Source organism: Cornus florida, unplaced genomic scaffold (assembly GCF_030987335.1).
Source record: "Cornus florida cultivar Cherokee Brave unplaced genomic scaffold, ASM3098733v1 CherokeeBrave_3.0.0_Hap2_Chr01, whole genome shotgun sequence".
NCBI classification, from domain to species: Eukaryota; Viridiplantae; Streptophyta; class Magnoliopsida; order Cornales; family Cornaceae; genus Cornus; species Cornus florida.
The window spans coordinates 57,588,559-57,660,647 of record NW_026775571.1 but is presented as its reverse complement, the minus strand read 5'-3'; the positions used below and the strand labels follow the sequence as shown (position 1 = coordinate 57,660,647).

At 36.3% G+C, this 72,089-nt stretch overlaps 4 protein-coding genes and 1 non-coding gene across 6 annotated transcripts in view; 3 read left to right on the top strand and 2 right to left on the bottom strand.

Moving 5' to 3' along the window:
• The first annotated feature begins 31,641 nt into the window (after positions 1-31,641).
• On the top strand, positions 31,642-32,425 carry LOC132272840 (uncharacterized). The gene is made up of 2 exons (XM_059773922.1): positions 31,642-31,752; positions 31,862-32,425. The coding sequence occupies exons 1-2, from the start codon at positions 31,642-31,644 to the stop codon at positions 32,423-32,425; spliced, it is 675 nt and encodes a 224-aa protein (XP_059629905.1).
• A 2,336-nt stretch (positions 32,426-34,761) lies between these two features.
• Positions 34,762-52,393, top strand: LOC132297949 (uncharacterized WD repeat-containing protein C17D11.16-like). Of its 2 annotated transcripts, none has more exons than XM_059794948.1 (16): positions 34,762-34,950; positions 35,440-35,636; positions 35,922-36,001; positions 36,122-36,217; positions 36,347-36,467; positions 37,597-37,655; positions 37,756-37,821; positions 38,465-38,535; positions 38,672-38,768; positions 41,847-41,921; positions 42,051-42,149; positions 51,281-51,424; positions 51,515-51,544; positions 51,646-51,708; positions 51,854-51,931; positions 52,038-52,393. In XM_059794948.1, the coding sequence occupies exons 1-16, from the start codon at positions 34,832-34,834 to the stop codon at positions 52,107-52,109; spliced, it is 1,467 nt and encodes a 488-aa protein (XP_059650931.1). In that variant the 5' UTR covers positions 34,762-34,831; the 3' UTR covers positions 52,110-52,393. The 2 variants fall into 2 exon arrangements, with proteins under 2 accessions (XP_059650931.1, XP_059650930.1); XM_059794947.1 differs by having other exon boundaries at positions 35,437-35,636.
• A 1,969-nt stretch (positions 52,394-54,362) lies between these two features.
• Positions 54,363-55,275, bottom strand: LOC132272831 (uncharacterized). The gene is made up of 2 exons (XM_059773913.1): positions 54,681-55,275; positions 54,363-54,484 (listed from the first exon to the last, which is right to left on the bottom strand). The coding sequence occupies exons 1-2, from the start codon at positions 55,273-55,275 to the stop codon at positions 54,363-54,365; spliced, it is 717 nt and encodes a 238-aa protein (XP_059629896.1).
• A 4,362-nt stretch (positions 55,276-59,637) lies between these two features.
• Positions 59,638-59,747, bottom strand: LOC132283825 (small nucleolar RNA R71). The gene has a single exon (XR_009472149.1). It is a non-coding gene; the product is annotated as a small nucleolar RNA R71 (small nucleolar RNA).
• Positions 59,748-71,340: 11,593 nt separating this feature from the next.
• The window catches only part of LOC132297933 (F-box protein CPR1-like), a 5,754-nt gene continuing 5,005 nt past the window's right edge, over positions 71,341-72,089 (top strand). The window contains exon 1 of the mRNA XM_059794946.1: positions 71,341-72,089. This exon is cut by the window's right edge and continues 569 nt beyond it. Coding sequence (XP_059650929.1) covers positions 71,449-72,089 — 641 coding nt within the window. The 5' untranslated portion in view covers positions 71,341-71,448.

Genomic DNA, 72,089 nt, shown 5'->3' with positions numbered 1-72,089 from the left:
TGCATGTCGATTAGGCTTTCATAGAAGTATTGGACAACTTGCTATTTTGGAATACCAAGGTGTGGACACTTTCTTAGCAAGTCATTCAATCTCTCCCAAGCCTTATGCAACAACTCTTCTTCCCTTTGAGAAAATTCTCTAATTAAAGCACACATTACATTAGTCAAACTTACGGGGTAAATTTTTTTTAAAAACTTATTTTGCATTTGTGCCCAAGATGTTATTGAATTTACCCCTAAAGTATTGAACCAATGCTTTGCTTTATTTTTAAGTGTGAAAGGGAAGAGGAGTAATTTAAGAACTTCCTCCGGGACATCCATGTACCTTACAGTGGAACATAGTTCAAGAAATTCATTAAGATGCCTATATGGTTCCTCTTCATCCAAGCCATAAAAGAGTGGACATATTTGAATGGTCTCGGGCTTGATTTCATATTGATTAGCCTCAAAATTAGGTAACACAATGCAAGTAGGTGCATGGTATGCATGAAGATTATAATGATCACGAAGGGCCATTGGAGGAATTTGAGCTTGAACTCCGGGTTATGTTGATTAAGAGGTAGGTTATGCATGAAACGTGGGTCTAAGTAGCCAAGATTACCCTCTAGATTTTCCATATGATTGCCTAGAAGAAATGGTATGACAAGATCTACACAAGACTACAAATGACACATAAATCACAACAAAATAAGCAAGTACTCCTCCTTCACAACAAATCAACAATCAACAAACTTCCTCTAATACAATGTTCCAATACTCCCATGCTTTGATAACAATGCAAAGAAAAGTAAATTGCCTCCACGCGGGCTCACAATTTATCTAAGAAATTAAAAACTAGCCTCCACGCGGGCCGACGATTTAACTAAAGGATTGAGTAAGAAAGTCTCACAAAGGTCCTTTAGCACTTCAACTTCAAATTTAAAGCTTAAGTTAGCAATTTTTTAAAAAAATTTAGCATTTTTCCAACACTATTACTACTAAAATAGCAAGAGTGAGTAGGGATCGTCCCAAGGGATTGGAGTTGTACTTGATTGTGGAATCACAATTAGGGTTAGTAGGTCGAGTGATCAAACAAATGGTTGGTTGGTTCATTAAACTAGAGAGCAACTAAATTAAACTAAGTAATTGAATGTAACAAAGAGTAAGTAAGAGAGAGAAAAATCTTGGGGTTTAGAGGTCACCACCAAGCAATGCTTTTCTATACTTCCAACTAGTGACTAATGAGGGTAATGTGTGTTGCAATAATGGTGTGTGTGTGGGTGTTTGGTTGATTCAATTAGCAAGGGTGACCAATTAAGCATACATTGTCTAACTAACATGTGAAAAGCACAATATATCTAGCAATTAAGTATATATTGTCTAAATAGCATGTGAAAAACACAACATATTTAACAAGTCATTAATCCTTTCATTAAGCTCACAAGCCAAATACACCACAAGGTTAGAGACATATGCTACTTGCATTCAAAAGTATGGAACATCAAACAACTAGCATGGATTGTCCTCTCATCTAACAACTATGCTATCACTACACTACAATTAAGCTAATGACATGAAATTAAACTAATTAAGCTAAGGGATAGGCATAATCCATCAAGAAATGAGCATAGACTATCTAGAAAATCACAAGAGCATTCTTTTAAGCACAATATTTTGACAATCTCTAAATCTATAGCATTAATACACATAGACATGCATCAATAACTTAAGAAATAGAGACAAACACATGAACATCTATTCTAACATACATAGACATATGGATAGAATAAAATGATCAATTGGAAGCATTTAACCACATAAATCATTGAATAAACAAGATCTATATATATTAAAATGTCAAACATTAATTACAACATTAATCCCTCAATAATACACAAGACTAAGATATAGAAAGCCTGCTTGGGGCTAACCCTAGCCCCAAGAGGATGTCTAGCCACTCATGGTGATGTTGCTCCAACCCTCAAGAGCTAACTCCATAGAAGATATTTGCTCCTTGGTTAATGAAGAGTCTCCAATGGTATCTCTAGCCTCCTCCTCCTCTAAGCTTTTTCTCCAATAGATTAAACCCTAGAATAGTCTATATGCTCAAAAAGTGCATCATATTCCTTTTATAGGTAGGTCAAGTGGCACAAAAAATGAGCTGGGGTCGTGCAAAGAATATTCTCTAATGATTGGATAGAGGACGGATTGCACAAGTTGAAAATTTAACTTTTTCGCACTGGAGGAAGTTCGATCGATCGAACCTTGGACTTGGATCGATCGAACTGGTTGAGATCCATCGAACTTAGGCTGGATCGATCCAACTGGTTCAACTTTTTGGGAAAAGACAAATCCGAGATATTTTGAGAGATATTTTTGGCAAAAGGACAAAAGTGGTTAGTGAGTGGTACAGCTGTGGATAGGATCAATCATTTGAATAAGGACAAAAGTGTTCGATCGATCGAAGGGTGGTATTGGATCGATCAAACTTTTGGACTTTATGTTTTTGGGCTAAGGCTTGGATCTATCTTGAAGTGCTGAGATCGATCATTGTTCGATCGATCAAACCTTAAAGTTGGATCGATCGATCGAACTTTGCTACTTCCCACCTTTGGCTTCATTTGCTTTCTTCTTTCTCCACTTTGCTCCTTTCTTTGCTTAATCCCATAATTGCTTTAATTAAGCTCATATTTGGCTGAGTCAACTTATTTTCGGGATAAGTGCCTGAAAATAAAAATAATGCGAAATCAATCTAAAACGGTAAAATAAGATAGCTAAAGGTACTAGAATGCCTAAGCTTAAGGGGTTTAAATACGCACTTTTCAACGCTTATCAGAGATTGTGAATGAGGGTGTGGAAACACAAGTTTGAATCCAGTTGATGAACAAAGTGGGAAACCCAAACAATTTCATGGAATCAAATAGGAAGTCCCATGATACTGAGTCAAATACTCTCTGGAGGTCGATTTTGAGAACACAGTGTGGAAAGGAAGTAGGCCTATGGTAGCCATTAAGGAGCTCTTGGGCAAAAAGAATGCTATCATTAATTTGTCTTCCATGGATGAATGCAAATTGAGCATGATCAATGATGTGAGGCAATGTTGGCTTTAGCTTATTTGCAAGTAGCTTTAAAATGCACTTGTAGATGGTAGAACAGTATGATATTGGTCTATAATCATTGATGGTAGATGGATTAGGGACTTTGGGAACAAGGGAGATGTAGGTTGAGTTAACCTCAATTAGCAACTTTCCAGTTGTAAAAAAATGATAAATTGCCTTTGTAACATCCTGCCCAATGATTGGCCATACTTTCTTCTTTAAGAAAGCATTATAACCATCAGGACCCGGAGCTTTATCACAGTTGAGAAAAAATATACATTGCTGAATTTCTTCGACAGTAGGTACGGAGCATAAAGCATCAGAGAAAGATGAAGGTAGTGAAGGTTGGATGAATAAATGTAGTTGATCCATACCTGGGGAGATATGTAGATTCATACCAAGGCAAGCCTGAAAGTGGGAGACAATTTGTTGCCTAAGTATAGACTCTAGAGGGGGGTGAATAGAGTCTTTGGCAAACAATGGCCAATTTTCAGATTTGCAAATTTTACTAAACCCTTAAACAATTATGTAATTATCTAGATGTAAACATGATCAATTAATAGCATAAATGTAAAGGAGATAAGAGAAGAGAAATTGCAAACATTCACACAGCGATTTTAGCGAGGTTCAGAAACTCCTACTCCTCGGCTCAAGACCCCTCTTGAGACTTCCCAATCCACTATGGCTTCTTCTTACGGGTGGAGAGCAAACCTTTACATGAAGCAACTCCTTACTTCACCTTGCTAAGGAACAACCTTCCCTTAGTCTTCATTTGGGTCACACTAACCCTTACAAATTTGAAGCCAACTAGTTTTTTCTTCCTTTGCTAAGAGAACACCTCCTCTTAGGCTTTACAACAGATTTGAATTTCAGATATTCAGTACAAGATAATCTCTCATAGATTTATAGTACAAAGTTTAAGCTCACTCTAGAGTATATATATGAATACAATGAAGCTCAATACTCTTCTAATGATATGGGATGTATAAATATAAGAACAAAAGCTCTTTGGATGCTATATGATGTTTGTCTATGGTAGCAACATTAAATCCCAAAGTCCCTAACTTTATTTATAGAGTTTTGATACAGCTAATTCAAAAATATAGCTATTGTACACGGGGTTCAAGGTAAAAAAGCCGTTCAAATTTGAATCTGCGCAGGTTCGGTCGACCGAAATGAAACACCATTTTGTTTCGGTCGTCCGAAATGACTTGAGGTTACCTTTCACCTTTATATTTCGGTAGGCCGAAATGGGTTATGCTTTTGTTTCGGTCGACCGAAATAGCCTGGGGCCTTTTAGCAAAGCTACTGGAATGATCGGTCGTCCGATTCAATTTGCCTATGCATTTCGGTCTGCCGCAATGAAACTGCTGCTTTAGAAAATTTTGTTCTAAGTTAACCATAGAGACAGTTTGTGTACATGTTAAGTTTACAATGTAAATAAGGAAGTACCCCCTATTTGGATTCAATAAAAAATACTAGAAAATTGAAATCCAACTAAATCAAAATGTAAAAATTCAGTTTTAGTACAAATTTGGATTTCTAACAGTTTTGGTAAAAATGAATCCTTATGTAGACCAATGTAGACTTGGTCAAAAATTTTGATAAAATCAGTTTAGGCTAATTGAAGTATAAAGAGTTATTACCGGAAAAAATTATTTTGAAATAATCATTATTTCAAAATTTCATTTTTCATACTTAGCCAAAAACACAGTTTTTCATGACGCGCATTCTGGGGTCCTAATGTCCGTTACCAGCTCATGGTAATGAAGGCTTCCCATGCCTTAATTGTTGACCAATATGAATTTTATGATTGATGTGCATGGTCTTAGCATTTCTAGCACAAGTGATGAGTTCTTTCAAAGCTTATGCAAGTTTGAACTAACTCACTCTTTAGCAATGACTTCATGCGCAATTATATATGAATGAAGTGTATAGTCTATTGCTAATATATATAGGAACATATGACTGATGATATGATATGCGTGGTCCTTTAGAGATGAGTTTCAAATGGATTCATAAATATTTTGACATTGAATCCTAAACACTCACCATCCTATCTACCCCTTTCTTCATGCTTTGTCCATGATCGTGTAGGCTTTTAGGTAGACTTGCTTTCTTCCTTTCTTTGAGTTACTTTCTTGCTCATTGTAGTCTAAGCTATCTTTGGATGGACTTTACATTTGGTTCCTTGCAACTTTATGTTCCTTTTGTCTTATTTGCTTTCCATAGATGTGATCTTGAGTAATGGAATACTTGGAATTGACTTTATGATCTTCATTGAGGTCATTCTTTGAATGTGACTAATCTATATAACACTCAATGTAAACATTAGTCCTTAAACACCATTAATGGTTTGTTATCATCAAAACTTCTAGATTGTCCTTGGATGAAATCATTAAGGTTAACAAATTTCATTCTTGATGGCTAATTCAGTGTCAAGTAGTACACCATTGGTAGTGGAAATGGATGAAATCTTATTTTTGTTGAATCTTGAGGCAATGGACTTATAGAAAAAGGAGGTATTGGAGTCGCCATCTTTTAGCCACAGCACTCTTGATTTCTGCCTACAAATCTTCTCTTCTGTGAATTTAAGATTTGTGTATGTTGATAGTAGCTGCTTTTCTTGGGCTCTCGGTGAGGAATCATCTAGTGCATTATCAAGAGCAAGCTGACAACTTGAAAGGGAATCTTTAGCATTCTTGACTTCAATCTGGATTGCCTTAAGCATTTTGAGAACTTCGATCTTAGTGGTTGCTTGAGGCTCTTCAATTTAGAGACCACTTGGAACATAATATGACCATCAATATGTTTGCTCCAGTGGGAATGAACTAATAGGAGAAAGCCCTCATGATCACTCCAGGAATTAAAGAATCTGAATGGGACTCTTCTCTGTGGCATAGGATTGCCAAGGTTAAGAATCATGGGACTATGATCAGAAATACCTGGAGGGAGGAAAGTGCAGTGGGACATGGGATATGAGTGATTCCAAGAGTCATTAATGAGGACTCTGTCTAACTTTTTGGATATATTAAAGACACCAGGACTCTTATTAGACCAAGAGTGGAGGACACTAGAGAAGTGAAAATCTTCAAGACTAGAGGAGTGGAGACAACATCTGAAATCCAGCATTGCTTTAGTTGTTTTCCTTGAACCACCATGGTCCTCAAATGATGATTTGATAATATTACTGATCTGGAAAGTTGGACTGCTACAAGTCTTCTGAAATGTAATTCGGACAATAATTTAGCCTTTATAAACCTCAACAATCTTTTACTTGGAGACTAGAGCACCTGTAAATCTATTTCATCATTGTTGCGCCCTATTTTTTTTTTCTTCATAATCCACTCACGAGCTTATCCCGCATATTAAAGACCAGTTGTCGTGGAAAAAGAAATCACGAACTTAAAAATGTAACGAGGGTGGCTATGACCTTGGAATTTTAGAAAGGGTGTGGTAGGGCCAAATGGATTCAATTTTGGAGTCGCCACCTAAAATTGACTTCTGTGTGTTGGGTCACCTATTGTAACGACCCTCACCCTACCCAGACACAATATTGACCGCTTTTGGCTCCCCCGGACCAGAGACTTCCCAGAGTCACCCATACTGGTACTACTCCAGGTTAAACACACTTAACTTTGGAGTTCTGATAGGTTCACGGCCATCACGGCTTTAAAACACTTTGTATCGTAAAAGGGTGTAGAACCTACATATAACACTTTACCTTACCCAGGTAATGTGGGATTATAACACCCTGTAGCCTGCTAGTGCTCACTGTAATACCCCTAATTTTAAAAGGATAGTCCTGGTATTTAATTAATTGTTTAAATTACATTTGTAATTGTTTAGTTGTTTATTGGCGTGTTTATTTATTTTTAATTGTTTAGTTGTTTATTGGCATGTTTATTTGCATTAATTAATGAATTGTTTTATTTAAGTGAATTGTTTTATTTAATGGATATTTGAATTAATTAATTATTTAATTGTATTTTGTTTTTCTATAATTACATTAAGTGTATTATTAGTATTTTCTTTCATTGACGTAATTATTTTAATAAGTTAAATGCGTTAATTGTAATTTAGGGTTTTGTTTTATTTTCTTCACGTTGTGGCGCACTAGAATTTAATTAGGGTTTTCTGCCTCCAATTATAAGTGGACTAGGGTTTTATATTAGCCTATATAAAGAACAGTTTGTCTACCAAGGGGGTTTGTAAACCCAGTTCCCGTATACAGAGAGACAGAGAGAAACAGAGAGAAATAGAGAGAGGAAGGCTATGGTTTGGCTTAGACTAAGACTTAACCAAGGAGGGGAAATTGAGCTTACTCGTGGGTTGAACCAGGAGCAACAGTGGTCGGTGAAAACAGTAAGGTTACCAGAGTTGCTAGAGAAGACGGTTTAGGATTTCTAAACTAAAATTAGAAGCAAGTCTCTATTCTAACTCCTTCCCTTAAACCTGTGTTCTGTGCATGCCTAGGTAGACTCCAGGGGTTAAATTAATGCTAAAACAAATCTTTTATGCATGTTAAAACTATATTTAATCTCATTGAATTAAACTGGTCTACAAATTTTTAAAGTTCTATTAACTGGTTCCTACGGTCTTTGCGTTTAAGCTTTGTTTAATTGAGATCGTTAATGCATAATGATGTCTTATAAATAATCTGGGATATTAATTGAACACTGGAACAAGTATTTAAAATATTACAGAGGCCCTGAGAATCACCGGAGGCGAGGAAGACGACGCTGAAACGTAGAACGGCTTCAGGGAGTGAGGGAGCAAGCTCCCAAAAGGAGGGAGCCAGCTCCTTCATCAATGGAGCTGGCTCTAAGGAGTGTGGAGCCGGCTCCTAGCTCCACAGATCCTGCTCCCAAAGTTAGGGAGTTGGCTCCCATGTTAATAGAGCAGGCTCTCAATTTGTGAGAGCCTGCTTTCGCCCCGAATTACGTTTTAACTGTTTTTAAGGCGTTGTTTGGACCATACAGGGTATTTCTACTTTGTTTAAACTGCTTTAAATGATGTATATGATTTTCATAAACCTGTAAAAATATAGAAAAATAATAATTCATAAATGGATTAAGGAATATGTAACGACCCTGGACTTTTCAACCCAGCGTGTCCTTTGATGAACCGAGGATTGACCCGGTAATGGATCAAGAAGCAGAAGCGAGAAGCAAGACAATGGTCTTCCAAGGCATAACACACCTTTAAGACCCTAAGATGACCTTCCATGAGGTTGTGGAACTTAATGAGGACTGACGCGGAAGCAAAAGATCGAAAAGATAACAATTAAGCCCCATGGGCAAAATAGTCATTTCTAAAAATATGGATTCAGGCCCCACTGAGCACACCACTGAAAAGATAATGAAAAACTAATCAATATGGACTCAAGAATCGCATGATTTGGAGTCCGAACGAAAGAGAAACGGCAAGACAAAGAAAGACGAACACTTAAGGTAAAAAGGGTAAAATGGTAATTCCAACTGAAATGGGTACCCCCGTGTACACCATTGGATAGAAAACAAAAAATTAACCAAGATGGACTCAAGAATCACTTGATTCGGAGTCCAAATGGCAAAGATATCAAGTCCTGAAGTCGAAAGAAGGGAAAACCCAATCCCGGTTCGAACCAAAAACTAACATTACTTCACTAAAACTTGAATATCTAAGCTAAAAGTGGAAAATGAAGCTAAAATTGGTACCATTGGAAAGCTTATTTCGATGCGGTCAATTTAGACTCAAGAATGGACCAATTCGGAGTTGAAACGAAAGAGATACGACGACACGAAGTTGGAGGTGCAATGCTGAACCAAGACACACACATACTCACACATGAACAGTGCTACGAGCGCTCGTGAGAAGCTAGGAGCGCTCATGCAGCACACGCCCCAGTGCAAAAACCCACTGCCCCATTTATGAGCGCTCGTATTCCCATGGAGCGCTCGTTCTGCTATAGGCTGCACCTGAAATGCCAACTTGAAATGCAATTTTGAGGACTTTCTGGGCCTTTTTGGAAAAAAAAAACACAAAGAAGAAACCCCCCTCAAAATCATGTTTTCTACCCGACCATGTAGACGGAAACAAAAAAAGACCACTATGAAATGTCTAGAATGCCCCTAGATTAGATTTGGCTCAAAACGGCAAAAATGCAACTTTGCACCAAGCATGCATTTGACTCCAAATGCACTTCTAAGCTGAAACGAATATGCACGCACGCGTAATAAGTGATTTTGAGTGCGCGGGAATGGTCCGCGACTCCCGAAAATGGCCGATGCAAAATCCGACCCCCCGACGGCTAGAAAGGCGAAAATGAACTTGAAATGAAAATTTTGAAAACCAAAATTAACAAATGATTGGAAATTACTGTTTGGCCTTTGGCCACACTTCATGCATATGAAATAAGTTCTAGTGGATGTGCCATAACACACGTTACGCCACCTGATTTAAAACTGAACCCTTAAAGGCTCGAATTCTACTATGTAGCCCTAAAAATGTAATATATGAAACAAGAATACAAAAGTGGAAACAAAATGGTGTTTGACCCTTAGCCACACCTCATACATGATAAATGAATGACAAATACTAAATTTCATACACAATGCACACTCCGGTGCAAAAATGACATGTTAATACCCTAATTTTCATACTTTTCTCATTAAGGGCAAAATTCTACATTTTTCAATATACATGGATTTCAAATGAAGTTTGGCCCTTGGCTACATATCATATACACGAAATGAACATCAAAAAGTGTGCTGAGGCACACGTTACAAGTCTTAAGGCAAAAATAATATTTTTGACCTAACTATGAATTACAACTTTAAAAGTAAAAATCAAACATGCTAACATTTGCATGTGAACTAGAATGCATTTAAAGAGACTTCAAATCTCCAACCCACCAAAGGCTAGTGCAAATCTCCAAAGCTTGAATCATGTACCTGATTAAAACCCCCAATAACTTCGGGGTGAGTAAACAAGTTTACTCGCAGAGAATGAGCATGCATTGACTCGATTTCTTTAGAGATTTTTAGACTGACATGAAATAGTTCAAAAGGATCATGCTACCTAACGTCTACGGCAAGATGAGACTCAGAGATCATCCAAAGCTACCATAGAGCAACGTCAACAAGAATCATGATATACATACATTTATGAAACGAATTAAGGTTGGGATAATCCAAGGAACACGACAAGAAGATACTAGAATACAAAGATCAAATTGTCAAAGCAATTTATATGATTGGAACATTCCAATTTAATAAGACAAGAAGTGTACATGGATATGAGTTAACAAGAATTACATTATCCATGCAATTAACATGATTGGAGCATTCTAATTAACACGATAGGAGTAATACACGAAATCAAGAACAAGGCATAATATCTACGAAATGAAACAAAGATGGAACATTCCATGAAACATGAAGAGAGTTATACATGAAATCAAGAAAAAGGCATAATATCTATGCAAGTAAAAACAAGATTGGAGCATTTCACATTTACGACAAATTTAAATCTTCAAGGAATAGCAATTTGAAATTTAAAAAGTGAAATTAACCAATATGGAAAACTCGGATATCGGCCGGATTAAAACCGTACTCTTGAGATCACTTTAGGACACCTAACCTGTAATACCCCTAATTTTTAAAAGGATGTTTCTGGTATTTTATTTTTGATTTAATTGTTTTTTTTTTTTTATTAATTGTTTTCCTTGTTTGTTGTGTTAATTTTTTTTTTAATTGCGGTTATTTTGTTTAATTGTTATTTATTTTGTAAATTGTTAATTATTTAAATTGTTTTACTTATTTAAATTGTTTTAATTATTTAATTGGTTGTTAATGGTTGTTTTTATTTCTTTATTTAAGTCATTGTTATTATAAATTTACGTAATTCGTGTAGCCGGCACTGTTAAACCTAGGTTGTTCAATGGGCCGAGTTGTATAAGGATTAGGGTTTAGAATTTAAAAGTCTATATATGTGCATATTCTACGTAGGTTTAGGGTTACAAAACAAAACCCTATTCACTGATACTTATACCGTGAGATAGAGAGATACAGAGAGTGGAAACTAGGACATTATCAGAGAGGTTCAAGGATAAACTGGACGGAGTGTTTCTGGGTTGAACCAAGAGCACCTGAGGTGTAGAACAGGAGTCTCAGACGTGGACAGAAGTTTCAAAGACGGTAGTTTAGAGTTTCAAATCAGAAACTTAAAGGCAAGTCACTATTCTTCTCCTTCCCTTTAATTCATGTTCTGTGCATGCCTATTTAGAATCCAGGGATTAATTAAGCATTAAAACAGATTAAGTTGAAGTTAATATCAATCTTGGAAGCATGGTTGAATCGACTGTTAAATCGTTATATGAATCTGTTCTGTGTGTATGAAGTTACTTTGTTAAGAGTCTGTTTGCGTGGGTTTTAAACTTATTAGCCTTGTGTGTTTTGGAATGAATGCATGATTTTAATTAATTCTAGGACATCAATTGAACTCTAGAATAAGTTATAAAAGTTGTACAAAGCCTCTGAACCCCACCGGAGGCGAAGAAGATGATCAAACTACGCACAAACAGGTCATAGGGGGTCACAGGGGAGTAGAGCCGGCTCACGACAAGGGTGGAGCTGCCTCTACAAGGGGTAGAGCCATCTCTACTTGTGGTGGAGGTGGCTCCACCAAGGGGGGAGGCGGCTCCTCTTTTATTTTTTTTTATTTTTCACGTTTCTGACTTCCGGTTGGCCTGTAGGAGGGTTTCTGGGTTGCTCTAGGGGCTGTGGATGGGTTATTAAACTGTTCTAGAGTTTTAAAAGGATTGGGAAGCATGTTTGTATTAATTTTAAAGCATGAAATAACCTACAGTTAATTATTACACTGCATGTGGAAGGTTGATTTTTACATTGACATTGTTTGCTGTTCCTATAAAGTACTTTGGTTTCTAGCATAATTTTAAACTGTTGTTTATGGTTCAACTGTTATATAAGCATATATAATATATTCTGGGAATTAATGTAGGAATGCTTAAATGGAAATTAATTGAAGTATAATTATGCAGTAATTTTCATCAGTTATTGTACCGTTTCGGAGGAATTATATGCGTAGTTCTTCTTTGTAAACTTAGAGGACTAGAATAGGATTTCTATATCTTCTATTGAATGTATAATTGAATCATACATATATTAGATTGGTTGTATGTTGGTTCTGGAGTATAGTTAATAAGTGGTTATTATGCTATTTTGTTAACTGTGTTGGATGGAGGATTGTGTGCACCGGTATGGGACGGTGGCATACTAGGTATGAACTAAATCGAACATCGTGTTCTACCTAATCTGGATTTAGTGGTGGATTAACCAAAACAAGAGGTTAAGTCCATCTCATAGTTGTGTCATATCATTAAAACGATTGAATAACCTGTGGTGGTTTTAGGATGGATTGGTTATACATATATTAAACCACAATACAGATGGTTGATATTTTGTATTAGGAGTACAAGGATTTTATATACATATTTTATGATGCCATGGTATGAGTTTGAATCTCAGGACCATGGTTAGGGCGCGTATATCACCCATGATGGATAACTGGACATACGTGTTGTTCCCTGGTAGGTCTAGGTACACATGACCACATTATTATGCGATTTGCATAGTATCTCTACCCAGGCTGAGACAGACCTACTGGACTAGTGAGCGTTCTATAGTGTGTATTATATATATACATATGGACTACTCTAGATATTATTGAGTCTTCCTAGGATGTATCTGCGTATCGGATTACTGTTTGGATTGTAGTAGAATAGGACTTGTATGTGGGCCTGACCCACTCTCTTATTTTTTTCAGGTGTTCGTCAATTCCAGGGTTAGCGCTTGGACGTGCAGAGCAGATACAGACATTCATTCCTCCTACTACATAGGAATCTTTTCTATGTTGACCTTAAGTTTCTATTTCAGATATTTTAGTTTCAATTGGGATTTTTAATAATAAGGGGTCTACTAAATGGATTCTCGAATTGTAACTTTTGGAGTTTTGGAGTTTGGATTTAATAGATTTCATTAATTATATTTTTAGGATTTCAATAAGTATTCTTCCAGCTTATTGTTATTATTTATTTCATCTTGTATTCTGTGTTCGGTTATATATTAATTGTTTGATATTTCCCTCGGGTTTGGGCCCGGGCCTGATCAACCCGTGTCTCGGATCCGAGGGGTATCACATAACCCATGGGTACCTTTCCCCTAGTGCGCACTATAGTTGTAGAGGGACATTCCCCCGTACTAGAACCAAATCCTAGCCATGTCAATTCTTAATTGATATTCCAAGTCCTAAAATCAACAAGTTGTGCAAATCAAGATAGTATCAAGATACAAGTAAATGCATTAGCCACGTTTCATGCACAATCAACATTTTGGAACACACAAGTCATGCCCTAAGTTCTCAACTACAATGGCATGTGAAATGTCAAGAATTCAAAGTATGTATCTATATAGATCAAAACCAAGATGTGTAGCACAAGTATAAGATATATGATTCAATTACTTATTAAACAACATATGAGTAATTTAAAACATTCCAAGACAACATACTAGTTCATTAACTACCTTAATGAGATTAAGATACAAGGGATACAAGTCTATGTAATACAAGTCAAATTCATGAGTTTAACAAGGATTCAAGATCGAGGTACGATTAACTCGATGGAAGCATGAATGAAAATTTAATCAACTTAAGGGATTAAATTGTCAAAGTTACAAGGCAAGTCCAATTGTTCTACAAACAAGTTATATCAAGGATCATGTTAAGGACAAGTTCAATATCAAGTTAGAAACTTAATCATGCTTTTAGAACCATTGAATGGATTTTAATTAATTCCTTTAATTAAAATCTCTATATTTTGAAACTCATCCAATTAATCTCAAATTAATGTATGTTATTAAACATGTCAATACTTGATTTAAGAACACGATACAAGTACATTTCAGGCAAGGTACGGCCATGAGTATTAAACTCTAATACTAGAAAAATAATGAATGAAAGGTTTCAAAACCTAATCAAATATTCTAAATTTAATATATGTGAAACTATATGACATATATATCAAGAATATCAAGTCGGAATTCAAACGGAGTGAATAGTACGCATGGAATAAATTAATTAATCAATTAATTAAATATTCTTTAGATTTTAAAACACCTCCGATTACTCTCAAATTCACCTATGTTAAAGAGCATGCTAGGGCCTAATATAATATGCTAACACACATTGATTTCAAGCTAGTTAAGGCCACATGATTTAATATTTTATTCAAGATAAATATTAAATAAAATCTTCGTTACTTGTCCAAATGATCTAGATTTGATATATGTCAATCAACATATCAAGGGGTAATATTCTATCATGCCACATGTTTAAACAAAGCTATGAGTAACTAGGAAAATCAAATCTCATACTAGAAAATAAATAATCAAAAGTTCTAGATTTAATGTCCTAGCATGTAAACAACTTGTATATGCATCACAAGCATGCCATATAACAAGAAAATAAATTATAACACCCCCTACCTCAATTTGAGATGAAAATCTCAAAGGCCCACCGAAACAAAAGTGCTCCGAATCCGACGATACCGAAGGGTTTTGTCGGGGACAACACGATGAACAAGAATCCTCAAGAAGCCCCATGAAAATCAGAACTTGATTCCAAACCCGAACTCAAAATTTGGTCAGAAATGGGTTCTAATAAGGGTGAAAGATGCGCGTCGTCAAGACAAACATTAAACGTTAAGGCACTAAGATGTTTCACTCGAGGGAAGTGGCCGGAAAAGAAGAAGAAGCATGGCAGCCCCTTGGCAGCCATGGCTGCCGGCCAAGAGAGAGGAGAAAGAGAAGAAAATTTGACTTTTTCTCTTTAAGTCCCCTATTTATAGAAAATCTCAAAAAGTGCCCCGAAAGGGCCTCGCCGGGTTTGGAAAAGTGAATTTTGAGCAAACACGCTCAAACGGCAAAACTCCGTGAATAAAAAAGATTCAAAATGAGAAAATATGAACAACTGAAGAAACGGCATCAAAAACCAAGTCCTGAGCAGAGAGATATGCCCCGAACAAGTTAGGCGGCAACCGGGGTTAGAAACTCTAAAACTGGAAAAAAAAAAACGACCAGAACGGAATTCTAAGGGTACACAACTCGACGAAATGTGAAAATGAATCCCGTACAAGGATCCAGGCTCCAGATGAGGTATTTTTGTAATAACTTTCGTTAATTACACAATGACCCCTGCAAAAAGGGTTAACTGCACTAATGCCCCAGAATGAAAATATCTTCCAAAATTATTTTCTTAGATACCCCTGAAATAAAATATCGTCAAAAGATATTTATGAAAAACACCCCAAGAAAAGAAAATAATTCTAAAGAACTATGCATCCATGCCCCTATGGACACCGGGAGCAACCAAAGTACTTTCTTGCAAAAGTAAAGATACGTATTTCGAGGAAACCACTGAAGATGAAGATACGTGAAGTCAAAAACTAACTCCGAGCACAAAAGGTGAGGTTTTGCCAACAAAGTGACAAACGAGGAAAAGACAGAATAGGGAAAAGGACGAAATAAGGAAAAGACTAAAAGTGAATAGTGTCGAAAAACGAAAAATGTGGAAATGACTCAGTCCTCAAAGAAAGTTGTCAATCCAAACGAAAGAGTCTCAAAAACCATTTCTGAGCACTCGAGACGACACTAAGCGACGAGAAACAGAACTCAGAAAAGAAAATTATACGGAAAAAAAAATTTATTCGTAAAATTTCAGAAAAAGGAAAGGGATGAAAATGACCGGGTCATTACAACCTACCCTCCTTGAAGGAATTTTGTCCCCGAAATTCAGAACATACCGGAAAAAGAACAGAGCAATGACCAAACAAAAGGTCAAAACAAAGGACATCTCATAAAGCACTGAAGGACAACCCTAAAGATTTCGAGATGAACTGAAGGAACGCGATACCATGAACTGAGACAACACCTCATACGAATCAGCACGTTAACTCAACGTCAACCACCGAGAGAATCCCAAGACAACGAAACGTTGAAACACGATAAAAGAAGAGAGTGACAAGGCAGAACAAACAGTAACCGAAACCCGCCCACACATACTCGTCAGTAAGGTAGCATGACAGTATAAGGTACTAATTCATAACATGCCCCAACCAGGTTAACTCAAAAAATTTATCGATATGGATGACATCAATGTCGAAAATGATCATTACCAAAAGCACCACGGGAACTAGGTATCTGCGAGAGTTGGGGTAGCTAATCCCAAAACTCTGACAACAATGTCATAGGCACCGCTACGCTTAAGGCCTTAGATATAGAATCCACGAAGGAAAAGGAAATGAAACGATGCCGCCCTGGCCCGCGTCTCACTCTACTGGACAAGGACTGCGATTCTACGCTCATATGAGCCTTACTTGCATCAACCATCAGACTAAGGTCTCAAAACGCCCAACCAAGAAAACAAACAAGAAGGTTCCCGACATGGGTCCTTACAAGATGAATTTCTCTTATCCAAAGAAGAAACTCGTAAAACAAGAATGCATCCATGGGATGTGACAGATCCTAAGAGACAATGCCAAAACTAGACACGAAAGGAAGCATCTAGCATACAACATAGCAATGGACTATCTACTTAAGGTGCCACATAAGCAAACAGACATGTTATCAAATCAAAACATGTTATCAAGAAGCACATAAGTACATGGTACGACGATACACGTGAATGAAAAACGTAAGGTATGCTGACATACGTCGCATACGGTCATGCTAACATAAGCACGCAGACATGACATCATACTAGAACATGATAGTAACCTAGACCATGTTATCAGGAAGCATATATACACACATAAAGTATGCTTAACAAATAATAGATGTCTCAAAGCACCTGAGTATGTAAACATGTTATCATATAAGACATGTTATCAAATAAGACATGTTAGCAAGACACAATGACACATTAAAGCAAAACAACGTGAGCATGATATGGACCCAAAATCCGTCGTCCAAGGTATTTAAACCCGGACGCTCTAATACCATTTGTAACGACCCTGGATTTTTTAACCCAGCGTGTCCTTTGATGAACCGAGGATTCTGGTAATGGATCCAGATGCAGAAGTGAGAAGCAAAACAATGGTCTTCCAAGGCATAACATACCTTTAAGACCCTAAGATGACCTTTCATGAGGTCATGGAACTCAATGAGGACTAACACGGAAGCAAAAGATCGGAAAGATAACAATTAAGCCCCAAGGGCAAAATAGTCATTTCTGAAAATATGGATTCAGGTGCCACCGACCACACCGCTGGAAATACAATGAAAAACTAATCAAGATGGACTCAAGAATCGCATGATTCGGAGTCCGGACGAAAGAGAAATGGCAAGACGAAGAAAGACGAACACTTAAGGCTAAAAGGGTAAAATAGTAATTCCAACTGAAATGGGTACCCCTGTGTACACCATTGGATAGACAATAAAAAATTAACCAAGATGGACTCAAGAATCACTTGATTCGGAGTCCGGATGGCAAAGATATCAAGTCCTGAAGTCAAAGGAAGGGAAAACCCTATCTCGGTTCGAACCAAAAACTAACACTACTTCACTAAAACTTGAATATCTCAAGATAAAACTAGAATCTGAAGCTGAAATTAGTACCATTGGAAAGCTTATTTCGATGTGGTCAATTTAGACTCAAGAACGGACCAATTCGGAGTTGAAACGAAGGAGATACGATGACACGAAGTTGGAGGTGCAGTGCTGAACCAAGACGCACACATACTCACACATGAACAGTGCTATGAGCGCTTGTGAGAAGCTACGAGTGCTCATGCAGCACACGCCCTAGGGTAAAAACCCACTGCCCCATTTACGAGCTCTCGTACCCCCTTGGAGCGTTTATTCTGCTATAGGCTGCACTTGAAATGCCAACTTGAAATGTAATTTTGAGAACCTTCTGGGTCTTTTTGGAAAAAACACAAAGAAGAAACCCCCCTCAAAATCATGTTTTCTACCCGACCATTAGATGGAAACAAAAAAAATACTATGAAATGCCTAAAATGCCCCTAGATCAGATTTGGCTCAAAATGGCGAAAATGCAACTTTGCACCAAGCATGCATTTGACCCCAAATGCACTTCTAAGCTGAAACGAATATGCACACATGTGTAATAAGTGATTTTGAGTGCGCGAGAATGGTCCACGACTCCCGAAAATGGCCGATGCAAAATCCGACCCACCGACAGACAAAAAGGCGAAAATGAACTTGAAATGAAAATTTTGAAAACCAAAATTAACAAATGATTGAAAATTACCATTTGGCCCTGAGCCATACTTCATGCATATGAAATAAGTCCTAGTGGATGTGTCGTAACACACGTTACGCCACCCGATTTGAAAATAAACCCTTCAAAGCTCGAATTCTACTATTTAGCCCCAAAAATGTAATATGTGAAACAAGAATACAAAAGTGGAAACAAAATGGTGTTTGACCCTTGGCCACACCTCATACATGATAAATGAATGCCAAATACTAAATTTCATACACAATGCACGCTCCGGTGCAAAAATGACATGTTAATACCCTAATTTTTATACTTTTCTCATTAAAGGCAAAATTCTACATTTTTCAATATACATGGATTTCAAATGAAGTTTAGCCCTTGGCCACATATCATATACAAGAAATGAACATCAAAAAGTGTGCTAAGGCACACGTTACAAGTCTTAAGGCAAAAATAATTTTTTTGACCTAACTATGAATTACAACTTTAAAAGTAAAAATCAAACATGCTAACATTTGCATGTGAACTAGAATGCATTTAAAGAAACTTCAAATCTCCAAACCACTAAAGGCTAGTGCAAATCTCCGAAGCTTGAATCCTGTACCTGATCAAAACCCCCAGTAACTTCGGGGTAAGTAAACAAGTTTACTCGCAGAGAATGAGCATGCATTGACTCGATTTCTTTAGAGATTTTTAGACTGACATGAAATAGTTCAAAAGGATCATGCTATCTAACGTCTACGTCAAGATGAGACTCAGGGATCATCCAAAGCTACCATAGAGCAACGTCAACAAGAATCATGATATACATACATTTATGAAACGAATCAAGGTTGGAATAATCCAAGGAACACGACAAGAAGATACTAGAATACAAAGATCAAATTGTCAAAGCAATTTACATGACTGGAACATTCCAATTTAACAAGACAAGAAGTGTACATGGATATGAGTTAACAAGAATTACATTATCCATGCAATTAACATGATTGGAGCATTCTAATTAACACGATAGGATTAATACACGAAATCAAGAACAAGGCATAATATCTACGAAATGAAACAAAGATGGAACATTCCATGAAACACGAAGAGAGTTATACATGAAATCAAGAACAAGGCATAATATCTATGCAAGTAAACAAGATTGGAGCATTTCACATACACGACAAGTTTAAATCTTCAAGGAATAGCAACTTGAAATTTAAAGAGTGAAATCAACCAATGTGGAAAACTCGAATATCGCTCGGATTAAAACTGTACTCTTGAGATCACTTTAGGGCTGCTAACCCATGGGTACCTTTCCCCTAGTGCGCACTATAGTTGTAGAGGGACATTCCCCCGTACTAGAACCAAATTCTAGCCATATCAACTCTTAATTGATATCCCAAGTCCCAAAATCAACAAGTTATGCAAATCAAGATAGTATCAAGATACAAGTAAATGCATTAGCCACGTTTCATGCAAAACCAAGATTTTGGAACACACAAGTCATGCCCTAAGTTCTCAACTACAATGGCATGTGAAATGTCAAGAATTCAAAGTATGTATCTATATAGATTAAAACCAAGATGTATAGCACAAGTATAAGATACATGATTCAATTACTTATTAAACAACATATGAGTAATTTAAATCATTCCAAGACAATCATACTAATTCATTAACTACCTTAATGAGATTAAGATACAAAGGAAACAAGTCCATGTAATACAAGTCAAATTCATGAGTTTGACAAGGATTCAAGATCAAGGTACGATTAACTCGATGGAAACATGAATGAAAATTTAATCAACTTAAGGGATTAAATTGTCAAAGTTACAAGGCAAGTCCAATTGTTCTACGAACAAGTTATATAAAGGATCATGTCAAGGACAAGTTCAATATCAAGTTAGAAACTTAATTAGGCTTTTAGAACCATTGAATGGATTTTAATTAATTCCTTTAATTAAAATCTCTAGATTTTGAAACTCATCCAATTAATCTCAAATTAATGTATGTTATTAAACATGTCAATACTTGATTTAAGAACACGATACAAGTACATTTCAGGCAAGGTATGGCCATGACTATTAAACTCTAATACTAGAAAAATAATAAATGAAAGGTTTCAAAACCTAATCAAATATTCTAGATTTAATATATGTGAAACTATATGACATATACATCAAGAATATCAAGTCGGAATTCAAACGGAGTGAATAGTATGCATGGAATAAATTAATTAATCAATTAATTAAATATTCTCTATATTTTAAAACACCTCCGATTACTCTCAAATTCACGTATGTTGAAAAGCATGCTAGGGCCTAATATAATACGCTAACACACATTGATTTCAAGTTAGTTAAGGCCACATGATTTAATATTTTATTCAAGATAAATATTAAATAAAATCTTCGTTACTTGTCCAAATGATCTAGATTTAATATATGTCAATCAACATATCAATGGGTAATATTCTATCATGCCACATGTTTAAACAAAGTTATGAGCAACCGGAAAAATCAAATCTCATACTAGAAAATAAATAATTATAAGTTCTAGATTTAATATCCTAGCATGTAAACAAGTTGTATATGCATCAGAAGCATGCAGTATAACAAGAAAATAAATTATAACACCCCCTACCTCAATTTGAGATGAAAATCTCAAAGGCCCACCGAAACAAAAGTGCTCCGAATCCGACGATACCGAAGGGTTTTGTCGGGGACAACACGATGAACAAGAATCCTTAAGAAGCCCCATGAAAATCAGAACTTGATTCCAAACCCGAACTCAAAATTTGGTCAGAAATGGGTTCTAATAAGGGTAAAGATGCGCGTCGTCAAGACAAGTATTAAACGTTAAGACACTACGATGTTTCACTCAAGGGAAGTGGCCGGAAAAGAAGAAGAAGCATGGCAGGCCCTTGGCAGCCATGGCTGTCGGCCAAGAGAGAGGAGAGAGAGAAGAAAATCTGACTTTTTCTCTTTAAGTCCCCTATTTATAGAAAATCTTAAAAAGTGCCCCGAAAGGGTTCCATCGGGTCTAGAATAGTGAATTTTGAGCAAACGCCCTCAAACGGCAAAACTCCGTGAACCAAAAAGATTCAAAATGAGAAAATATGAACAACTGCAGAAACAGCATCAAAAACCGAGTCCCGAGCAGAGAGATATGCCCCAAACAAGTTCGGCGACAACCGGGGTCAGAAACTCTAAAACTGGAGAAAAATGACCAGAACGGAATTCTAAGGGTACACGACTCGACAAAATGTGAAAATAAATCCCGTACGAGGATCTAGGCTCCAAACGAGGTATTTTTGCAATAACTTTCGTTAATTACACAATGACCCCTGCAAAAAGGTTTAACTGCACTAATGCCCCAGAATGAAAATATCTTCCAAAAATATTTTCTTAGATACCCCTGAAATAAAATATCTTCAAAAGATATTTACGAAAAACACTCCGAGAAAAGAAAATAATTCCAAAGAACTATGCATCCATGCCCCTATGGACACCAGGAGTAACCAGAGTACTTTCTTACAAAAGTAAAGATACGTATTTCGAGGAAACCACTGAAGATGAAGACACGTGAAGTCAAAAACCAACTCTGAGTACGAAAGGTGAGGTTTTGCCAACAAAGTGACAAACGAGGAAAAGATAGAGTAGGGAAAAGGACGAAATAGGGAAAAAAACGAAAAGTGAATAGTGTTGAAAAACGAAAAATGTGAAAATGACTCGGTCCTCAAAGGAAGTTGTCAATTCAAACAAAAGAGTCTCAGAAACTATTTCCGAGCACTCGAGACGACATTAAGCGATGAGAAACAGAACTCAGAAAAGAAAATCAAAACGGAAAAAAATTTATCCGTAAAATTTCAGAAAAAGGAAAATGATGAAAATGATCGGGTCATTACAGAATGGACAGTGTGAACTTAGGGAAAAATCTTACATGTTGTATTTTGGTTGTTAATCAACTTACCTACTGGAACTTGGAGATTGTTGTAAATATGATTTAATACTATTTAAACATATTTAAATAGAGTTATAAGTGTAGTGAATTAACTATGCTTGGTTTGAATTAAATTAATATTTAACTTGCTCTTAACTTTATCAATTTATGGACAATTTGGAGGATATAAATGCTATGATTTATTTTAGCAGTTTAAATAACTAGGACATGATTTTTAGGTTCTGTAATGAATGCCTAATATCATTATATATGTATTAGTTTATATTGATGCATACTTTGGAGACATGTTGATGAATACCTAGTGTTATTTAATCAATTATGCTAATTGGAGGAGTGTTTGCACCGGTATGGGACGGTGGCATACTAGGGATGGATTAGTTCAAATACTAAGTCCTACCTAATCTGGACTGAGGCATGGATTAACCATAAAAGTTAAGTCCTACTCATATTTGTGTCATGTCAATAAAATAATTGAATGACCTACTTTGGTTTCTAGATGGATTGTTATACATATATCAGGTTACTATTCCAGATGGATAATATTTTGTATTAGGAGTATACGGACTTTATATATTAATGTTATGGTGCTATGGTATGAGCTTGAGTCTCAGGACCATGGTTAGGGTGCGTATATCACCTAGGATGGATAACTGGACAGTAGTTGTTATTCCCTGGTAAGTCTAGGTACACATGACCACGTTATGTGCGATTTGCATGGTATCTCTACTCAGGCTGAGATAGACCTATTGGACTAGTGAGCGTCTTATAGTGTGTACTTATACATATATGGACTACTCTAGTTATTGTTGAGCTATCTAAGATGTATTTGTGTATCGGGTTTCTGTATGGATTGTAGTAGGATAAGACTTGTGACAGCCCAAGTTTTGTAAACCCAATGCGTCAGTGATGACCAAATGATGACCCGATAACGGATCCAAAATGTGGAAGTGAAAGGTGAAACAACGGTCTCTAGAGATACAATGCGTCTCTAAGACACCAATGTGACCCTCAATGAGGTCACAGAACCTAAAGGAAAACAAATGCGAAAATGTCGTTTCAAAAATGGACAAAAAGGAACCTAGGGGCAAAGTGGTCATTTTGCAAAAAGAATGGATCCAAGTGTTATTGAGCACACCACTGGGAAGACAACAAAAAACTAATCGAGATGGACTCAAGAATCGCATGATTCGGAGTCCGGACGAAGGAGAAACGATAAAACAAAGAAAAACGAGCAATAAAGCTAAAAGGATAAACTGGTAATTATCCAGAAATATTTGAATGTAACCGAGCACACCGTTGGATAGACAATGAAAAATTAATCAATTTAAAAAAAAAAAAATTTACTTGATTTGGAGTCCGGATGAGGGAGAAAGGTCAAAAACAAAATCGAGTTAGCATTAATCCACATATCTTCCATAGGCAACAATGAAGTTCAAAGTTAGCATACATTTCACATAAGTGTCTTTGGCCCTTGGTCGCATTACAACCACATTCTAAGAGTGTCACAAGGTGCACTTAAGTGCACATTACATAACTTAGACAATAAGTACAAGTTTTATCAAAGTAAGCAAAAGTAGGACAAGATATGCTAACATATGCACATTCTATGTCATCAAAAATACTTCAAGAACTCTAGTAAGTCTAAGAATGCTGTGCATCCCATACTAAGGCTCCTTTACCTGCAAAACACCCATTAACTTAGGGGTGAGTAAACAAGTTTACTCGTAGGGAATGCATGGGTTTATCTTTGTACCAAGTTACAATCCAATACCATTTAACTCATGCTATCAAGTGACAATAGAACTTTCAACATAACACAATGAGATGTAATTTCACAAAGTTAACAACTTGGAATTTAAATGCGAAATCAAACCAAAGTGGATACTTGGACGTCAAGCCGGATCAAACCGACAATGTGGTTACTTTAGGGTTACTAGCCCATAGGTAACCTCCCTATGTGCGCACTAGACTATATAGAGGGACAATCCCCCGTACTAAAACCAAGTCCTAGCCGTAGCCAAACAACGACATCCCCAAGTTTCCAGAATCAACAAATTGTGCAACAACGTATGCATATCAACATGTATACAAGATATCAACTATTTACCAAGTACAATCCAATTTTGGAAACTTATACAATACATGCTCAAAGTCTACAACTACTATGGCATGAAAGATGTCAAATACAAAGTGTGCAATTCCTTACACATAGCAACAATATATTTAATAAGGAAAAACATATTCTCATGAATATAAAAGTAACAACTATGTTATCCAATGCTCAAAAGTAATCAAGTGAACATATACCAAATCCAAATCCATGATTTAAATATAAAAACAATTTCCAAAATGCAATTAAATCCATGGAGTAATAAAATAAAATTTAATTAAACATATATAGTTAAATTCTCTAAATTTCAAGTTAATCCCAAATAACCTCAATTTAATATATATTGAAGGACATGTCATGGTCATCACATATATAACATCAAATGACAATTTAAGTGATTAAAACACTTAAAACAAAATTAATCAAGCTAATAAATTAATTTCCTCTAGATTTTTAAACAATTCCAATGCCCTCAATTTAATCTATGTTAGAAAACATGCCAAGGCCTATCCAAATATCACATTACATCATGATTTCATGCTTGCTATCACCATGTGAATTAAACTTTCACAAAAGATAAATATTAAATAAATTTTGCAATTCTTATCCAAATGCTCCAAATTTAATATATGTTGTAGTACATGTCATGGTTATTATATATATCACTTCAAAACTTGATTTAAGTCATAGGAGCATATAAATAAAAATTAATTAAATTAATTCATTAATCCCTCTAGATTTTAAAACAACTCTAAATGACCTCAAATTAACATAAGTTATGAATGAAGCTATGGTCATGTTATTTATCAAGTCTAAAGCGAATTTCATACAAGTTAGCATTAGTCGTTTATTTCTTATTTCAATACAAGACATGCATATAACTTAGATATCACTATGGGAACAAAAAAAATCACTTGGAAGATAAATGATAACACCCTCTACCTCACAAGAGGATTGTTCCTCTTGAATCCAAGGGAAGCAAGCTTAAAAATGGAAAACCAAACAAGGGTTTTGTAGAAGAAGATGAGAGGAACAAAAAGTATTGCAAGGTCAATAATCTAAGGTGAGTGGAAGGGCTTAAAAATTTAAAGTCAAAGCTTAAGGTTTTAAGCTTTCTTCAATAGAGTCTAGGGTTCTTATGTGTAGGATAATGTGAAAATGAAAAAGATGAAATGTGAGTGGAGGATTTAGAGGTCCTCCACTCACTAGGTGAACCTACACCATGGTCAACACACACACAAAATGCAAGACTAATTGTGAGCCCGACACTTGTCATCATCCTAAGGTTCCCTTCTAGAATTAATCATAAGCCTACACTTGTCAACCATCCAAGCTAACTAATGGTCCAATCCTAGGTCAACAAGTGGATGAATCTCCATCCTCCATGTGTCATGAGATTAAGCCTCCAAGTAGTTCCACCACAAAATCAACAAGTGGCACCATAGGAATGTGACACTTGTCACATTTTTCGAAAATTACAAAAAGGTCCTTTTTGAAAATATCTTCCAAATTAATTTACAAAATGGTCCTTAAGACGAAAAATAATTACTTTACTTAATTACTCAAAAATTCCTCAAGTTATGGATAATTACACAAAGTCTTGTTTTCATAACTTTTACAAAGAAAGTAAGTATTTAATATGCATTTCTACAAAAGTAAAAATGTAGATGTCATGGAATTTAAATATCATGGACGTATACAAAACCGAAATCAAATCCGAGCACAAAAAATGAGGTTATGCAAGTAAAAGTGAAAAACGAGAAGAGAACGAAATAAGGAAAAGACGAAATAATGAATAGTGTCAAAAAATTTAAAAAAAAAATGTGGAAATGACTCGGTCCTCAAAGGAAGTTGTCAATCTAAAGGAAAGAGTTTTAGAAACCATTTCTGAGCACTCGAGACGACACTAAGAGGCGGAAAATCGAACCCGAAAAGGAAAAGACAATGAAAAAAATTTATCCGCAAAATTTGAAGAAATGGAAAGAAATGAAAATGACCGGATCATTACATGACTTACATGTGGGCCTAACCCACTTTCTTATTTTTCAGGTGTTCGTCAGTTCCAAGGTTAAAGCTTGATCGTGCAGAGCAGATACAGACACTCATTCCTCCGACTACGTAGGACTGTTTTCTATATCTATATTTAACGTTGGATTTTTCTTCAGTTATTTACTTTCCAGTTTGGGATTTTATTAGGAGTCCACTTGATGGATTCCCGAGTTGTTAAATTAATGGAGCTATTTTGGATTAGTGGATTTTAACTTTAATATTTTGAGTATTTTTAATTTAGAATTTTTAAGCCTTTATCATTTTATTCTTATTTCATTTTTTATTCTGTGTTCATTTAAATATTAATTGTTTGATATTCTCTCGGGTTTGGGCTTGGACCTGATCAACCCATGTCTCGGATTCGAGGGGTATCACATTCACCCACATCACACCCATCCACAGAGGTCGTCATAATCACCACCCCCCCCCCCCCCCCGATGGGGCTCAACATCTTTGTTGGCCACACTTTCGACTTGGTTTTGGCTCTGTTACCATTTGTAACAACTTTCACCCTATCCAAACATAATATTGTCCATTTTTAACTACCCTGGACCAGAGACTTCCCAGGGGATCACCCATCCTAGTACTACTCTAGGTTAAGCATACTTAATTTTGGAGTTCTGATGGGTTCATGGCCATCACGACTTTAAAACGCGTTGTGTCTTAAAAAGGTGCAGAACCTACATATAACAATTCACCTTACCCAGGCGATGTGGGATCATAACTGTTGACCCAAGGGTTATAACCAAGGGTAAATGAGATATTTTGATGACAACAAACCATTGAATGTATTGGATTTAATGTCTACTTGAGTTGTGCTAAATAGGTTATATACGCAAGACACTCAAGAGACTTTACCTTTATGGGACTACTTTAATACCCCCAAACGGCTATAATCTGCTAAGGGGCTATAAATACACAATGTTTGGACACTGTAGGTAGCCAAGAGAGCTATAGAGAGACCTCCATTTGGGCAAACAACATGTTTATCATTTTTTGGTAGAATTCTCCTATAGGAATCATGAATGAAATTCATATTGCATATCATTCATCATGATTCATCTTGCAATCTTATAGATGAGTTTTCGTTTGATTATTTCATTTGTAACTCTAAGTATAAGAGCTTTAATTTGTATTTGTCTATTTAAAAGGCATCCATTGTAATCCTAAACTTTCATATCCATTCTTGAGAGAATAAGACCAAGAGGTGCTTTTGGCAACGGAAAGCTTGTTTAAGCTATTGTAAGGGTCCTCTTTCTCAACACGTAAAAGAAAAGAAGGTGTCTCTCTAATAAGAGGACTTGGCAGAGCTATCCACCCGTAAGAGTGAGTAATGGTTTCTTCTTAGCCGTCCAAAAAAGGAGAAGCGAGATGGCTTCATTATAAGGTTGGTTCTTCACCCGCAAGCAAGAACATGTAAATGTTTGCTCTCCACCAGTAAGGAGGTGCCATAGTGGAATCTTTGAGCAGTTTTCTCAAAGCATGGACGTAGGCCGAGGTTATGTCGAACCATGTATATCGCGTGTCCTTTGATTTGCAATCTCTCTAACTCTTACTCTCTTTATTTCCCTAACATTTTTCATTTCATAATCTTAACGCTATATTTTTTAATACGATGAAATAGACATCTTAATTTAAGTTTATAAGGAGAATGGGATGAATGCTTAGATTAAGTTGATTGAGTGGTTGATTTTAGCATAGACTATATGTTACATACTTGCAATGACTTTGCTAAAATCAACTTGCACACTAAGTGTTTGACAAAATGTATATTCAACATAACCTTCACATTTAGAGTTTATATGCACATCAAATGTTTGATATATTTCTTATAAACTCTATGATAAGGTGTTTCATGGTATTTGCACCTTGGATATTATTTACATTAATATTGTGCAAATGATAGTTCATAAAAGGTCTGTTGAATTGATCGAATGCAGTAATGTTTAAAGGTATTTCATTTCTTAATTGAATCAATGTTGTTCACCCTTAATTGCACAACTTATTTGCATGATTCAATGAAATGGTAATATGCTAAAGTAACCTACTCATCAAGTGTAGTAAGCTCATTATTTTACATTCCTAATATTGATAAAGCTTTACACTACAATCTATTAAAGAAGAGCATTTATCACAATGAATCGTATTTTGCTCAAGGGAAAAGAAAGTGTAATGTCCCAGATTTTTCTGAATTTTTTTTGAATTTTTATTTTATGTGCCTCGTTTTGCATGCCACATGGCCCCGAGGGCCGTTTAAGTCATTTTCTTGAGCCGAGAGTTTTAGTAATGTATTTTTTAATTATTTTAAGTCAATTAGAAGTGATAAGACAATTTTTAAAATTTTTCAGAAATTGAGAGGATTTTCGGACTCGAGAACTTCTCACGATTTTGCCATTTATCTTGAAGGGCAGTATTGACATTTCACTAATATATAAATATACATGTATCTAGGTATTGTGAAGATATTTATAGGACAAGTATGGCATTGTGATAAAAAGGTGAAAGCAAGATGGTAACTTGGCCTAAAATTAGTAATCACTTGGGGCTTGACACTTAGCATCATTCGGAAAATATGACCAAATGAAAGCCAAGCCCCCCTTCCCCCAATCTCGGCCAAACCCTCCTCTCTGTCTCTCTCTCTCTAACTTTCTCCTTCTTTCTCTATATCTATACATACATACATAAACCTCCATGCTTCTAGCTTAGATTTGGAAGAGCTGGAGTGTGAAATTGATAATGCCATAAAAGGGAAAGTGAAATAATAATCATCTTGATTATGAAAGTTATTTTTATCATGGTCATATGATCTAGTTGGATGTGACAAGTGCTTTTTCATCAAAAAAAAAAAAAAAAAAAAGGCTCATTAAATTATCCAGTCAATTAATAAATATAATATCACTTAAAAATATTTTGTAAATTGTTGCTTTAAATATTGCTACTGTAGGAGCACACTCGATATTTACTACTTCAAGAATATATCAGTACCGGTAAATACGAATAAGAACGGAAGAAAATCATTGTTGCTGTGTGGTCCTTCATGGATGCGTGATTTTCTCTTTAATTATATTTTAAAAAATGGATCTCTTCAACGATCCATTACAAATAGTAGTTGCGCGTAATGGTAACAAATTCAAGCCTTAAAAGGTTTGACATTTTTATAATAAATATAGATGACAAAAATACAACTTGAATCATCAAATAAACATATATTCATTGAGGAACTTAAAATGTATAATAATTAAAGAATAATCAATATAGAATAAATGACATATCACAGTCATAATTAAAGTGATCAACAACTTAATTAGAAAAGAATGACTTAAAATTTTCTATCCATAATAAATATAAAAATAGTCATCTATTTAAAAAGTAGATATAACAAGCTTTCCAACAAAATTTGATTTGATCAATTTGGACATCATTTCATTATCCAAACAAGCCATTAAAATTTGTCCAAGAAAATGGCAGATGAATTAGAAATTTAATTTAGGATTGAACCCAACCCTTTTTCGAGCAAAAGGAGGCCCAAATGGACCTTTTCCAGCCTTAAAAGGCTTGCTGCCAGCAAAACGGGTCAACCCAATTTTATCTGGGTCAACCCAGGTTAATGTGAGCTCAACAAAATTCCGATGGACTCACCCACACCTGATTAAAGTGGGCTCATGTGAATACATTACGCTAGATCTCAGCTACTGAGCTCACCCAATCACTCTACACTAGATCGTAGCAACTGAGCTCAACCAAACGCTGCCACACTAGATCTCAGCCCATGGATGGGATCAATTCTCACGCAGAGAGCTTCAAGCTCTCAGCTATGGAGGTCCGGCGACCTCCAGCAGCCGGAAACGGCAGCAATGTCGCCGGACTTTCTTCCTGCAGGGTTTCAGCCGTCTAGCGAGGTCTGGCAACCGGCGGTGATCCCTATTTCTCACCTTTTTGCTGCAAAAAATTTTTAAAATAATATTTTTTGTTTTTTCATCCCCAATTATTTTGCAAAAAATTTAAAAAATGATATTTTTTGTTTTTTTCATCCCCAATTATTTTTTCTTGGACCTCCGGTAAGCTATAAAGTAAAAGCTAAAACAGTGAAGGAAACGTGCCAGCTATATAAATATAATATATATGTATATATTTCATGAAAGAACTCATGATTTATCTTTTTAACAATTTTGCGAAACTTTAAATTCGCAAGTAGTACTCAGTTTAAAGAACTTCAGGTTAAGAAGTTTTACTAAACTTTGGTTCTCTTGGACTTCAACTCTACAAAATTTGTATGAAACTTTGAATTTGCATAGACCTCAGGCTAATAATTTTTTATGAAATTTTAGATTCACGAATATCAAGTCATCATGAAGCTTTGTGCTCACGTTGTGAAACTTCGGGTTTGCTTGCAAAACTTCGAGTTCCCCAAGGAGTGTGAAATTTTCGTAAGCTTCAGGTACACATTGCAAAACTTAGTGCTCGCAAAAAAGTATTAATTATACCAAACGACCAAATGGTCCAACGATATTGTCTTTTCCTTCTCTTCGGGGTTCAAACCTTAGTGGCGTAATTATAAATAATTTAATATTTGTAATATTTAAGGCTAAGTAATTTTAATTCTCTATAAAGTATAAATAAAAATATTCTAATATAATTTTAATATAAATAATTATTTTTTTTACTATTTGAAGTGAGAAAAAAAAAAAAAAAAAAAAAAAATTTCTGAGCAGAGTCTCATGCTGAAGAGCACAAGAGATATGAGATATGAAATTGCTCTTCAATTTTTGCTCTAGATATATTTCTTTATATTTATAATATGTTATCAGCACGAGACTCTGCTGAGAAGATTTGAGTATGAAAATTGTTCAAGTAGAGGTTTGTGAAGTTGTGAAGTACTTTTTTGCTACAAACTCACTGCCAGTAGGGGTAAGAAGTTCTTTTCTAGCTTTGATTCCCAAGGTTGATAATGCTTTGAAGCTTGGGGATTACAGGCCTATTGCTTTGTGCAATATTGTTTACAAGATCAGTACAAAAATTTTGGCTTCTAGACTTACTTTGGTTCTTCTGAATTAGTTGGTATGGAGCAAAGTGCTTTCATCAAAGGGAGGAAAATCCAAGATGCAATAATTGTGGCTCATGAAATGGTAAGTGATTTTCTTCCAAACATCCTATGATGGCAATTAACGTTGATATAATGAAGGCTTATGATTCTGTGTCTTGGGGTTTTCTTTTGAAAATACTCCAAGGTTATGGTTTTAGTAACTACTGTTTTGGCTTCTACAAGGTTCTCAGTGTTACTTAATGGGTCTCCAGCTGGATTTATTCAGACAACTAGGGGTTTGAGTCAGGGATGTCCTCTATCTCCATTGCTATTTACTTTGGTTGCAGATTAGTTATCTCAAAGGTTGAATGCTACAGTTCAAAATGGTAATTTGGAATTGTCTCACACTGCTGTGAAGGCAAATGTGGATATTAGTCATACATTCTTCGCAGATGACTTGTTAGTTACTTGCAAGGCTTCCATTGTTAATGCCAGAGTTTTATCTTCCATCTTTGCAAATTTTGGAGATATTTCTGGCCTAAAGATTAGTCCACATAAGAGTAGTATAATTTTTTCAAAGGGGGTGAGAAGGAAAAGGGCTGTTTTGCAGCTGTGGCAGTGTAAAGAAGAATGTTTACCTTTGAAGTACCTGGGAATTCCCTTGTGTTCTACTAGTATAAAGAAGGCTCACTATGTAGCTCTTATTGACAAGGTAAAGCAAAAGGTTACCTCTTGGAGTGCTAATTTGCTCTCAATAACAGGGAAAGTGGAGTTAATTCGAACTGTTATTACTCCTCTTTGTTTATACTGGTGTAGTGTTTTTCAAATTCCTGTTACTGTACTTAATCAAATTCAAAAAGTATGTAGAGATTTCATTGGGGAAGTACGGAGAATGGGAAAAAGATGCATCTTTTGAGCTAGGGTGTGATAACTAGACCAAAGAGTGAAAGGGGTTTGGCAGTTAGAAGATTGAAGGGCCTGCAGATAGCTGCTCATTGTGCAATTATCTGGGATTACTTGATAAGTAAGGACAGGTTATGGATTTCTTGGTTCAAAGGAAGGTATGGAAGGTGTTCTTCCTATTGGAATGTGGTGCCAAGAGCAACTTATTCTATTATATGGAGAAATATGGTTAATCTCAGAGATATAATGCTCCAAAATACTAGTTTCTTTGTTGGTATAGGTCAGTAAATTAGAATTTTGGTGGATCCTTGGTGCAATGGTCAAACTTTGTTGCAGAAATTTGGACATAGGATGATAAGAAGACTGGGTTTGGCTTGGGATTCTAAAATTGATAGTTTAATGGTTAATGGAAATTGGAATTTGGATTTGTTGCAAGAGGAATTGTTTGATTCTCTTAAGCAGTTTCTGATTTCAACCCCTATACATAATAGGGAAGATAGATTTTTATAGGATGAAGGAGAATTTTCTTTCAAGAGAGCTTGGGATAGATACAGAATGCAATACACTGAGGTTGAATGGCACAACATGTGTTGGGGGAAGGCAAGGCCTCGGTGGTCTGTGAATGGAGTTTTTCTTTTTCATGACAAGCTGCCTACTTTGGTTAACTTGCAGAAAAGAAAGTTGCAACTAGTTCCAAGATGTTCTAATTGTCAACAAGCTGTGGATACTAGGGATTACTTGTTTCTTGAGTGTTAGTTTGCAAGAGAAGTATGGAACTGGATTGGAGATGTAATGGGCTGGGACAAATATCAGTTTTCTGGTTTAAGGGATTTCTGAGACTTGGTTCGGTGGTTTGAGAAACAGTCAAAAAATTTTGGTAACACATTGTTTATGGCTACTTTGTGGAGCATTTGGCATGAACGGAATGGAAGATATCATGGTTCTTTGGATAGACTACCTAAGGAGGTGGCTAGGCAAGCTGTGTTTGAAGTGGTGGATGTTCTTGGCATCAACATTCAAGACCTGCTCTAGTAGACGTTTAGATTTTGCTTTTATGTATTGGACATGGGATTTTTTCTTAAGAGCATTGTTTTATTTATTTATTTATTATTTATTTTTATTTTTTTCATTTGAGGGTATGCCCTCTGTGCACCTGTAAATATATATTTTTCTTTTATTTTACAACCAATTATGAAAAAATATATATATGAAAGTGGGAAGGTTTCTATTAATTCTTGTTTTCGATGTGTTTTTCTCATCACAATACATGCCTATTTATAAACAGTGTTTTCGTTTACTGTTTCTTTCCCCTTGTTTTCTTATTCACATCGTACGCCTATACACACACAATTCATACATTTCTCTTCTTCTGATATGCATAAGTCCATATAATTGGAGCAAAACATTTAATGATGGACTCCACATAATTGACTTTCAAAACAAGGTTGACCCATTCAACCCACCTGTCCTGAAATTATTCGGGTTCTGGTTGCTATGCAGAGCCCAAATCTAAGTTGACTTAAGACCGTACTAACCGACCCAACCCAAGTTTGGGTTGGGACGGGGCTCGCCCAATTTACACTCCTAAATAATAATGAGTTATTAAAATCCAAGAGGAGTACAATCATGCCATGCTAGTACATGCACCTAGCTTACTGTTCCTTCCTAAAGGGCCATTTCATGGCATAATAGTAGGACTTCTATATTCTGTTAGTTTTGCATCGTGAATCTGTCTCAAAAGTTAGTGATATTTGGTTTTATCACGACATTGAGGTTTTATGTTTGAATTGAAATGTAATTATTGTTTTTCTTACGTTTTGAAGTTTATGTATGGGGCTATAAACGAATCGAGCCGTTGACGAACTACTCGAGTTCGGTTCGTGTTCGTTTATTTATTAAACGAACCGAACTCAAATAGAATTATTGAACTCGATTACTAAATGAGCTGAGCTCAAACATCACTCTGATCAGCTCGTTTATTCGTAAACATGTTTATGAACAAGCTCGAGTCAAGCTGGTTTTGAGCTGAACACATACATATATATATATATATATAAATAATATAAACATGTTTATGAATAAGTGTTTCAGCTATTTAAATTTATTTTAAACCCAAGCCCAACATAAGTGTTTCAGCTATTTAAATTTATTTTAAACCCAAGCCCAACAATCCAAATCAGCCCATTTGTTATATTATTTTCTCTTTTAAAATAAAACTAGCCCAACAACCCAGCCCAGCCCAGGCCAATTTGATATCGTTTTTTATATTAAAAATAAAACTAGCCCAACCCATTAATTATTTCTCAAGCCCATTTCCTGTACCCCTTCTAAACCCTAAGCAGTATTCTTCTTCTCTCCATTCTCAACTAACATTGTTACACTTCATTTCTTGTCTGTTGATAGAAAATTGGTCTAAAGAATGATAGCAGCTGTTTCTTGGGTGCCCAAAGGGGTGTCAAAGTCTGTTCCAGCTGTAGCTGAGCCTCCTTCAAAAGAGGAGATTGAAGAGATATTGAAGAGCAGTGATTTTGAAGAACGGTAAAACTTTTATATCTTTTTCTTTTGGTTAATTGTTTGATTATTTTCCTTGAGTCTGGCATATAGCACCATGGGTTGTGAAGAGATTCTGTGAATTAAATCTAATGATTTGTTGTTGCTTTCACATGTAGCAAATATAGTCTTGTTGGCTTTCACATGGTATATATATATATTTTTTGTTTGAGCTTGTTTCTCTTAGCATTCTAACACATTTGTGAAGTGGGAAACAAAGCAATTAAAGAGAAATTGCCATACAGAATAGCTCAACAAGGAGTCAAAAAGATTTCGGATTGGCAACTATATATATATATATATATACATATGAACTTAAAACCGTTACAACTGGATGTTTTACACAATGGTTCTTACTGCTATTAGAATATGTTTATTTTTGGATTCATATGAAGGGCGGCGAAGAATAAAAGGCTAATTGACATCAAAATTGATTGAGTTTCTTCTCATTTTTGAACTTTTTTTTTTTGGCAGTAGAGATAATGAAAGTGAGGATGATGACGAGTTTATGAATGTTGATGCTGCCAAGCAGGCTGATGAAGTTGCCCATGCTTTAGCTGCAGCAGATGCACTTGGAAAAGCTTCCAAGAATACAACTTCAGAGACGAACTTCGAGAATATAACTGATGGTTTGAGAGAACTAGACATGGAACATTATGATGAAGAGGATGATGGTATTGCTATCTCCCTGTGCTCACATTTTCTTTCCCTAATTTTCTCACCTTATTTCCCTATTTGATAGTTAAATTGAAGAATCATGTTATTCTGATTATGTTTACCTAAAGACTTGGCTTAACCTTAAAGAATCCTATAATTATTTTAATTTTAGTCTCTCATGTGTATATATATATTTGAAGATTTATATTCAGACCACATTATTGTATAATAATTTTTTTTCATGTGGAAAATGCCACATTGGATTTTTAATCAAGTATGCATCTCTTCCTGGTTGACCTCAGGCATTGAGCTGTTCAACACGGGGCTTGGGGACAGTTACTACCCAACTAATGACATGGACCCATATTTGAAGGATAAGGATGTAAGTTCGGCTGCCTCTGTATTTCATGGTTTTGTTTCATCACTTCTAGTTTGTTGTGCTAGAGTTGCATTAATTTTACTCTCTTCTTTTTCTTACAATATTCTTTTTTGGTTTAATCAGGATGATGACTCGGAAGAGCTTGAGGACATGACCATAAAAGCTGAAGATGCTGTCATAGTTTGTGCCCGGAATGAGGATGATGTCAGTCATCTCGAGGTATGTAATAGAGAAATTATGCACCCCCCTCCCCCCCTCCCTCCTCGTCCTTATCCCTTTCTATCAAAAAAAAAAAAAAAACTCTGATATTAGCCAGCCACTTACGGTAAGCTCAATGTTTACAAGCAGGTTTGGATTTATGAGGATGCTGATGATGATTCAAATATGTATGTTCACCATGATATCATCATTCCAGCATTTCCCCTATGCACAGCATGGCTTGATTGCCCACTTAAAGGTGGAGAAAAAGGTGTGACTTAACCAGATTTTTTGTTTGAAAATTATTTCTGTGCAAGCACATTTACTTAGTTTCACCTTTCCTTACTTAAGGGCATGGCGAATATGAGACTAATGAAAGATGCATATTCCCTTTCTTTCAAGACAAGGCTCTACCTTTGGCCTTTTGTGTTTGTTTTATGCTTTTTGTTGCCTTTTCTGCCGAAAGTTTAGATGATTTTTAAATGTGATGTGGTTCTATCATCTACGATAAAAAAAAACATATTCTTATTTTTAGAGATAAAGAAGCTATTATTAATGTATTGCTGAATGGTGATTACAATTGGAACATAAACTAGATTACAATTGGAACATAAACTATGTATTTAAGACTCTGAAAGGCTAAGATATGGCATAGTTATTTTGATTTTGGAGGTTCAACTGGATCAAATGTTAATTTTCTATGACTTCATTATTATTCGGTCCATGGAAGGGGAGGTCGTCACTTAAGGAGACACCTTGCTCAGAAATTTGACCTCCAGCCCTAGAAGCTAAAGTGCACACGTGACAATAGTTGGCAATTGGCAGTAATTCTCACAGTGTTGGTGATATCCTGTTATCAACAAAACCTGCATTGCTGAAGAAATCACCTTTTGGAAATAGCCGCTTTAGATTTTTTTCCCTTTTTAGAGGTAGGGCTTTTCGCTAGAAATGAAGAACTAACTTGGCAAGCTATCATATCTTAGTTTATTATTAGCTTTCCTTCTCTCTCTCTCTCTCTCTCGGGTTAAAAATTGAAGTCACACCCTCTCTAATTGCTTAAGCTTTTAGAGTAGATGGTGGTTAACATTGTATCAGAGCCAAAAGTCTTGAGTTCAAACCTCACCGTTGCCCTGATATTAAAATTATAAGCACGTGTTGGACCAAAAGAAGGTCACACTTGAGGGGGTGTGTTAGAGGATATAAAAATTAAAGTTACTTTCTCTCTCTAAGACTCAACATCTTATACTTTTAGTGTAGATGGTAGTTAACACAATGGATTGCCACTAGTAGTATTTGATATTCATTCAAAACTCAAAAGTCATTATTATTTTCACCTATATCTGTTACCTTTTCCATTTATGTATCGTTGTCCTTGTTAAATGCCTTTTATATGTTGGCAGGGAACTTTATAGCTGTAGGCTCAATGGAACCAGGCATTGAAATTTGGGACCTTGACATTGTATGTGGTTTATGGACCTTGATTTTGGTAGACTGTAGCTTTATGAAGCTATTGATGGAGATGTTATTGCAAAGTCTCTTATTGTTTTGACCATTGTCAGATGGATGAAGTCCAGCCATCTGTGGTATTAGGTGGCGTTGCTGAGAAGAAGAAAAAAGGGAAGAAGGTCAGCTAGTGAATCTATTGTAACTTAAATATTGAGTTTTCTTAGGATCCCATATATTGCAACACTCTTAGTAAGGTTTTTTGTCTTTCTCAATCAAAGAAGCGTTTCTTGTAAAAAATTAGTCAATGATTTTGTGCGGAAATTTTGAATGTTTTCTGGCAGTTTTAAATGTGATATCCCATTGGCTTTCTTTCTTTTTCTTTAATTATTAGTTATGATATCTCTATTATGCTTACTATATTTGATTATATGGTATTAAGTGCTACTCCAACAAGTATTCAACATCCTCAATGTTCTTTCTTTATCATTTACTGAGTTCCGTTTGGCCATCCAAGAACAATTGTATCATATTGTTTCCTGTGCAATGAATCACATAGATTTTCAACAGAATACTCTTGAGTGAAACCCATTAATGGTGGATCTAATGTATATTGCATGTTTTTTATTCTTTTTTTTATTATTATTATTTTTAATTTTTATTAGTAACTCTCCCTGATTTTTGTCTAATAAAGTGATTTTTCAAAGAATGTTTGGTTGACTCTTTGTGAACTCACATTAATTTTACGATTTTATGTTGTTTTGATTATTACAAGAGCTTATCTTTTAACCTCTCTTAACAACTCCCATGTTTGCTTTGTGTCAGAAATCTATCAAATACAAAAAAGATAGTCATACTGATTCAGTGCTCGGTCTTGCTTGGAACAAGGAGTACAGGTTTGGATTCTTTATTTTATTATTTTAATTTATTTCCCCGGGGGGGGGGGGGGGGGGGGGGGGGGGTGTTGATTATTTTAGTGCAACATTTGTACCTTTTTTTTAATGTTATTTTGCTATAAAAAATTGTATACAGGAACATACTTGCTAGTGCTAGTGCTGACAGACTAGTCAAGATTTGGGACGTGTCAACCGGAATTTGTAATATCACCATGGAGCACCACTCAGACAAGGCAAGAAATCAGGCTTATTTCCATTGTCGTACTTAATCTTCTTGTTATAGCTGTGTCTTAGCAATTCTCATTTTTTTTTTGTGTTCCCTTTCCTTAGTATTTTTAGTGAGTGATTAGTACCGTTATACTCAACTGGGATAGAGTAGGTATCAGGTTTGGTTATTTAATATGTTCGAACCATCTCAATCTTATCACTTTTGCAATTTGGTTAAGGATTGCAAACTTAAATTGATTTTCTATTTTTTGTTGATCTTTCATTGAATACTAAATAAAAAATATTAATTTATGTTAAAAGGTAATGTAAAGATACTTGGATATATTTATAATTATCGAAGGATTGTTTGTAAGCACTAGATGGACTGAATCTAGTATCTAGTTCACAAGTTCAGACCTCAGTTTGACTCAGTTCTAGAATGGTATAGCAAGAAATTATTCTTTTGGGCATGTTTTTGACTTGGACAGAAATTGCATGTTTGGCTTTTGCTAATTTGATAGTTTTTAAGTACACATTTTTAGCTGTTGGTTTCACTAAAACAATATGATACCGAAGGATGTCTGTGCATTTGTTCTCATATGAGGACAGATGTTGGATTATCTTACTATCAGAGTTTCTTGCCCCACATCGGATTCGGATGGGAAAGGTTTTGGCTTCTAAGGGCTGGTAGGCAGTTCCACCTAACAGTTTAAGCTTTTGGGTCGGATGCCAAGTGTCCGCCCGTTACAAGTGGTATCACCCAGTGGTGTCTAGATCTGGGTGGTCCTCCCCCTGTTAAGGGGACAAGTAGGCTTTGCGAGGTCCTGGAGGGGCCCCCCCCGCGGGGGGGGGGTGGGGAGACGGATCTGGATGGGGAAGTTGATTTCGTTATTGAAACATGATGAAGGCAAATAGCTGTATAATTTTCTTAAGGGGTCAGTTTTCAAGTTTAGCCTCACAACCTCCTATGAAACATGCACACAGACATTATAACTTTTATCTATAATATATAAAGGTTACGTATGAAGATGAAGATATATGAATCTCTAGATAAATTTAAATAATAATAATTTATGTTATATATATTGTTATTTAACATTTATTTTTATAATTTTATGAAAGACAAGATGAAATCTGATAGTTATATTGCATGAATAAATTTTGAAATAAATGAGTCGTGATATATTTGTTACTAGATCCTTTTTTTTTTAATAAAAAAAGAAAAAAAAAATTAAACATTTTTAAACAATTATAATATGATATTATCATTTGAAAAGCTACATTTTAATATTTGAAGTTTATGTGTGAAGTATCTGAGAAGTAGCAAATACATGGTCGAAGTAGCTGAGAGTATCGGATGCTTGTTAGATATATAAAAAGAGATATTTTAAAATTATGGATATGTTTAGGAAGTATCGAATCCGTATTTGCAAGTATCTAAGGAGTGTCGGTATCCAATGCGGATGCGATATATGTACATCACTCTTTTAGAAGTATCCATGCTTCATAGCTTATAGCTTGCTCTAATGACAGTGGTGGACTCAGGATTTAGCTCTTTAAGAGAGGGGAGGGGGAATAACCGATCAGTAAGAATTTATATACTAATTCTTCAAAACTTTCCTCTTTTTTTTCCCTTTCCCCTTTTCCCAAATTAACTTGATCACAAAATAGTAAAATGAATTCCATGTACATAAATGACAAGTTAATGGAATGAAAAAATCATGGCCTGTCCATGATCAGCCAAAACCAATTGGAATAAACATAGTAGGTTCATAACTGGCTACCTCATTAATGTTCTGTCACAAATTGTGATGGCTTAGACTTCCAGTTAGCTGCTGCTATTCTACAACGGAGTGATCACCTGTGCCTTGTTAAATCATGATGAAGAAAAAGTCCTTTGAAGTCAATTCAACTGAACAAAACCTCATACAGACGCTATAACTAGTTCATCATTTACTTTATCTGTGGCTATAACGTCAATTAAACCACATGCTACCATTTTTTCCTTACCATGATGGCCTGCCTTAATTTTGGATTACTTTCTACTGTCACTACTCTCAAACCAAAAGCTGCAATTGGGTGTTATAGGTATTTGCTGCACATGTTCAAACCATGTTTTTTCCCACTTTATCTTCTGTGTATGCCTACTTCCTACGGCCTCTTATCTATTCATTTCTACTTTATCCTTTTTTGTCTTGTCTCACATTCTTTTCAACATCCAAATTTTTGGTTATGGTCATTTTATGAACACATTATTGTTTTGCCACCATATGATTCATCATAAAATAGGTCTCTTAAAAAGATAAGAATAACCATGATTTAGTCTTGTTGCTATTTGCATCAATTCAGTCTTAAACTAATATTTTGACAGTGAAAAGCTTATTAGAATCTTATAAGAGTTCAAGAGAAATTATATGGCTAGTGTTGAGGATTTTTCACATTTATGATTATACAAGGTCTTAGCCGTGAAAATTTTATTAGAATCTTGTAAGAGTTCATGACAATTAATATGGACTATGGCAAGTGTAGTGGATTTTTCACATTAATGATTATATAAGATCTTAACTATAAGATGGCTTCCTTCTTTCTTATGAAATATTTTTTGGGTATTGATGAAATTTTAAAAAGAAAATGTCAAGGGGTGCTATTTACTCCCTGATCTTCTCTTGGATCTTCAGCTTTGCCATTGCCTGATTTCTGTGTTGTAGTTTACACCATATCCAGCAACTAGTTTCCCTTGTTGTGTCAAATGCAGTTTGTGGGGAGGCTGGTGGGATTCAGCTAAATAAATGTACTCTTGATACTTCACACAGCCAGTCTCTCTCTCTCTTTATTTTTTAATTTTTTTTTCAATTCTGTTTGTAAGAAACCATGCCTTTTTTGGGTTTGTTTAAAAGGTGCTTAATGAGGTAATTTAACAACATGGCATTGTTAATTAAGCTAGTTTTGGCTGAAAGGCATGAATTCACACATATACGGCTGTTCCATATTACCAGTTATTGACTTTTGAGGATTTTAATGCTTATTTGTTTCATATTTTGTTTGCTGTAGCAAAATTCCACATGCTATAAACTGTATGTCATGTTCCTATGGATTCTTTTCAGGTTCAAGCAGTTGCGTGGAATCATCATGCGCCACAAGTTCTTCTTAGTGGATCTTTCGATCATTCAGTAGTCATGGTAATAGATATTGTCATTTGTTTTAATCATTCATTATGAATCATACGACTATTATTTTACAGCATTCATTTTTTGTTCCTTACCTTGCCATCAAGATATCCTAATTCAATCTGTATTTTTGAATTTCAGAAGGATGGAAGGATGCCTTCGCATGCTGGATTTAAGTGGTCAGTTGCAGCTGATGTTGAATGCTTGGCATGGGATCCACACACCGAGTATTCATTTGTGGTGTGTATTTCAACCTTTTATGTCTATTATTGCAGATTCTATAGTCATATTCAAGTTAATTATGTAAAAATCAGCAAACCAGAGCTGGAGTCGTCTTAAAACAGGGACACTTTGTAAGATTTTTTATTTTTATTTTTATTTTTTTGTCTTTTAGAAATAAATATGTTACTAAAAGGCACCAATAAAATATGTTAAACAGAATTTTTTGTTTTCCTAATTATGCTAAACAGAATATTCCAAATTATAAAAAAAAAAAAAATTCACAAGTGGGATTCACCATCCCTTACTCCCATGTAAAATAAAGATGGTCTTCAATTCATGAAGAAGTTGCTCAAGTTAAAGCAAACGAGCACTGATTCCTCTTCCCTCAAATGCACCACATCAAACAATGAAGGGCTGCAATCCATGCTTCCTTGTTCTAGAAGCTCTCTAACCTCTCCCAACTGAGAAGAGCTTCTTGTACTAATTCTGTTTAATCCCAAGACATCTCAATATACCTATAATAAATAGCAAATCTCCTTCATGATCAACCAAGTCTCCTGCCTCTTGCCATGCACAACACTAGCATAAAATAATTTTTACCTTAAAATATTTTTTTTCTTGAATGGTGTCAATATTATAAATAAGAAAAAGACAAAGAACAAAAAATCAGAGAGGCATACCCCTCAAACGAAACTCATGATAAAGAAAAGACCCACTTCCAGTAGGGACCAAAAAACAAAATCCTAAAGGAATTTAGCATGACACTAATTGAAAACCAGTAACAAATCTTCAAGGGAGCACTTCATGAAATGAAGCACCTCCCAAACAATTTTAGTAGCCAGCACTGCAGGAGCAATTTTACAGCCTTGATGTAGAGCAGAGTTCCTTTGAGACCATATCATCCACACAGTATTGGCATATATAGATCTCATAACCTTTGATCTCCAAGAGGCAATGCGAGACTGGTTTAGGAACCAACTAGACAATCTATCCATTGATTCAAACTCACCAGTCACAATATTTACCTTACCTAAAACCTCACACCATACGTCAGCAGCATAAGGGCAGGTACAAAACAGGTTGTCATTTTCATCTGTAGCAGCATAGCAGTTATTACAGATGGATGTCAAAGTGATGCCTCTTCTCTGTAAATGCACAAAGGACAAGTTTCTATTCTGTAAAATCAAAGAAACAGCCACAGATACTCTAGGTCTGCAAAATTTTCTGCAAAGCTTAGTCCACTCTAACAAGACAGCATGTTTCCTGCAAACATTCCAAGCAGATTTCAGACTAAACAGTGCATGCTTCCATAGGACAGCATCAGAAACAGCAGTAAGAGGCACTTCAGAATTGAAATCTCTAACTTCAGCAGTGAACTGGTTGTTAAAACACCATTGTCAATTATGAATGATGTCACTAAGAGGAGTTTGATGATCCAAATCTCTGAACCTAGTTGCACCATATCTCTGGGTGAAAGACAATCCATCACAGCAAGGATCAGACTTGAGTAGGAACTTATCACAACAACCAACCTTATAAAGACAGTGTGGCAAAATGATCTCTCTGACTTGAAGCAGTTGTTTCCATACAGTGGAATCAGCAGCCTTAGGAACTACAGACCAAAAGGAGCACTTGTTCAAGTAACTAGCTTTGAACCACTGAATCCGTAACTTTTCCTTCTGCTGTAGCAAATCCCAGCATAAAGTGAGCTTAGAAGCAAGGTCTAAATCCTGGAATTTTCTGATATTGAAATCCCCTTCTGTGAAAGGCAGAGTAACCTTTTTTGAAGATAATTGTGTCATTCTTTTTATATCTGTTTTGCCATGCCAAAGAAACTCCTTAAAACTCCTTTCCAGCTTGACTTGACATGCCCAAGGAATTTTAAACCCAAACAACCAATAGTAAAGAAAAGAATGTAACACTGACTTGATCAGTTCAATCCTCCCAGCTATGGACAAATTGAAAGAGTTCCAATGGAGAAGCTTCGAATTAAACTTGTCAAAAAGCTTATTGAAAACTTAGAATTTCAGTTTTTTGTCAGAAAGAGGCACACCCAGATACTGAACAGGGAATTCAGCAGCTCTGAGGTTCTTCTTCTCCTCCTAACGGATTTGGAGAATATAATTGAACTCTTCTCTCTATTGACCCGTAGACCACTACTGGATGCAAATACCTCAAAAGTCTCTGTAAGAGCTTTTGCAGAGGACACATTAGCCTTGACCACACTCATCAGATCATCAGCATAAAAAGTATGTGAAAGCTTCATACCAACTTTTGAAACAGCATTAATGCATTGACGTTGACAACTATCAATTTTCTCCAACATAAGTCCAGAAAAGAATTCAGTGACTAAAGAAAAGGGGACAGAGGACAGCGCCGTCTGAGCCCTCTCTGAGAGGAGAAATAACCTGTAGGAACCTCTTTAAATAAGATGGAAAATGAAGGAGTGGGAATCCATTTAGTGCCAAAGCCATAAGCCATTAACAAAGCTCTGAGAAACCTCCAATCCACTCTGTCGTAGGCCTTCTTCAAGTCAACTTTCAGTGCCATTGAAGGGTCACCACTCTTCTTGCCAAATCCTTTGATCAAATCAGAAATCAACAAAATATTGTCATGTATCTTTCTGTTCTTGACAAAACCTGATTGCTCTAATCCCACAAGGGAAGGAAGAACTGTACCCAATCTGTTAGCAAGAACTTTGGTAATGATCTTATATAGAAAATTGCAGAGAGATATAGGGGTGTACCCTTTAATTTCATCTCCTTGACCGTCCTTTGTAATTAGAGTGGGGAAGGTAGAATCAACTCCTTTAGGCAGATTTCCAGAGGTAAAGAAATGACAAACAGCAGCAATGACATCTACCCCAACCATAGTCCAATATTTTTGAAAAAACTGAGCTGGGAAACCATCTGGTCCAGGAGCCCTATCTGTTAGAAAATTTCTATCCACCTTTTCAATCTCTACTACAGTAATAGGACTATCCAACATAGCAGAATCTTCAACAGAATAGTCTTCCTAGGATTTATCATAACATCAGAAATGGCTTCAGCAGTATATAGCTGCTTATAATACTCTAGAATCTTCAGAAATAGAGCCATCCATATGTTGGAGCTCAGTGATAGTATTATATGATCTTCTCTGCTTAACTGTGTGATGATGAGAAAAGGAAGTACACCTATCACCTTCTGAAAGCCATCTAACTATAGATTTCTGAGCCCACAAGATCTCTTACAAGTCAATTAAGTTCTCCACCTGCAGAGTACTGTCTTTTTTCTTCTCAATAAGGTCCTGATCAATAGGATTTCTGAGTAGCTCTAATTGAATATGTTTCAACTCTTCTCTGGCTCCACACAATTGTTCAGAAAGCATACCCTTATTCGTATTCTATCTATTCATTTCAGACTTGACCTCTCTCAGCTTCTGCATCAACCTATGAGTAGGAGTACCATGAGTCTGTACTTTCCAAGCATTAGAAATAATATCGTCCACCTCCTTCTGGAAACACCAAATTTTAAGAAATTTAAAAGGCTTGGGTCCTGAGGAACATTTGTCATGCCATTTCACAGCCATCCCATACTGATCACAGAGAGACGGGGCTGTGAGATAGACTTTAGAATCAGTGGAAGTGTCAAGTCACTCCTTATTAGCTAGAGCTTTATCCAGTCTAGCGTCTAGCAATGATTCTTCTTTGCACTGCTTGTTTATTAGTCCATGACCAGTCTCCAAGATGCACAGCCAAATCATCCACCTTAAGACTCTCAAGGACAGAATTAAATTCATCTAGGATAACTTGAGGGACAGAAAAACCACTTTCTTCTCACCATGGAACCTGATGACATTCCAATCCCCTACAAGCAACCAAGGACCAGAAATTAAACCATAATGCACCTTTAAATTTGTCCAGAGATCCGTCCTTTTCTTTTACAGAGTTGGAACCATACACAGCAGTAACAAAAACCGACACACCAACTTCAATGAAACAAACCTTTATCAACATTGCTTGACTAGATTCATGAACAAGAGAGACATCCAAAATAGAACTATTCCATCCAATCCAAATTCTCCCCAACTTATGACTATTATAATTAGCCAACCACTTCCTATTTGAACAAATTTTCTTTTGAATACCAACAGGCCAGTGGCCTAGCGGTACCAAGTCCCTACTTCTCAAAGAGAGGTCAGGGGTTCAAGCCTCAGTGGAGGCATGTGAGTGTGAGTACCAACTAGGGAAAAAAAAAAAAAAAAATTCTTCTGAATTTTAACAGCTCTCTGAGCTTAAACTCTAGTCTCAACCAATACAAAGAGAGCATAGTTATTAAAAGCCCAAGGCACACCGAGGCGCTAGAGGCCCCTTGCAGCCTAGGGGCGAGGCGCACGGCGAGGCGCGAGCCTGAGTGATGTGAGGCGCACAAGTATAATTTTAAAACAATAATTCTTAACAAAAATAACACAACTAAACAATGAACATCCAATAATAAAAACACTAAATAGAATGGAGTCAATGGAGTGATGGACCAAGTTAAATTCAGCAAACAAACATTCAGCAAACAACATTCACACTTTCAGCAAACACCATTCAGAAAGATGCATTCAAAATTTAAATAATCTAGCATACAGCATGTAGCAAATTCAGTTAATTGCATTCAAAAGAAGAAAAAAACAGAACACAACAACACAAAAAAAAAAAGAAGAGACAGGCAGCCTTCAAAGAAGAAAGGAGAAAAAAAAATACAGGCCAGAGAGAAAAAATAAAAAAATACAGCAAGAAAAAAAAATACAACGAAGAAAAAAAATACAGGCTAGAGAGAAAAAAAAAAAAAAAAAATACAGTGAGAAAAAAAATACAACGAGAAAAAAAATACAAGCCAAAGAGAGAAATATATATATATATATAGACCCAGAAGAACAAAAACATAGATGGAAAATAAGATAGAAGAAAAAAAAAAAAAAGAGACCCATAAAAAGAAAGAGACCGAGAAAAACACAAAACCAGATATATAGAGAGGAGAAAGAAAAAAAGAGACCCAGAAGAATAGAAACAGAGACGGAGAAAAAGATAGAAGGAAAAAAAAAAAAAAAACAGAGACCCATAAGAACAAAAACAGAGACCGAGAAAAAGATAGAAGAAAAAAAATAAGAGACCCAGAAAAAGAAAGAAGAAAACCAGAGATATAGAGGTGAAGAAGAAAAAAAGAGACCAAAAAAAAAAAAAGCGAGATATAGAGATTAGAGAATAAGCAAATGAAGAGAGAGAGAGAGAGAGAGAGAGAGAGAAAAGAGGAGAAGAGAAGAGGAGGAGGAAAAAAATTACTAAACTGACCTGGTAGGTTGATTCGGTGATTCCGGCTTCATCTTCGTCGGATGGAAGCAACTGATAGCCCTCTCTTCTCTTCTCTTCTTTCTTTCTTTCTTTCTCTTTCTTCTGTTTCCCACTCCCTCACGTCTTTATTTCTGCTGCAGCTTTTGCTATAGATTGATTTGTTTTGTTGACTATTGTGATACATTGGGTTGCCTCACAAGTCACAAGAGGACAAATTTCCATTTTGTACTTAAAGTTTTTGTTTTGTACTTTCAGTTTTCAAAAGCTGTAACTATATATATATATATATAATAATATAAAGTAAAAAAGCAAACACATGGTACACGTAATACATAAAAGGAAACAACCAAACAAATTATAAAAGGACCACAGAATATATGAAGCGCGCCTAAGCGCGCCTCTTAAACCATCCAAGGCGCAGCCCAGGCGCGCGCCTAGTGAAGGTCGCTGCGCCTGGGCTAGCATGAGGCGCAAAAGCCGCGCCTGTAGGCGCCTTGCGCTTGGGCGCGTGCCCAGGCGCGCTTTTAATAACACTGAGAGAGAGCAAATTTATTTTGAAGGAGGCAATGCTTGACCTCCTTCTGCATACAAGGTCTATTAAGACCTCTCACATTCCATATTCATAGCATTAAGACAGATTGGGAGGAGGTGGAATGCCACCACCTGAGACTTTACCTCTGGTAACTCTATCAGAGATAGGAGGAAGTTGCTTTTTCCGCTGTTGCTTTTTCTTCTCCTCTCCTTTATTTTCCATATCAGAACTCACTGCATTCTCAATGCCTCCAAGAGCCTCGTTCTGAGACGCATCTGCAACATGGTTATTACATTACTTATTTCAACTGAAAACACCGGCAAAACAGAATCATCCTGTAGCCCCAAAATATCATTCTTCTGAGCCTTGACTGAGTCTACACCATGCTCACCTTTTTGTGAGGAATTGTCCTCCAAAGTATGACTGTCAACCTCTACAATCTCAGTGCTAATTCTGTCCCAATAGTGTCTTCATAACTCAGATTACCAATGGCCTCAAATTAGTTAGAAGTCCCAATGCCATTATCAATTTCAGCGTCTACCCCTTTAAGCACTATTATATATATATAGGGCTGCAACTTGGGCGGGTTAACCCAGCCCAACCCGAAATTTTAAAATTTGGGCTTTAGATTCACAAATCGGGTTCATGTTCGGGTTAGGTTTTTTCTCCTTTCTCTCTCCTCTCTCTTCTTTCTCTCTCTCTCTTCTTTCTCTTTCTCTCTCTGTCATCCCCTCTGTTGCCGCCGCAGCCCCACTTACAGACCATGATTAATTGATTTGTAAAACAAGAATTAGAGTCCACAAATTCCAGTCCTCTACGATTTTCACTTGGTGGATTGAGTAGAGTTGGTTGTTGGTCGACCTAGGCACCGAGACGACCATCTCTGTGCTCAAAACCACAATATACAGTATTGTTGTGGGAATGGATGAAAGAAAATAGGAGGTTCCATTGGATTTCGAAAGGGCTGGGGTTGGGTGGGGTTTGAGAAGAGATGTGATGTGCGGCTGTGGTTGGGTGGAAGTTGAAAAGAGATGTGATGTACGGTTTAGGGTTTGGGCAGAGAAAGAGAAGAGGGAAAAGTCTGATAAAATGGAGGGAGTTGATAAGACAGTACGGTTGGGGTTGGGGTTGGGGTTGGGTGGAGTTGAGAAGAAATGTGATGGGTGTGTGACAGAGTTTACAGTACGGTTTAGGGTTTGGGCTTGCACAAAAACTGAAAGATCTGGGTTTTGATTTTTTGAAGAATCTGAAATGATATGCCGATCTTGGTTTTGATTTTTTGAACAATTTGAAATGATATGCCGATATGGGTTTTGAACTTTTGATTCTTGTAGACAGATAGATAAAACTGAAATATATGGGTTTTGAACTTCTGATTCTTGTAGATTTTGTAGTTTGCAGCTGGAGAGAGAGAGGGGGGGAGGGTAAGTTCAGAGAGAATAGAGATGGAGGCGATAGGGGAGGTTGAAATGATTTGCCCTAAAAATATTTTGTTTTTTTATAATAATATAATCAAATGTATATAATACATATAAAATAATATATTATATATATAAATTTCTGAAAAAAAAAAAAAAAACTCAACCCATCAACCCAACTCAACCCGCCCGAAAATATTCGGTTCGGGTTATGACCATAACCCATGTTGAGTATAATTCGGGTTGGGACTGGGCTGGGTTGGGCCAGCCCAAGTTGCAGCCCTATATATATATATATATTTTTTTTTTTTTCTAATTGGTACTCACACACACGTCTCCACCGAGGTTCGAACCCCTTACCTCCCTTTGGAAAGTAGGAGCCTGGTACCGCTTGGCCACTGGCCTGTTGGTTAAGCACTATTATATTATCTTGAACTTGTTCAAGATTCAAGATAATATTATCTTGAACTTGTTATTTATCAAAAAAATATTATCTTGAACTTGTTGAGAATGGTCTTCCTCTACATACTTGCCTTTTATTTTGACCACCCATTTTCCTACTTCTTTAGCCTTCTGTTTCTGCCTCCGCTCCCCCAGAATTCTTTGCGTACATTTCTCAGACACATGGTCTACTTTATTACACAGGTTGCAAACAATGGGTTTCCATTCATATTCAATGTCAACAATACAGTCCTCTCCATGAACGCACATAGTAATGGCATCACGAAGGCTCTCTTTTATATTCACTTGCACCATTACACACACAAACTGACTTTTGTTTGCAGCCACATCATCTAGGAAAACTAGTTGAGAAAAATTAGAACATACCTTTGACACCACAGTTTTATTCCTACAATGAAGAGTCAAACCGTGTATTTTGATCCAAATTGGCACCGAGTCAAGTAAATCCTTTTTCAAGTTCACATTCCAATCCCATTTTTTCAAAATGACTGGTGAAAAAGCTACACCATGACTGACGTGGAGGCGAAGCCTGCCAGGGAGATGAAATCGCTCCGAAGCTGTGTAGAGGAGGGTAATCCCTCCTCCATGAGAAGCGCCGTCTTCTCCTCTTTACCACTCAAAACCCTTACCTTTTGAATTATTTATCATGATCTTCCTATGTGCCGACGACCACATAAAAACTCCAACCCTAGAAAAGGCCCAAGAGAATCACATACCTTTCCAAGTTTAACAATAATCCATAGCTCCTTCCATAGCCTTATAAAAAGGCTTAGTCTTAACCTCCTTGATCTCGGAACTGCTGATCTCACCTAATATTCCTCCTCCCAGCTATCCACTTCGTTCAACAATTATATCAACTCAAACACTTCCTCTTCCTCTTAATTTTGCAATGATCTTGAAAGTCTAAAATCCCATGACATTTCCATCCCCAGTATCCTTGCTATAGTTCAAAACCAATCCTTGTGTACTATAATTCCATAAAAGACCAGATAAAAATCTTTCAAGGCAATTTTCCAACACCATTTGCCAAAAGAAATACGTACCTGACCTTTTATGTTCATCCCTCCTTTATATGATGCACTTCTTGAAGTAACTACATAGGGTATAATTACCTGGGTGCCTTTATCCAGAAAATATTCATTGTAACTACACTTATCGTCCTCTCATATTTTTTAATCATCATTCTTTTCTACAAATTATAATGCTTAGATGCAATTTCCACAACCTCTACCCTGGCAATGCTTGTTCAATCCATCAAGTGATATATACTTGAATTCCTCTCCTAAGCTATGCCAGATAAAGTTTCTTATCAAGGATGGTGAACATATGTTCTATGTTTCTAAATTATTTTTTTATTTAGTCTTTGTTTGGGTAATCCTTACACAACTGAATAATAATTATTTAATTGTGTTTTCAGGTCAGTCTCGAAAATGGTACAGTTAGTGGTTTTGATATCCGGGCTGCTAAGTCTGATCCATTATCTGAGTTGAAGCCAAGTTTCACTCTGCATGCACATGACAAAGCAGTTTGCACGGTCTCTTATAACACGTTGGCACCAAATGTACATCTCTCTCCTTTATCTGGCTAGCCACGTTTATGATTAACTATATACTTGCTGCTATATTAACTTTACCCCTATGATATTCTGTAGCTTCTTGCAACTGGATCCTCTGATAAAACGGTAATGGTCCTTTCCATTTCCCTTTCTTCACCTCAGTGTATGCCCTGCGGATTCTGAATGTGTTTGTATGATCTCTGTTACCTACTCTTCATTTGCTGCAGGTGAAACTCTGGGATTTGTCCAACAACCAGCCTTCATGTATTGCATCTAGGAATCCTAAAGTTGTACGTGATTCTTCCAATTTTCTTTTGGCAAAATATATTGGATTACTGGGAAATGATGGTTTTTGAAGTCACATTGATTGAGTGCCATTATATTTATATGGGCTAATATGATGTGGATTTCAAACTTTGTTTCAAATGTTATCAGGGAGCTGTGTTTTCCATTTCTTTCGCAGAAGATGGCCCTTTTTTGCTGGCTATAGGAGGTTCGAAAGGAAAATTGGATGTGAGTTGAAAATTAACCAACACTTTTCCCTGCAGCAATTTTATTTCTGATCCGCGAGTTTGATGTAGTTGAGGGTGACAATTATTTTTGCTAAATTATATGGCAGGTGTGGGATACATTATCAGATGCTGGGGTTTCCCGAAGATATGGGAAGTATCGCAATAAGAAGAGAACCTAACCAGAATCTTAATGTAAATTAAAAAATGACAGATTTTATCAGTTTTGGATTTCGGTTTTGGATTTCGACATGGAAAGAGTAGGAATTTGCGAGAGCAATTGCGTTTCTTTTACTTGCTTCTGGAGGCTGGAGTAATATAGGGTTTTTGTTGCATACACACTATTGAGGAAAATGGAATATATAGATGGAAAAGGATTGGTCTCAAAGGACTTGTATGAGTTCTAATTTTGTTCAGTGCCCTCAATTCTGATTATAATGTTACTTATCTTTTTTTTTAGTTGGTATGCCTTGAGAATATGCAGTACAGTATTTGCATTGCATAGGTGATATGCCCAGTTGATGATGCCACTCCCCTTTTTAAACCCTTTTTGTTGTCTGTGAGAGCTCCTTTTTTTCTTTCTTTGTTTTTATTTTTTTATTTTTGGTTGAGCTTTCATGCAACTATTTATCCTTTTTGATAATAAAATTGAACTTGCTTATTTAAAAAATGATTTTTATAATAAGAAAAAAAAAAAGAGAATACAATGTCACTCACTATCGTCTGTTGTATGAGACAAAGGCAAGGGCCTCCATGAGTTACTTTCTGACCCTGTGTGCTCAATTATTAAACTAAGTTATTATTATTATCATTATTTTCCTATGATAAAAAGATTATGTTCAACTTTGTTTTACATGCAAACCAAATAGCTAAATTAGCGATGAAGTGAGTGGGTTAATTCTGGGACATCTTATTGAGATGTGTTCTATACACATAGTAAATCGGACTTTTCGTTTTTAGGGAAGGGAAGTGGATTGTGCGAATTTCACATCCATGGATACGGGTACATACAATACGAACTCAAGTGAAACATCAAATCTAAAAAAAAATAGGATCCAAATAAGGCATGGATAAGTCAAAAAATAATAATATCTATTTTGTCATTCTATCCATATAATCATAAATAAATTAATAATTTGGAGTTTAGGGATAGATGTTTGTTATTTTTATTTTTTAAAATTTTATGTTATTTTTTTAATTAATCCATAATATTTTAAAATTGCATTGAATTTTATTTCTTTTAAAAAAATAATTACAAAATCATCTTATCGTATCTTGAAAGTGTCCAAAACATATTCTTGTCGTGTCCAAGTCGTAGGCTCGTATCCGACCAAAAAAAAAACAAAAAATCACTATTTAGGATACTTTTAGCCGTATCAGCATATCCAGAAAGTGTCCAGAGTATCCAATACCGTCATGACACCTTTAGAGAAATATCTGTATTTCCTAGACCACATCTAAAGTACTTTCTCATAAAAGTGATTATGTTAGAGCAACCCCAGCGCATCACCAAAGTGTACAATATGTGAGCCTGTGTGGAATGAGAAGCTCTACTATGCGGATTACACACTAGTGGAGCCCATCTCATATTATACACTCCATTCTTCACATATAAAGAATGAAGCAGCGCCTGGAAAGTGAGTCGAAGCGGCAGCGCAGTGGGCCATTGTGTGTGAAAGAATGATATAAAATAAAAAAATGATATTATGTAATGGTGTGTAAAATAATTATTGTATATGTGTTGGGTTAATTAATTAATGTAAAGATAGTTAAATTTTTATTAATTAAAAAAAATTATTTTTCCTAAATAAATAAAAAGAGTCATTTAATTTGCATAATAATTTAATTAATTATATATATATTTTAAAAGTTTGTACACTTTGACTAATCAATTTTATTTATTTATTTATTACATAACAATTTAATTAATTTGCATAATAATATAACAAATTAAATTTTATTCGAATAATAAATTTAAACATCTTCATCACGTACTGATTTAATTAATTCGCATAATAATATAAAAATTACATTTTATTCGATTATACCAAATTTAAACATCTTCATTACCAAATTGATTCCACAAATGGTCCATCAGATTATCCGCTCTATTACGAATTCTTCTAAAACGAGCGGAAATGTGTGTCGGCAACATTGTTGAGTTTCGAATGTATTGTGGGAGGGATATTGACTCATTCGGCGGAGGTGTCCATTGCAAAATTGTGTCCACGCTCATCTTCAATGATCATATTATGCAATATGATGCACGTTCTCATTATCTTGTTTAAATCTTCTTTATCCTAATAATACACAAGTCCTTGCATTATAGCCCACCTGATCTGTAACACGCCAAACGCTCGTTCAACATCTTTCCTAACAGCTTCTTGTTTTTTAGCAAACAATTTCTCTTTGACAGTTGTTGGGTGTGGGATGGTCTAAATCAAAGTTGCCCACTTGGGATAAATACCATCAGATAGGTAATACCCCATTGTACGTCGATGCCCATTTACCTCGTAATTAATCAGATGCATTGTGCCATTGATCAGACTATTGAATACTAGGGAATGATCCAAGACATTCACATCATTGTTTGAACCAGCCATACCAAAGAAAGCATGCCAGATCCACAGATCTTTCGATGCAACCGCCTGCAATATGAGGGTAGGCTTATGATTTCTTTCCGTGTGTGCCATGCCACCCTATAGGGCAGTTCTTCCATACCCAATGCATACAATCTATAGAGCCAAGCATACCTGGGAAGCCTCTTTCTTTCCCTTCTCGAAGCAGACGTGCAATGTCCTCTTCGTTCGGTGTGCGTTGGCATTGCCCTGCATACACCGCAATTAAAGCATCACAAAAGCGCTTCAAGCTTTCAACCGCAGTGGTTTCAGAAATCTTTATGTACTCATCACAAAGATCTGCTGAAATTCCATATACAAGTATACGTATTGCAGCTGTCATCTTCTGTATAGGAGTGAAACCCATACGACTGAAGGCATCAGGCTTCTGGATGAACCATTCGTCATATGCTGTAACACCGTTTAAAATGCGAATAAACAACTCTCGGCGCATCCGAAATCGTCTACGAAACATCTCGGGTGAAAAAGTGGGATTTTCAGTAAAATAATCTTGGAATAGCCGCTGGGCTGCTTCCTCTCGATCACGTTTAATATATCTTCTCTTACGACGTCGAAAGAATGTCTTTATCTTCTCAGGCGATAACAGTTGCATCACTACATTCATCTTTTTTTGACGTTCTTCAAAAAAATCTTCCCTGTCAGAAGATGAAAAAGAACTCAATGGAGAAATTGACCCGAACACTGGAATAGATTGTGATGATGAAGCCATTTTTTTTTTTTCTATAATAAAGATAAAGACTCAAAGAAGAGAAAATGAATTCGAAGATGTAAAGAAGTGGACTTGGTAATTGAAAAAATGAGAGAATGAGAGGTTTATATAGCTATTGAGAATATAGTTGTTGAAGAAAAAACAAATAGAATATATTCGTTAGCAAAAAGACAAACATAATATAGCTGTTAGAATAAGACAAACATAATATAACCGTTGGGAATATAGCCATTAGGAAAAAGACAAAATGAAATTATGGCGCGTTATGCTAAAAGGGGCAATTAATTGTAATGTTTACTATTATTATTTTTTTTTCCTGAGTTGTATTGTTTTATTTTATTTGTAGGAAGTTATGTAATGCACTTTATATATATATATATATATATATATATATATATATATATATATGTAATATTATTGTTTTTTAATATATATATATTTTTCAAATCTTGTATCTAAATCGGAGCAAACAATTATATAGTTGTTGAGAATAAAATTGTTGGGAAATAAAAAACAATAAAAAAATTTATTTTATTATTTTAAAAATAATAATATAATAAAGTGTACAATGAAATAATAAGTGCATAACAAGAACTTGGAGCCTTCAAAATAAGTGTACAATCAATTGCTGACGTGGTTGTACACTTTACATAAAGTTGATGATGTGGCTATACACTTTATATAAAGTGTGGAATGGAAAACAACCCCTGCGCTAGGGTTGCTCTTAGCAGTAGAACTTTCACTCTTTAAAAGATTAATATTAAAGCCCCATTGAAATGGTAACATTCATCCAATTTTACAATATCACCTAAACTATGTAATAATATACTCTAATCACATTTTACTTTGGTTTTCCAATAAACTCCATTAAACGCTAAAATTTAGAAGATTGATCTTTACCGAAAAATAAAATTTAGAAAATTGATGAAAGATTAATTCTTTCTTTTAATAAGGTAAATAGTGGAACACCCTATAAATGTCCACTATAGGATTGAGTGAGTAGAACCCTTATTTTTCCTTTGGAACAGAGAAGTTATAACATCTTGGCTGGTAGTTCAGAAAGTAAAATATTTTCTTCGGAAAAGACTTTTCTTTTTCAGGTAAAATATATATATATATATATATATATATATATATATATATATATATTATATTTGGCAAACGCGTGTGTCGAGATTGAGGTCAAGTCTATCAGGCAGGGTGATGAGCGCTGAAAAGTGCGTATTTTAACCCCTTAAGTTTAGGCATTCTAGTACCTTTATCTATCTTACTTTACCGTTTTAGATTGATTTCGTATTATTTCCATTTTCAGGCACTTATCCCGAAAATAAGCTAACTCAGCCAAATAAGAGCTTAATTGAAGCAATTCTGGGATGAATCAAAGAAATGAGCCAAGTGGAAGCAAAAGGAAGAAAAATGTGGAAATCAATATCTTCGATCGATCTCAGATCAAAGTTCGATCGATCCAACATGATCGATCTCAGCACTTCAAGATGGATCAGAGCCATGATGACATTTTCAGAGATCTCAAAAGTTCGATCGATCCAACACTATTCTTCGATCGATCGAATTGCTTTGTCCTTATCCAAATGATTGATCTTATCTAGTTGTACTACCATACCAACCACTTTTGTCCTTTTCCCAAAAATATCTTCAAAATATCTCAGATTTGTCTTTATCCAAAAAGCGCTACCATTGAAGATCAATCCAGCCTAAGTTCAATAGATCTCAGCTAAGTTCGATCGATCCAAGTCCAAAGTTTGATCGATCGAACTTCCTCTAGTGCGAAAAAGTTAAAAAGCCAGCTCATTCCAGTTGTCTTGTATCCAATCATTGGAGAATATTCTTTGCATGACCCCAGCTCATTTTGTGTGTTATTTGACCTACTTATATAAGGAATATGAGGCACTTTTTGAGGGAGCTTTTTAGAGAATTAGAGATACAACCTTAGAGGCAATTCTTAAGGTAGAAGAAAAGAAGGAGGAGGCTAGAGACACAAAGGGGGGAATTCTTCATCAACAAGGAGCAGATTTCTTCTATGGAGTTAGCCCTTAAGGGTTGGAGCAACATCACCATGAGTGGCTAGACATCCTTTTGGGGCTAGAGTTACCCCCAAACATGCTTTCTACATCTTAATCTTGTGTATTATTGAGGGATTAGTGTTGTAATTAATGTTTTGACACTTTGATATATATAGATCTTGATTGTTTAATGATTTATGTGGTTAATGCTTTCAATTGATCATTTCATTCTATCCATATGTCTATGTATGTTAGAATAGATGTTCATATGCTTGTCTCTAGATTTTGTGTTATTGATGCATATCTATGTGTATTGATGCTATAGATTTAAGATTGTCAAAACATAGTGCTTAATGGAATACTCTTGTGATTTTCTTGATGGTTCATACTTATTCCTTGATGGATTATGCCTCTCCCTTAGTTTATTTTCATGCTAGTAGTGTAGATGTAGTGTAGTTGTAGTGTAGTGTTAAATGGGAGGACAATCCATGCTTGTTGTTTGATGATCCATGCTTTTGAATGCAAGTAGCATATGTCTCTAACCTTGTGTTGTATTTGGATTGTGAGCTTAATGGAATGATTAATGACTTATTTTGATCTATTGTGCCTTTCACATGTTGTTTAGACAATATATACTTCATTGCTTAGATATATTGTGCCTTTCACATGATGTTTAGACAATACATGCTTAACTAGTCATCCTTACTTGTTGAATCAACCAAACATACACACACATCAATATTGTAACACACCATTTGCCCTCATTAGTCACTTGTCAATGGTATAGAAATGCATTGCTTGGTGGTGATCTCTAAACCCCAAGACTCTTCTCTCTCTTATTTGCTCTTAATCGCATTCTTTTGTTATCACTTAGTTTAATTTAGTTGCTCTCTAGTCTAATCAACCAACTAACCAATTGTTTGATCACTCGACCTACTAGCCCTAATAGCGATTCCACAACCTTGTTCGACCCTCACAATCCCTTGGGACGATCCCTACTCGCCCTAACTATATTTTTAGTGAAGGTAGTAGAGGCTTTTATAAATGTAAAACTTGGCCCTCACCTTAATGCACACTCTTAAGTTTATGGTAGGACGACGACCATAGTTTTTGGGGCCGTTGTCAGGGATTGATTTGATTAGGCCACATCGTATTTGTGGAATCAATTAGGAATTAGTACTCTTTTGATCGTGTCTTTACTTTGTTTTTATTTTTCTTTTTTGTAACTTATTGTGTTTGTTCATCTTTGACAAGAAGCATTGAGCTAGGAGGCAAGCAAAGGAGCCATCAAGCAAAGGAGCTAAGCAAGCAAGGAAAAGTGCTAAAAATTTAAAAAAATTGCTAAGCTAAGCTTTAAATTTGGAGTTGAAGTGCTAAAGGACATTTGTGAGACTTTCTTTACTCAATCCCTTAGTTAAATCGTCGGCCGCGTGGAGGCTTGCTTTTAATTTCTTAGACAAATCGTGAGCTCGCGTGGAGGCATTCTTATTTGTTCTTTGCATCATTGTTGTTAAAGCATGGGAGTATGAATTAAGTGTTTATGGAAGAAGTTTAATTGCATTGTTGTGAAGTCGAAGTGCTTGTTCATGCATTATGTTTGTGTGTTTTTACATTGTGCATGCATGGTTGTTGTTCATTGAGACCCACTCTTGTCCCTTTAGATTTGCATCTTGAATCCATCGTTAGAAATCCTAGGGGAAGAGGAAGTTCAAATAGAACCAATCTATCAATGGATGACCATAATGATGATCATGTTGAGGACCTTGGTCACATAGACCAACAAGGTATTCTTTATCCTAATGTGCACAATGAGAACATACAAGTACCATTAGGCATGCCTAGGCCATACATTTACTAACCACCACAACAACAAGGCCAAGTTCCATATGGAATGCCAAGGCCAATGTATGCACCACAACCTCCCATCATCAATCAAGGAATTCAAAACCAAGGTGTTCATGTTGCACCTCAAGTAGCTAATCCACCTCTTGCTTTAAGAGACCATTATGAAATTAATGAGTATAATGCACCTACATACATCCAATTGCCTCCATTTAGAGCACATCATTATGAAATTAAGCCACAAACCATTCAAATGCTTCCTAACTATCATGGACTTCCAAGTGAAGAACCTTACAAGCATTTTGATGAGTTTCTTGAAGTATGTTCCACCGTAAAATATACGGACATGCCGGAAGAAGTCTTAAGGCTTAAACTTTTTCCATTTACCTTAAAAGACAAGGCAAAGTATTGGTTTAACAATCTTAGGCCTTTTTCAATCACTTCTTGGGCAGAAATGCAACAAGAGTTCTTTAAGAAGTACTATCCGGTTTCTAAGACCAATTCCATGAGAACTTCCATTTGAGAATTCACACATGGGGATGGAGAAACGTTTCATGAGGCATGGGAACGCTTCAATGAGTTGCTTAGGAAATGTCCACATCATGACATGCCCAAATGGCAACTAGTTCAATATTTCTTTGAGAGCTTATCGGACAATTATAAAGGTATGGTTGATGCTTCCATGGGTGGCTCATACATTGATAGGCATGAAGATGAAGTGTGGTGTCTTTATAAGAGCATGAGTGAAAATTCTTTGCATAGAACATTATCATCCAAGAATGGTAGAAATTCACAAGGTAGGAAGAGTGTTGGCTTACATCAAGTCGACCATTCAAATGAAATAACCGCCGAAATGAAGTCTTTATCTCAAAGGTTTGATTAATTTTTTATTAACCAAAACTCAGCGAACCAAGTATCTTCTTTCCCTAACCATTCTCATCGTGCATCAAATGAATCATGTATGACTTGCTCTAGTGTTCTTCATTCTACTTCTCATTGTCCTCACGGACAAGTGCAAAATGAACCTAATGAACAAGTCAATGCAGCTTTTGTGAACCAAGAGAACAATCCTTATGGTACTCATTATAATCCAAGTTGGAGAAATCATCCGAACTTCTCTTGGAAAAACCAAGGAGAGGGCTCAAACCCTTCCCAAGGCGGTTTTCAAGGGAAGTACATTCCACCTCCACTTCAAAACCAAGGATCCCAAGGTTATAGGCCGTACCAATCACAAGGGAATCAATTTGCGAACTCTCATTTTCCAAACCAATCTTATTCCCAAGGAAATGCTAGAAGTCCCGCTTTTGAAGAGAAAGTTTTAAATGCTTTGGGCACTTTAGAGGCAAACACTCAATTGTTACACTCCCATTCTTAATCCATTGCGAAGCTAGAAACCCAAGTAAGGAAAATAGCTAGCACTCTTAATGCAAGAGAGAAGGGAAAGATGCCTATGAATTTCCCAATCAAGCAACAATGTGTTGTGGAAACCCAATCCTCATCGGAAGGGTGTACCATAGAACATGTCAATGCGATGACCACCTTACGGAGTGGTAGGGTTGTGGACAATCAAGTAGAAGTGTCCAATGAAGAGAGTGAATCGGTGCAACCTCAAGTTGTCACCTGTCCTGTTTTACATCCCATTCCTTTTTCATTGCATATACATGATCTTGTGAATGAGAAAGTCTTGAAAAATGTGTTTGAAAAAGAAGTTTTGAAAAATGATGTTGAAAAAGTTTTGCTGAAAAATGATTTGAAACAAAGTGATTTGAAAACTTCTTGTGTTGAAGAGAGTTCAAAAGAATATTCTGAAAAATTGTTTGAAAAAGCTCAATTTCCAGATGCCTTAAAAGGATCCATTTCGAAGGAAAAGCAAAAGGCAAAAACCAATGAAATTATGGAAATGTTTAGGCAAGTTAAAGTTGATCTTCCACTTTTGGATGCAATCAAGCAAATTCCGGCTTATGCCAAATTCTTGAAAGACTTGTGCACCCAAAAGCGGAAGAACAAGAGCCAAGCACCAAGAAAAGTGATTTTGACCGAGCAAGTGAGCTCAATTTTGCAACATAACACTCTTTCAAAGTTTAAGGACCCCGGTTCACCCATTACATCATGCATCATTGGTGAACACATCATTAATCGGGCGCTTCTTGACTTAGGAGCAAGTGTTAACCTTCTTCCATACTCGGTTTATGTCAAATTGGGCCTAGATGAATTAAAACCGATGTCCGTAGTTTTGCAACTTGCCGACCGATCTATCAAGAAGCCTAGGGGTGTTATTGAGGATGTTTTGATTAAAATTGATAAATTCTTCTTCCCGGTTGATTTCGTTGTCATAGACACGGAACCGGTCCCCAATCCTAAAAGCCAAATTCCCGTTATTCTTGGCCGTCCTTTCTTGGCAACCGCTAATGCCAACATCAATTGTAGGACGGGGATAATGAAGATCTTATTTGGCCACATGAAGGTGAAGTTGAATATCTTCAATCCCACACCCAATTCATTTGACAAATATGAAGGAGAGTTTAATGTTGTAGATAAATGTCATGATCTTCAATGTCAAGGAAATGAGCTTTTGTGTAAGACCAAAACTTCAAAGGGATCATTTTCAACCTTGCATTCTCAAAGTGTTATTTCAAATTCTTGCTTTGAAAGGGCATGGAAACCCAAAGGTTGTGATTACATAGACAAAGGATCAAAAGTTTCTTTTGAGCTTAATCCAATAAGTTCTTCAAAGAACCATTTGTTGGGTGGAGTTCAAAGCATCTATCACCCCAACAAGGAGGGGATACATTATAAGATCTTTGATCCGGGCTAAAAGAGCCCAATGTCTTGCTAGAGACGTTAAAGACTAGCAAAACATTTCGTAGGGTGTCAAAACCCTATTCCTCCCTCATTTCTATTTTAAATTTCATTTCTTGCGAAGTCCAGATACTTATTTTTGGTTCATATGCATTGCTATGAACTGTGATTAGGATTGCATGAATTTTTATGTTGTGATTGAGTATTTTGCATAAGTTCGATCGATCTCAAATGAGAGTTCGATCGATTGAACTTCCACCTGCATCCAACACTTAGAAAAATTTTCGACCTACATCCACCTGCATCCAAATCACCTCTCTGCCCCATCGTCTGAACTAATTCTCAGATCAATCAGAAGACCTTAGATCGATCCAACTTCAAAGTTTGATCGATCCCGTGCTCCAAGACTTAGAAAATTTTGAGCCTGCATCAACCTGCATATTTCAGCTCTCTGACTCATCGATCGAAAACATTTCAAGATCGATCTGAAGTTCTTCGATCGATCGAATATTCAAGTTCGATTGATCTCAAGATCCAACACTTAGCCAATTTTCTGAGCCATAAACCTGCATATTCTTACTCTCTGTCTGATCGATCGAACTCTTGTTCTGATCGATCTCAGTTCTTCATTTCATTATTTTGACTTTATTTTGACTTTTCAAATTTCAAAAATCCAAAAATATTTTCATTTTATTTTATTTTATTTTCATTTTATTTTATTTTATTTTATTTTTCAAAAAGTTTTCAAAAATACAAAAATATTTTAGTTTATTTAGTTTTTAATTATTATTGTTTATTCAATTTATAAAAAAAAAAAAGGAGAAAAGACAAAGTTCGATCGATCTCAGTTGAGGTTCGATCGATCGAACTCTGTCGGGGATGTTTTTAAAATAGAAACCGAGAGTTGTGAGATCGATTACAAAGATCGATCCAACTCTCTCAAACTTTAACCCCCTTCTCTCTTTCGTCATCGCCACTGTGCACGCTCCATCTTCCTCATCTCCGATGACACCTCTGGCGACATCAAGCTCACCCCGAATCTCTCTCTCTCTTTTTATCGCATCTCGGATCTCACTTCTTCTTCATCTCCACTTCTTTCTTTGGTTGAGGTAAGATCCGAGGCTTCATTTAGGTTTTGAAGCTTAGATTTTATACATAGATGCTTTACATGTTCAATCCATGCCATTTTCATGATAAATCTACCATTGATGAGCTTCGAAACACTGAGTTTATATATGTATATATGTGTATATGCTTTGTATTTAGATTCGATTTTGGGAGTATGGGCCTTGTTTGGGTGATGGTAATTGATGATTTGTTGTGTTGATGGGCCCACGACCATGTCGTGAAGGCCCCGTGCCATCCACGTCACAGATCTGTGACTTTTCAGTTTTTATCTTCGCACAGTTCGATCGATCGAACTTCAATCTCAGATCGATCTTGAGAGATCGATCGTACTCTTACCTCAGATCAATCGAAGTTTTGAGATCGATCTCAAACCTTTTTGTGATCGATCGAACTTCACAGATCTCATGCACACACTTCATTCATCATGTATTATGTTCATGCTATCTCATATATGCCCAATGCCTGTGATATTTCACATTGGATGATTTACATTGTTTAGCATGCTTCATATCCTATCACTTACATAGATTCATGTCATCTATATGATTTGTCTATCTTATTTGACATGCATGTTTCTATTTTGTGCTTTCAATTCTTAATTCTGGTACTGACTCCCCTTGCAAATTTTTAAATTATTTTTCAGGCCATGACTAAGCGCAAGACTGTAGCCCGCGGTCACTATCACCGCCGGGGCAGGCACAATTTTGATGCCGAGGCCGATCCTTCTTATAACCATGACCATGCACAGGAGGAGCCGTTACAGCCTACTTCACCTCAGTCACCTGCTCATGAGGCTGAGGATGATCATATTCCATCTCCTTCTCAGGCTCAGGTTACGTTTACACTATCACTATCTCCATCACATGCTGGAGCTGAGCACTTCCCATTACCATTTCCACCACACCAGCCAGCTCAGCCAACTCGAGAGCATGATAGGCCTGCACCTAGATATGCGCATATGACAGTGGACCATGAGTCAGTGTTTGACACAGATTTCTTCTCCAGATCGGTGCTGACTCGATTAGCTTACCATGATATTATCCAGAGGGGCCTTACAACTATTCTTGCCCCAGTTACTGAGCCAGTCTACCCGCGGCTGGTACGGATGTTCTTCCAGAACCTTCGATCGTCCCCACGTACCACGACAGAGCTGGTCACTACTATAGATGGCCATCAGATTATGATTACTGTGGACACATTAGCGAGATCATGCCATTGTCCACACCGATGCCCTCCGGAGCTACAGGAGCTATATCCGAGGCTATACAGGCCTTCTTATGCCGACATGGCAGTATTTCTTACAGGTCACCATGTCGATGGGTAGACTTTCGCCACCCGTACCTTTCTTCCAGTCGACCTATGGTTCTTTGATTCCGTTCTCTTTCGGAATATATATATGGCCAGGCACAAGTTTCAGCGGCGAGGAGACTATCTGACAGCCCTCTACGTATTTTATACAGGCCACTGGGTATCTATCCCTGCGCTCATCTGGAGCGTGATGAGGAAGCTCTTCGACGAGTATATCAGCAAGGAGAAGCCCGGAAGGGCTAAGTCTCTCCCTTTTGGCCACCTTATCACCCAGATACTTATTGATCAGGGCTATCCTTTTCATCCTCGGGAGCACCTTGAGAGAGGTTCCTGTCACTTGTTGAAGAAGGACTGGGACAAAAGCTACAATGCTATTATCACTAGATTGCAAGATCACGTAGTATTGGCTGTAGAGGAGCTCGAGGCTGAGGAGGCTGAGGCAGCAACGGCAGCAGCAGATCCCGTAGCGGACGACGCACCAGTCGATCCAGCTACCAAGCACATGGACATTGATTTAGAGCGCCCTGCAGACGCTACAGAGCAGCACTCTCCAGCAGGGTCGCCCATTCACGAACAGGAGCAGACTCAGGATTTTCATTCTTCTGACTCTTCTATACCTGAGGCTCCAGATCAGACCCCGGGCTTTGGAGTACTCCTGCAGACTCTTGAGGATGCTGTTGTTGCTATACGAGCTGATCTTACGGCCCATAGAGCTGATTTTGCTACCTTCCGTACGGATGTCGCGACTATGTTCCGAAATTTATCCAGAGATATCCGCAGAGCCCGACCTGCCCGTCCTGCCTCATCGTCCTGAGATTCCAGTTTCTTCTATCTTTTCATGATCCTTCTCTACTATTGATACTTTACTTTTGTCACTGTATAGTACTATTATTTTTACAGCCGGTCTGTCGGCTTAGATCTTTTGATATTCCAGTACTTTATTTTCTATTTATGCATGCTTTTATTATGGATGTCATATATTATATTCTCATATCTGTATGTTTGACTCCATCAAGTGCATCACAGTGACTTCAGTGAGAGAGTGCTACCCGATTTTCAGGACCACCCTTATACCTCTTTCATCTCTTTATCTGTTTATCACATTTACACTTGCATGTCCACCATGCACTGATTATCCCATTTTGTAAACTAATGAGTTTATCCAAGTGCCATCTTTTCAGGACCACAATTAATCCCAAGTTTGGGGGGGCCATGCCACCCACTTTGGATACTTTAGTCCCGATCATTATTGCTTAGTTGCACTGGTATACTCTTTCCTTTGTTCTCTTTGCACATTGAGGACATTGTGCCATTTAAGTTTGGGGGAATGGTGCTTTGCAGTGTTAGTTTTAAATTCAAAATTTTGAGCATGACTTGTGTATTTGAGGGATATTTCTATGATTTGTCCATATCTAGCTATGATTTTGATCTTTTGAGGACTATATTGCTTAAAATTTAAAAATTGCTTGACTTGAGAGTCTAATACTCCTTGTATGCATTATGGATGCCATTTAGGAGTAAATTTTTCGAAAGATTGATATCTTGCTTGCACTTGTGGTCCACATCATCTTGATTTTGTGATTGTTTTGAGATTCATTCTAGTATTCTATACTAGCACAGACATACACTAGCATTCATTTGTGGGGTACATACTTTGTTGATTATTGAATTGGTTATATCCTAATTGAGCTAGTAGTGTATTGAAAGCTTTCATTCTTGATAAAGGTGGATAACAACCCCTTTTCACTAAATAGCTGGGATTTTAGCCTCATCAAGCACTGAACTTCTCGCGCCAAAAGGTGGAGGGCCCAAATTCTAGGTTAATAATTGATTGTTCAAAAAAAAAAAAAAAAAAAAAAAGCGCAATAAAAGTGAGGACTTCTCCCAAAAGATGAGAAGTGGGAAATGATTAAATAGTTGTTGTCTTAATTTGTAGCCTAGTTGATTTGAGCTTGTAAGTCCGTAGGGGTGTTTGAACGCCTAATGCCCTAAAGCCGTCTGGTTTGGGAGTCATTGACCTAATGCTTGACCTCATGAATCGCTAAAAAGCTTAATAGATCAACACATTACACTATACTTCCATCTTTGATTCTAAAAAAAAAAATCGAGTGAAAAGAATAAGCACACCTAGAACAATAAAACTTTAATAAAAGGTCTATTTTTTGTCTTGATGATCGGTACTAGAGTTGTGTGCTAGTTTGAGGATAATGATGTGATCATTTCTTTAGTTGGCTAAGATAGCAATATATTTGATGCCGGTCCACTCAAAAAGGATTCTAGAGTTGTTTTGATTTGTATGATCATTTTCTTGATGTGTGGAGGACCATACTTGCTTACTTGATGTTGAGATTTTGGGAGATTATTTAGAAATGTTTGAAACATTGCATACTTGAGGTAGTTTTCTCCCAATGCTTGTTTGCAATATTGGTGCCTCTTTTGAAAGAATGAGTTTAATGTTTGTGGGTATCATTTCTGGAAACCCTCACGAGACTTCACTCGTCCACTAGGGATAACCTAGGGGTTTAAAAGGCTTGTTGCATGTGCTAAGTGCAATCGTGTTCCCTACGAAAGTGGCGTTATTCATTTATTGCTTTCTAGTTCATACTTGTATAGTTGTTTATTTCATTCCTTTACTTTCTAGTTCATTACTAAGGACTAACAATATTTAAGTTTGGGGGTGTGATGAGCGCTGAAAAGTGCGTATTTAAACCCCTTAAGCTTAGGCATTCTAGTACCTTTATCTATCTTACTTTACCGTTTTAGATTAATTTCGTATTATTTCCATTTTCAGGCACTTATTCCGAAAATAAGCTAACTCAGCCAAATAAGAGCTTAATTGAAGCAATTCTGGCATGAATCAAATAAATGAGCCAAGTGGAAGCAAAAGGAAGAAAAAGGTGAAAATCAACATCTTCGATTGATCTCAGATCAAAGTTCGATCGATCCAACATGATCGATCTTAGCACTTCAAGATGGATCAGAGCTATGATGATATTTTCAGAGATCTCAAAAGTTCGATCGATCCAACACCATTCTTCGATCGATCGAACTACTTTGTCCTTATCAAAATGATTGATCTTATCTAGTTGTACCACCCTACCAACCACTTTTGTCCTTTTCCTAAAAATATCTTCAAAATATCTCAGATTTGTCTTTATCCAAAAAGCGCTACCATTGAAGATCGATCCAGCCTAAGTTCGATAGATCTCAGCCAAGTTTGATTGATCCAAGTCCAAGGTTCGATCGATCGAACTTCCTTCAGTGCGAAAAAGTTAAAAAGCCAGCTCATTCAAGTTGTCTTGTATCCAATCATTGGGGAATATTCTTTGCATGACCCCAGCTCATTTTGTGTGTTATTTGACCTACCTATATAAGGAATATGAGGCACTTTTTGAGGGAGCTCCTTAAAGAATTAGAGATACAACCTTAGAGGCAATTCTTAAGGTAGAAGAAAAAGAAGGAGGAGGCTAGAGACACAAAGTGGGGAGTTCTTCATCAACAAGGAGCATATTTCTTCCATGGAGTTAGCCCCTGAGGGTTAGAGCAACATCACCATGAGTGGCTAGACATCCTCTTAGGACTAGAGTTAGCCCCAAGCATGTTTTCTATATCTTAATCTTGTGTATTATTGAGGGATTAGCGTTGTAATTAATGTTTTGACACTTTGATATATATAGATCTTGATTGTTCAATGATTTATGTGGTTAATGCTTTCAATTGATCATTTCATTCTATCCATATGTCTATGCATGTTAGAATAGATGTTCATGTGCTTGTCTCTAGATTTTGTGTTATTGATGCATGTCTATGTGTATTGATGCTATAGATTTAGAGATTGTCAAAACATAGTGCTTAATAGAATGCTCTTGTGATTTTCTTAATGGTTCATACTTATTCCTTGATGGATTGTACCTCTCCTTTAGTTTATCTTCATGCTAGTAGTGTAGATGTAGTGTAGTTGTAGTGTAGTGTTAAATAGGAGGACAATCCATACTTATTGTTTGATGATCCATGCTTTTGAATGCAAGTAGCATATGTCTCTAACCTTGTGTTGTATATGGATTGTGAGCTTAATGAAAGGATTAATGACTTGTTTTGATCTATTGTGCCTTTCACATGTTGTTTAGACAATATATGCTTCATTACTTAGATATATTGTGCCTTTCACATGATGTTTAGACAATACATGCTTAACTAATCATCCTTACTTGTTGAATCAACCAAACACACACACACACACACCAATATTGCAACACACCATTTGCCCTCATTAGTCACTTGTCAATGGAATAGAAATGCATTACTTGGTGGTGATTTCTAAACCCTAAGACTCTTTTCTCTCTTATTTGCTCTTAATTGCATTCTTTTGTTATCACTTAGTTTAATTTAGTTGCTCTCTAGTCTAATCAATCAACCAACCAATTGTTTGATCACTCGACCTACTAGCCTTAATAGCGATTCCACAACTTTGTTCGACCCTCACAATCCCTTGGGACGATCCCTACTCGCCCTAGCTATATTTTTAGTGAAGGTAGTAGAGGCTTTTATAAATGTAAAACTTGGCCCTCGCCTTAATGCACACTCTTAAGCTTATGGTAGGACGACGACCACAGGGCATGTAAAATAGCTTACTGAAAATTGATGGGTAAGTTATTTTTGTTAGGTTTTAATATTTTTTTTTTTCGTAAATATTTTAAGACAACCAAACACCAGAAAATAAAAATATATATATATATATATTTTTTGAAAAATATTTTACATTCAAACAAACAAGGAGAAATGAAAAACACACACACACACACACACATATATTTATAAACGGGCAAAGTCTCACACAGTTGGAGGATACTTTGGGGCATCATTTATTGACTAAAATATTCTCATGCGCAACAGTAAATCTGTCCCCTCAAGTTAGTGATGCACATTAGGAAAATATTATGGCATTAGGCTTGCATCTCAATATTTTCCTAACATGTATCACTAACTGGAGGGGACCGGTTTACTGTTATCTTGAAGAGGATTTTGATCCCACCATTTACACCTCTTTTTGGCAAATATTCCAAAGGGAAAAAAATGTAATACCATAGGCAATGAAATGGCTTAGCTGCTCAATTTAATTTGAGGCCTTAGGCGAAAAATAAAAAAGTGGCTTTTCATTATAGTATAATTTTCTAATTCTTTTAGGTAGTTTAGTTGTTCATTTATTTAATTTTCACCTTTTTTATGTTTTAATTATTAATTGTAGCAATTTTATCAATAACCCCTTTTCGAGATTGAATTAGTTTATTTATTCTTGTCATCACTTTCTAATTTCTAATAGATATATCTCTCCTAAACATATTCAATCACATAAATAAAAATATTCAACTCACAAACAAAATATAATGATAACAAAAATTAATTAGATTAAAAAATAATTTAAGGTAAAGAACTAGAACTTAATTTAGAAAAATATGATCCATTGCTTCAAAAAAAAAAAAACTTTTCAAATAAATCTTCAAATGGAGTGAGACTGTGAGATTATGATGAATAGAGACGAGGATGATGTTGTAATGAGAGAAGAGGATGAGTAGAATCCACTGTCTTGGTGCGAGCATCTTGGTTGTCTAATTTCTTCTTCAAGTACTAGTATAATTGACAAGGATCCTCTCCAGTTCTGCACAGAATTCAGTGATGAAGATTGAACAACCACTAAATTCTAGGGTTGTAACTTGGGCGGGCTAACCCAGTCCAACCCAAATTTTTTGAAATTTGGACTTTAAATTCATAAATCGGGCTCATGTTTGGGTTGGGCTCGGGCTCAACCCGAACCCAATCCAATCCAAAATAAAAATATATATATATTTTAAAAAAATTTCTCCTCTATCTCTTTTTTCTCTTTATCTTTCTCTCTTTGCCGCCGTCCCCTCCGCCGCCGAGGCCGCCGTCCCTTCTGCCTCTGCTGTTGCCGCCGTCCCTTCTGCCTCCACTGCCGGCCAAGTTGATAGATCTAGCATCCACAAGAGTTTCAAGTTTCCAATCTTAAGCGGGATCAAACTAGAAAGTTGATCCATCGCCGCCATCGTCCTTCCGCTTCTGTCGCTGCCGCCACCGCCGTGACTTCCAAAAATTAAAACAAAACCCATACATACAAGTTAGCAGTTGTAGAGAGAGAGTGGGGCAAGCTTGAGAGTTGAGAGACAGCGGCTAAAGCTTGCGAACGGCGAACTAGAACTGGAACAACGGGTGATGGAAATTGAAAGATATGGGTTTTGAACTTTTGATTCTTGTAGACAGATAGATAAACTGAAATATATGGGTTTTGAACTTATGATTCTTGTAGATTTTGTAGTTTGCAGTTACAGAGAGAGAAAAGGGGGGGGGGGGGCGGGGGAAGTTCAGAGTCGGGAACAAGAATAGAGATGCGGGCAATTGGGGAAGCTAAAATGATTTACCCTAAAAATATTTTGTTTTTTAATAATAATATAATCATATATATATATATATATATATATATTTTCGAGAAAAGAAATTTTTTTTTTTGTTTTTTTTTTTAAAAAAAAACTCAACCAGTCAAACCGATCCAACCCGTCCAAAAATAATCGTTCCCAATTACGATCATAACTTATGTGGAGGTATAATTCGAGTTGGTCCAACCCAACCCTATTTCAGATTGAGATTGAATTGAAACTGAATTAGGTTGAGCCAACCCAACTAAATTTTATACAGGACCTCTCCTCACCTGCACCGGAGACGAACATTGTCCGTATTATTAAACCCTCAAATCCACTCCATTGGTTTTTGTAAACCAGAAGGTAGTCAAAATAGGGTTCCATTTCCTCATCATAGGTACCTAACACACTACACTGTTAGGTGCGCGACTGGCCCCACTGCACCTCTCAATTTACAAGGCCATAGCCAGTACTAATAATATATATATATATATATATATATATATATATACACTGTGTATGTATGTCTGTCTAAATCGGGTCTTGCAAAATAGAGATGTTGATTGTAACGGTTGTTAACTAAAACGGTGCTAGGGCTTACTTAAGTAGAGAGCACTACTTTGTTAGCGACGAATAAGAAGAAAATGTCGGATTTCTTACCTCATGATTTGTTGCCCGACGTCCTCAGCAGACTACCGAGCAAAACCCTCCTCCGGTGTGCTTGTGTCTGCAAATCGTGGTACAATTTGGTAATAAACCCTAGTTTCATCACCACACACCTCAATCGATCATCTCTTGCCACCAACCTTCTGCTAATTCAAAGCCGCTCTGGTGATGATGCCGAAGAAGTGCATTACTCACTACTAAGTTGCGAAAACGAAACGTTCTGTGACTATGCAGAGCTTGATCTTCCACTGAAGACTCACACCGACCCTGATTTGAGGATAATCGGTAGCTGCAATGGGCTCGTGTGCCTTTTTAATGATTTCAGGTACAGAGTGGAGCTTTATCTATGGAATCCATCGATTCGGAAGACGATGGCTCTTCCGCCATTACGGGTCACCTCACACATTCCTTTTATGCATTCTATCGAATTTGGCTTCGATTCTGTGACTCGTGACTACAAGGTTGTCAGCATTGTGTATATCAAAGACGATTCACGAGACGGTTATCGAATTCCTCCGGAGGTTGACATTTTCAGTCTTAGCTCAGGCACATGGCGGAACATCAGCCATTTGGCTCTTCCGTATACAATCTACGATCGGCCTCCGCATGCTTATCTGAA

Excerpts from the sequence above, each read along its gene's own strand:
- LOC132272831 (XM_059773913.1), bottom strand. The coding sequence starts at position 55,275 with ATGGCTTCATCATCACAATCTATTCCAGTGTTCGGGTCAATTTCTCCA. Across the intron at positions 54,485-54,680 it reads GAAAGAAAGAGGCTTCCCAG|TATTCAATAGTCTGATCAAT; the intron begins GTATGCTTGGCT and ends ATCATTCCCTAG.
- LOC132272840 (XM_059773922.1), top strand. The coding sequence starts at position 31,642 with ATGGCAATTAACGTTGATATAATGAAGGCTTATGATTCTGTGTCTTGG. Across the intron at positions 31,753-31,861 it reads ACTGTTTTGGCTTCTACAAG|TTATCTCAAAGGTTGAATGC; the intron begins GTTCTCAGTGTT and ends GTTGCAGATTAG.
- LOC132297949 (XM_059794947.1), top strand. The coding sequence starts at position 34,832 with ATGATAGCAGCTGTTTCTTGGGTGCCCAAAGGGGTGTCAAAGTCTGTT. Across the intron at positions 36,468-37,596 it reads ACTTAAAGGTGGAGAAAAAG|GGAACTTTATAGCTGTAGGC; the intron begins GTGTGACTTAAC and ends ATATGTTGGCAG. Across the intron at positions 38,536-38,671 it reads GCTTGGAACAAGGAGTACAG|GAACATACTTGCTAGTGCTA; the intron begins GTTTGGATTCTT and ends AATTGTATACAG.